The sequence below is a fragment of the Monodon monoceros genome, unplaced genomic scaffold (genome assembly GCF_005190385.1).
Source record: "Monodon monoceros isolate NGI ecotype Baffin Bay Population unplaced genomic scaffold, NGI_Narwhal_1 Super_Scaffold_4, whole genome shotgun sequence".
Classification (NCBI taxonomy): domain Eukaryota; kingdom Metazoa; phylum Chordata; class Mammalia; order Artiodactyla; family Monodontidae; genus Monodon; species Monodon monoceros.
In genome coordinates, this window is record NW_021703781.1 from 50,672,941 (window position 1) to 50,734,314 (window position 61,374).

Genomic DNA, 61,374 nt, shown 5'->3' on the forward strand with positions numbered 1-61,374 from the left:
CAGCAATTGCAGAAATGGTGCAACAAGCCTCACCAAACTAATATAACCTTAACAAGGTTAAAAAATCAACAACAATGGTGTTAAGGTAATAACTGACATTCTGGAAGCTGTTGGAAGCTTGTCAGAGGTGATTGGAAGAGTTCACTGGGGGAACTCATTACACAAGGCCAAATGGAGTCACATGGGTGTCCTGGGAAGGCTAGCAACACTTTGTCAGCATTCATCAAGAGGAGATGCTGAGCACCGTGGAAAGGGCAGAAGGGAAGATGGCGGGCGTGCCTATCGGGTATCGGCCCTTCTCCATTACCTCAGCAAGTCTGTCCTGTCTCCAAACTTGCTTGCCCTGTCTCTTAAACCTGTCTTCTAAACCTTCGGTTACCTCGACCCACTTTTATGAATGCTATTTTAGTGACCATCTCTAGTCACTGGGCCATGCCTCTTAGGGATCTTCCTGCCTGCTGCCCCATCTGGCTGAACCAGGCGCTTCTTCCAGGCATGCATGGCTCTCTCTGTGAGAGGAGGTCTTGGAAAATCACACATTTCCAGGGATGTTTGGAGCCCTTTTTAAATGGGCAATCTAAGTTGTGCTTGCATGGCCTACCTGTTTATCTGACTCGTAAGAAGGAGATAATCTGAAAGAATCATGTCCTACGGCCCAAGGAGTAAGGGCAATTGGACTTTACACAAGGGAGAAGTGGACAGAGATACCTATCTCCTCCCTTAGGCCAGAAGAACCAAGGGCTTCTTCATTTGACCCTGATTAGAATTAGAACAGAACCAGAAAGCATGCTAGACCCTGGTTCTCAGAATCTGTTGCAGCCCAGGCTGCCACTTCCAAAGAAGGAAGGTTAATCATGGTGAGCACTCCAACAGGAGGAAAGTAAGGACCCCAAGGGGTCAGTGGCAGCCCCTCTGTTTGACTCAGTGTGACCCCTGGACAAGGTTCAATGGGGTTAAACAATGTGATTCCACCAGTTGGTATTTAAACTGAAGGCTGCTCCACTCTTAGGTTCCAGAAGATACTATACCTGAACTAGGGCTTCTAACACTCAGGCTTTTTCTGCAACTCACAGCTTGCAGAATTTTAGCTCCCCAACCAGGGATTCAACTCGGGCCCTGGGCCCAGGCAGTGAAAGTGCTGAGTCCTAACCACTGGACCACTAGGGAATTCCTGACCCAGACCATTCTTGAGGGTTGGGAGCAGAGCCAGCCAGGTAGCCCTGGGCTTGTGGGAAGAGAACTCTCAAGTCGTTCAGTTAACAATATCATGTGCCCCCTCTGTTCCAGGTCCTCTACTTAGGGCTGGAGAACCAGAGAACAAGGATAGGCCCACATCCTCGAGGTGCTCACAATGGAGTGGGAGAGACTGATAAAGACGTGGGTGATTACAAGACAGTGTGATAGACACACTCTTTTTTTTTAAATTGAGATATAATTCACATATCAGAACAGTCACCCTTTAAAAGTATACAGTCCAGTGGTTTTCAGTATATTCATGAGGTTGTGCAACCATCACCACAAACTAATTCCAGAACATTTTCATCACCGCAAAAGGAAACCTTATACCTATTAGCAGTCACCCCTTGTTTCCCCTCTCCCCCCAGCCCCTGGCAATCACTAATATACTTTCTGTCTCTATAGATTTGCCTATTCTGGACATCTCATATAAATGGAATCATACAGCACGTGGCACAGAATCAATGTCTGGCTTCTTTCACTTAGCGTAATGTGGAAAAGGTTCATCCTTGTTGTAGCGTGTATCAATACTTTGCTCCTTTTTATGACTAAATAACATTCCACTGTATACATATACTACAATTTGTTTATCCTATCATCAGTTGATAGACATTTGGTTTGTTTCCACTTTTTGGTCATTATGAACAATTCTGTTATGAACATTCATGTACAAGTTTTTGTATGAACATATGTTTTCAATTCCCTTGGATGTATACCTAGAAGTGGAATTGCTGGGTCATATGGTAACTTTATGTTTAATTTTTTGAGGAACTGCCAAACTAGCTTGAGTCAGTTTTGTGTTCTTTTAACTGGCAGAACCAATATACCTTGCTGAATGAAAAGCATGGGCCGCTTTATTATTTTATGTATTATTACCTTATATATTTTAATAAAAATTTTCTGAGGATATGTATATGTACTACTAATCATTTTAGACAATTTTGAAAATGCAGAAAGTTTAAAGGAAAAAAAAACAAGAAAAGCGTCCATATCCCTCAATGTCCAAAGTTACCTCTATCCCCATTTGGTTTGCTTTTTCCCTTTTAATCTTTTTTTCTATGTCTACTTTTTATAAAGCAATGTCATACTGTATGTTTAGTTTTGTATTCTGCTTTTCTCTCCAATCATTATATTGTAAGTAGTTCAGCACTCACTGTTTTATAAACTGGTCATCAATTTTATTTATTTTAATTTTTCTTTAATGTTATCTTTATTTTTCTTACTTTTGAAGAGGGGCTTAAGGTTGGGAGTGGGGGGATTTGGGGGCAAGAGGAGGGAGGTGCCAAATAGAGTATGTACGTTGAAAGAGAAAGAAAAGAGAGCAAAGATGGCCCTTGTTCGCTTTCTTATATGTCCCTATTTTATCCTACCTGGTTCCAGGAAAGACTTAAGGCACTGCTGTCCTTGTGGCCGTAGAACAGCACTTCAGTCTCCTTCTGGTGGCCGCACTGCAGGGGCTGCTGCTGTTCCATGTGCCTGTGCCCTGAGGCTGAGCCAGAGCCGGCTCCTGCGGGCTGCAATGCAAGACGGCCAATTCGCAACCCTAGCAAAATCAATCTATTGGAAACTAATGAGGCACAAATAGTTCATGCACTTTGAGGCTGATCTGCCAAATGAGATAAACAGGGCTCAATCAGCAGGGAGAATCAATGATGCAAAAATGCATTTCAGACTAGCATTATTTCCCCCCTGGGATGCCCACGACATCACATTCTATTGTTTTGATGCTTCTGTGGCAATTCTTGTCTAAGCCTCTGTGGGCCAGGCCAGGAGAACTCCATAACCCAGGGTTTCCTGTGCCCAGGGGTTGTAAATGTCAAGATTTGGCAGCTGTGAATGAGGGGCCTGGGCAGCCAACATGTATGAGAAGTGGGACTTTCAGTTTTGTAAGAAAACGCTAACTTCTGTGTTTCTAAACCACCCTCTGTAACAGGTGATATAATTAGCAAGGAACAGCATTATGAACTTTCCAAGAGAGCAAATCACAAAAGGATTGTCTTAGTAATTCACATTTATAAAACACAAAATATAGAGTGATTTTTTTTAAATTCTATAATTTCTTGTGCCACTAGGTTTATTTTTCCTTAAACAGTCTATTAGGAAGATATGATCATTGTGAAAAAAATTGGAAACCATTGATAAGCAAAAAGAAAAACTCTTTTTTTTAATACTTTGGCCACACACGTTTCTTTTTTTCTGATATATATATTTTTAAATTTTATTTTATTTATTTTTGGCTGCATTGGGTCTTCGTTGCTACCCGGGCTTTCTCTAGTTGCAGCTAGCGGGGGTTACTCTTCGTTGCTGTGCGCAGGCTTCTCACTGCGGTGGCTTCTCTTGTTGCGGAGCACGGGCTCTAGGCGCGCGGGCTTCAGTAGTTGTGGCACATGGGCTCGGTAGCTGTGGCACATGGGCTTAGTTGCTCTGCGGCATGTGGGATCTTCCTGGACCAGGCTCAAACCCGTGTCCTCTGCATTGGCAGGCGGATTCTTAACCACTGAGCCACCAGGGAAGTCCCAAGAAAAACTTTTAAATCATCTCTAATAAATATTATTTTTATCTTGCAAAATTTCTCCCACCATGCAGAATTATTTTAAAAATAAGTCCATGTAAGCAACCTAAGTGTCCATCGACAGATGAATGGATAAAGAAGATGTGGCACATATATACAGTGGAATATTACTCAGCCATAAAAAGAAACGAAATTCAGTTATTTGTAGTGAGGTGGATGTCATACAGAGTGAAGTAAGTCAGAAAGAGAAAAACAAATACCATATGCTAACACATATATATGGACTCTAAAAAAAAAAAAAAAAAGGTTCTGAAGAACCTAGGGGCAGGACAGGAATAATGATGCAGACGTAGAGAATGGACTTGAGAACACAGGGAGGGGGAAAGGTAAGCTGGGACGAAGTGAGAGAGTGGCATGGCCTTATATATACTACCAAATGTAAAATAGATAGCTAGTGGGAAGCAGCCACATAGCATAGGGAGATCAACTCGGTGCTTGTGTCCACCTAGACGGGTTGGATAGGGAGGGTGGGAGGGAGACATAAGAGGGGGGAGATATGGGGATATATGTATATGTATAGCTGATTCACTTTGTTTTAAAGCAGAAACTAACACACCATTGTAAAGCAATTATATTCCAATAAAGTTGTTTAAAAAAAAATTCCATGTAATACATGCTGTTTTATAACCTACTTTTTATTCCAATCAGGCCTTTTCCACAGTGTCATGACATTGCCTGGGAGGGTCTCATGCTCTGTCTGTTTGGTAGCCCATTTGGCCCTTGGGGGCCTGACTGGAATGGTTTGGCTCAGGCAAGTGGGGAAGGGACAGGTTAACATAAAATCTAATCCCTTAAGGGGGTGTGTCCTGCAGGAATTGGGGTCCAAGATGCATGAGAAGAGTACAGAGGGTTTAGGAATGTAAGTAGTTTTTTTTTTTTTAATTAATTATTTTTGGCTGCGTTGGGTCTTCGTTGCTGCGTGCAGGCTTTTCTCTAGTTGCGGCGAGCGGGGGCTGCTCTTCATTGCAGTGCGCAGGCTTCTCATTGAGGTGGCTTCTCTTGCTGTGGAGCACGGGCTCTAGGCGTGCGGGCTTCAGTAGTTGTGGCAGGCAGGTTCAGTAGTTGTGGCCCATGGGTTAGTTGCTCCGCGGCATGTGGGATCTTCCTGGACCAGGGCTCAAACCCGTGTCCCCTGCATTGGCAGGCGGATTCTCAACCACTGTGCCACCAGGAAGCCCAGGAATGTGAGTAGTTTTAAGCAAAAGGCTAGAGATATTAATTGAGGCTAGAGTGTAGTGGCCTTGGAAGCTAAGGTCATGATCTTGAATTTTATCTGGTAGCCAGTGAGGAGTCACCAAAAACTTTTAAACAGGGGGGTGGTGTGATGGAGGTGGCATGTAAGCACAACCCGTCTGGTGGCAACAGCAGGATGGACTGAAGCTGAGAAAGACGGAAGGCAGAACAACCAGTTGAGAGGTTACTTCAGTAGTCCTGGTGTGAGGTAATAAAGGTTGGGAGGTGACCATGGGCAATGGAAAAGAAGAAACATTTCGTTCATCTTCTCGTTCATTCATTCAAAAATTATTAACCACTGAGAGCCAGGAACTGTGCTAGATCTGGGAACTGAATTCATAAAGGAAGACATGGCACGACTTGCCTTCTGCTTAGATACAAGGTCCTAAGTGAAAGGTTACCAAAGATGACCCCCCCACCAGATGACTAGGATCATGGTGCTGTCATTAAGAGAAATAGAGGAGTCAGGATAAAGTCGAAATTTGAGCATCTAAGAAGAAATCATTCTGAATTTAGTTTGGTGATACAGTAGGACAGGAAGATGGAACCACTCATCAGACAGGTAGAGATGTAGGACTTGAGCTGGAGAGGGAGGTCAAGGCAGAAGGTGGGGAATGTGTGTACCTCAGGTGTGCTGTGACTTAGGAATTTCTGAGCAAGCCTGAATGAGCTCCATTCCACACTCAGAGCAGCAAAAGAACAACACAGACCTGGTAAAACCTGCTGCCTCATTCCTGTGATTCCTGACACTCTGGCTCCATCACACACGTTGAGATGATTTTTCAGAAGTTGATGATTCAAAGCCTCCAATCTGACTCCTGTTTCACCTCTGGCTTTGATAGTGCTCTTCCCCCTCCCAGCTAGGAAGGGGTGTACTGCGGGCAGATGGTAAACTGTGAACAGAAATAAACTCTCTTAACATGTAGCAAGTATATTTATATCCAATCCTATAATATTGCTGCAAGCATAATTATAGCCAATCCCATAATTGCGTTGCGGGTATCAGGCATCAGAAACCAGCTCATTGTTGGTGATCAGGAAGATGTGGCTACTGGGACAGGAGCCACAGGGCCAGTTGCTGCCCACCTGTGAGAGGACGGGGTGACACGGGGCAGGGCAGTTTACAGAGTGTCCAGGGGCTCTACCAACACAGGTGGGGAGGGAGGGGGTAATTTTGTGGGACACATAGCTCAAACTCATGCTTTTAGTCTTACTTTTTAGTAGAACTGCATGCTTTTAGTCTTACTTTTTAAAAAATTATAAAATCAATGCTTATTCACTGTATAAGGTTTACGAAATATGAAAAACTATCTATAATCCCACAATCCAAAAGTAACATTGTTAACGTTTTTATATTTGCTATTGCAGCATTTTATTTTGTATGTATGTGTTTTGCGTCATACTGTAAGTAAAGTTTTTTTTCTAACAGATTTATTTATTTATTTTTGGCTGCGTTGGGTCTTTGTTGCTGCATGTGGACTTTCTCTAGTTGCAGGGAGCGCAGGCTACTGGTTGTGGTGCGCAGGCTTCTCACTGCGGTGGCTTCTCTTGCTGCAGAGCACGGACTGTAGGTGCGCAGGCTTCAGTAGTTGTGGCACACGGGCTCAGTAGTTGTGGCTCATGGGCTCTAGAGTGCAAGCTCAGTGGTTGTGGTGCATGGGCTTAGTTGCTCTGCTGGCATGTGGGATCTTCCCGGATCAGGGCTCGAACGCATGTCCGCTGCATTGGCCGGCGGATTCTTAACCACTGCGCCACCAGGGAAGCCCTGTCATACTGTAAGTAAAGTTTATATCTTGTTTTTTTTCTCACTTAATATCTTGAGTGCTTCCCTATATCATTTACATATGCTCCAAAACATTATTTTAAAACTTTTCATTATTGTGGTATATTCAAAAGATGGAATACTCTACAGCAGTTAAAATGAATGAACTAGAGCTTCATGTATCGACACAAATATTTTTTAAGATAAGATTAATAAAAAGATAAATTGCAGAGTCAAATATATAATTCCATTTTTGAGAAGTAAAATATAAAAACCAATATTATATATTGTTAATGTTGACAGGCATGTAAAGAGTATAGAAAGGGCTTCCCTGGTGGCGCAGTGGTTGAGAGTCCGCCTGCCGATGCAGGGAACACAGGTTCGTGCCCCGGTCCGGGAAGATCCCACATGCCGCGGAGCGGCTGGGCCCGTGAGCCATGGCCGCTGAGCCTGCGCATCCGGAGCCTGTGCTCCGCAACGGGAGAGGCCACAACAGTGAGAGGCCCGCGTACCACAAAAAGAAAAAAAAAGTATAGAAAAATGGGTGGAAGGAATTTTCTCTGGTGAGGGAGGAAAGAGGTCGAAATTAAATAGGAGTGATACAAAGAGGCTTTGTTTCTGTAATTTGTTATTTCTTTAAACAATAATCTAAAACAAATATGGCAAAATCTTAAGGTTTATTAAATCTGCGTGGTGAATAAATGTGTTTGCTATATTCTCTGTATTTTTCTGCACATTTGAAATATAGAATAGATTGTTTTTTTAATTAATAGACTATTTTTTAGAGCAGTTTTAGGTTTATAGAAAAATTGAGCAGAAAGTACAGGGAGCTGCCATATACCTTCTCACCGCCCCCCAGCATACACACAGTTTCCCCTACTATCAACATCTTGCCTTAGTATGATACATTTGCTACAACTGAGCCAATATTGATATATTCTTATTAACTAAAGTCCATAGTTTACAAAAGGGTTCATTCTTTGTGTTGTATAATCTATAGGTTTTGACAAATATATGACATGTATCCATTATTACAATATCATACAGAGTAGTTTCACTGCCCTAAAAATCCCTCCTGTTCTACCTATTTCTCCCTCCCTACTCCCTCCCTCCACCCAAACCCCTGGCAGCCACTGATTTTTTTATTTTATTTATTTATTTGTTTGTTTTTGTCTGTGTTGCAGGCTTTCTCTAGTTGCGGTGAGCGGGGTTACTCTTCATTGTGGTGTGTGGGCTTCTTATTGCGGTGGCTTCTCTTGTTGCAGAGCACAGGCTCTAGGCGTGCGGGCTCAGTAGTTGTGGCGCACAGGCTTAGCTGCTCCGTGGCACGTAGGATCTTCCCAGACCAGGGCTTGAACCCCTGTCCCCTGCACTGGCAGGCGGATTCTTAACCACTTCACCACCAGGGAAGTCCCAACTATTGATCTTTTAACTGTCTCCATAGTTTTGCCTTTTCCAGAATGTCATATAGTTGGGATGATACAGTATGTAGTCTTTGCAGATAGGCTTCTAAATAAATTATTTTATTTTATTTTATTTTATTTTTGCGGTACACGGGCCTCTCACTGCCGTGGCCTCTCCCGTCGCGGAGCACAGGCTCTGGACGCGCAGGCTCATCGGCCATGGCTCACGGGCCCAGACGCTCCGTGGCATGTGGGATCCTCCCGGACTGGGGCACGAACCCATGTCCCCTGCATCGGCAGGCGGACTTCCAACCACTGCGCCACCAGGGAAGCCCTAATTAAATTATTTTAAAATCAAAACTTTCAAGCCAATCATAAGAAGAAAACAAAATCCACCAGGAATTTCACTATTTTGAGATAATCGCTATTAACCATGCACACCATGTAACTTTTTTTCATGTAAATGGCATCACTATGTGCAAAATGTTATGTTACTTTTTTTTTCACTTCACAAAAATATATTATGAAACCCATGTGATTCAGAATTCTTTCTAAGTCCTTTAAGAATGTTTTGTGTTGTGGAATAGTATATCAGTGAGCTTACCCTTTACTATTGGACATTTAAGCTGTTTTCACGTGTGGCAGGAATCTTTTCTGGCTTTAGGGAGCCCCCTTCCCCCGCTTTAAACTAGAAAAGGCCCTTGAAATCTCCAGACAATTGGGAGTATTCAGCCTTCTAGGGATGTGTTGCTTAGACAACATGTTTGACAGTGACTGTGATTTCCTTACAGCCAAAGATACAGATTGTTAACTTTTTTTCCTTCTCTCATTGCCAGACACAGAGTCTAGCACAAAGCGGTTGCTGGGAAACATGAGTTGAATGGATCTAAGTGCCTCTAAGCAAGGTACTCTGGGATGGACTCTAAGGAAACTCCCGAACCCCAGAGAGACAGACTTTTTCAAGAGCTTGTATCGTTCACTAGAAACCCAAGGAAGAAGTCAGGAGGTCTGTTTTGTAGAGCAGAGCTATCTGAGTGCCATGAAGAACTGGGACGCTGGCATTGGACAGGAACAGAGGGCAGTGAGCGTGGATGCCGAGAGGCTGTGGCGCGTGGGACAGTGAGAATCAGCCCCAATGCCCTGGGATGACTAGAGTTTTGTGTAGGCGGAGGAAGTGCTCAGGCTCCCCTGAGAGTATTTTCTTTTTTTCAGTCAGTTTAATCATACTGGTTGAGTACTTGGGGTCTGGAATGGGACTTCTGGTTCAAATCCCAATTTTGCCACTCTCAGGCTATTTGACTTTGGGCAAGTAGCTAAGCTGTGATGGCTTCAGCCCCCAAAGGAGAATAGAATACAAAAGCACCACCTGAAAGAGTTGTTGTGAGGGGTAAATGAGATTATATATGCAAAGCGATAAGCAAAATGCCTGGCACTTACTAAGTGCTTAGCAATAATAATAATAATAACAACAACAGCAATGACGGCAGCAGCTTAGCATCTTTTCTTTAAAAAGGCAAGGTGATCAGACAGCAAGAGCATGGATTAGCCAAACCAAGAAAGTCTGCCTGATGCTCACACACACACTTTCCTCCTAGAGAAAGGCCCAGCACATGTCACAATGCCAGGTATGGCCTGGATCCGAGTGGGTAGGGAACTATAGGAGCACGAAATGGAAACACCCTACATTAGGTAACTCAAAAGAAGTTTGAGTTACCTTACTGATTTTTGCGAGCTACCTGCCAGTCTATGTACACTCCCTGTGCTTTTACGTTTATTCTCATGTGTAGCCATCTCTAGCTCCCATCTTTTGTTTGGTTGCTAAATCCAGCCACTGCAAATGGATTTTCCAATGGATACATGGCTTTGAATTCACCTAGTTCTACTTCCCACTCAATGAGGGGATTTCTATCCGTAATATCCCTATATCCCCTCGTCTAATCAAGGAGACATTCTGGATTCCTCCCTTTCCTTCAGTCATTTCCAAGCAAACCTTGTTGATTCTTGTTGAGATCTAAAATCTCTCCTCTCCCTGGTATCACCCCTGGCATCCTCCTAGAGCAAGCCTTCATCCCTCACCAAGACTGCTAGGATCCTAACTGGTCCCCTTACTTCCACACTTGCAATCTCACAGTCTATTCTCCCCCAGAATCAGGGTACCTTTTAAAATGTCAGTCACATCATGACTCTCTCCTCATCTTAGGTTGAGTTCCCCAGAAGCAAACCCCAAGACAAGAATTCATAAGCAAGTGTTTTATTTTAAAAAGTGCCCCAGGAGAAACTGGTAAGGGAGTAGGGGAAGCTGCACAGGCAAGCGGAAGACACCGAAGGAAGAAGCCTAGAAGGCTGCAGCGCACCCCGAACGTTTTTTCTGGGCTTTCACACTCCTGCTCTACTGGCTGAGTCCTGGGCTGAGGGCAGTTAGGGGTTGCTCTCTGCACATGCGGGTAAAGAGCTCCAGTGGCTCAAGGGCTCTCCTAGAAACTAAGTTACAGGAGTCGATTCTTACAGCAAAAGTGCACAGATGCTGGGGGACTGGCACACAGTGACCATGATGGGATCCAGAGAACCCTCAGAGGAGCACCCACAAGATCCACTTCAGTTTCCTCCCTTATTGCCTATCTCAGACCCTTATTTTCTTCATAACCCATGTCATGATTTATAAGTAGTTTATATAATTATTTGTCTCTATATTTGTTTATCGCCTGTTTTCCCCAATAAAATGCAATCTCCAGGAGAGTAGTGAGCATATTTGTCTCCCTAGAATACAGATGGCACACTGTGGATCCTCCACAGAAATCTGTATGAATGGATGAATGAACGATGGACACCTTCAGTAATGGGGAGTTTCTGCAGCCGGAAGCAGCTCATCCCACTTTCAGAAAGCCTTGACTGAAAGTCTGACCTAAGACTGAACTGTAATCACCTCCCCGTCACACCCACGGGTCTCCTCTCTGGAATGACTCTGGAGATGATCACCACTTCCAAGTCAGTCCCTCAAAATCCAGTGTCCCACCTTTCTCTCCTCCGGACTAATCAACCACAGCTTCTCCAAAGGCTCCTGTTTTGACGTGGATTTTAGAGCACTGGCATCTGTAATTTCACGAGTCTTAGAAAATTCTTCTTCCCTACCTACACAATGCATAGCAACCCCTCCCATACCACCCTGAATACACCCAATCTTGGGTGATAAACTGGGTCAAGCCAGATAAGAATTTGGAGAAGCGAAACTGAACGTTACCCAGCCAGGGCTCCAGAATCAGCAGCCTCAGGTTGAATCCCAGCCCACTTATTGTTAAATGACTGATCTTGGGCAAAATACTTAATTTCTCTGAACCCCAGTTTCTTCATCTGTACAGGGGAAAAAATAAGAGCACCTACCTAACAGAGTTAGTGTAAGGGTTAAATTAAATGAGACAGTGGATGTAAACCACTTAGCAGAGTGCCTGGCACATCTCTAAGGACTTGGAGTTTCCCCAAACCTTACCTTGGACCTAACAGCTCTCCACGCCTCTGCACGCTACTTCTTTTTTTTTTTTTTATTTAATTTTATTTTTTTTGTGGTATGCGGGCCTCTCACTGTTGTAGCCTCTCCCGTTGCGGAGCACAGGCTCCGGACACGCAGGCCCAGCGGCCATGGCTCACGGGCCCAGCCGCTCCGCGGCATGTGGGATCCTCCCGGACCGGGGCACGAACCCGTGTCCCCTGCATCGGCAGGCGGACTCTCAACCACTGCGCCACCAGGGAAGCCCCTGCACGCTCCTACTTTCCCAGCCAAATCCTCCTGCTAACCCAGCTCCATCTCCGACACCCCCAAGCTCCTTCAATCAAGATAAGGCTTCAAGCCCTGTGTCCAGATGCTTTCCTGGCTCCTATTTCTTGCCATTTGCTCCTGCTCGCTGTCCACTTCAGGCTTCTACCTCTCCATCCTACCCCTTGCTACCTGTGCGTCCATCCACGTGTCCATTCTCCGCTTCTCTTTTATTGTCTTTCTTGCTCAATTCTTGCTTTTTGTTTTTCCTCCTATCTTTCTTACATCATGTCTTCTCTCATGGAAACTCTAGTAAAGTTCTCTTTTTTTTTTTTTTTAATTTTCCTTTTCTATTCTGCCTCCTACCTTGGCTCCAGATAGACGAGAGGAAATGATCAACCTAGTAACAGTAAAATCGGTTAAGTGCTAATTGTGCTAATCGGTTAAGTGCTAATAGGCATCTTAAGCTACAGGCCATTTTCCATCACTCCTTGCCACAGACTGAGTGGCAAAATCAAGGCTGGAAAGGAGGCCATCAGCAGTGAGGACTGAGGGGAAACAGGAAGCTCTCTTTCCCTCTCACCTATATGTATGCTTCCCGTTCCTTTCTTGTCCGCTGCGTTAGTACACTACAGTGAGTTGCCTGTTTTGTTCCTGACTTTAATGGAAATCCTTCAAATATTTTGCCATTAATTATGATTTTTTTCTAGGTCTTGTACCAAATAGCTTTTGTCCAATGGGGGGAGTTCTCTTTGATATCCAGTTTGCTAAGCTTATATAATATGCAGTTGTGAGTTTCTAGGTTGGAGGTAAAGCATGAAAATCAGGGAAGCAGGGTGATAAGTAGGTTGACTTGTGAGGTGTCCTGGGAACATCAGAAGAAAGAATTGAGGCCAAGCGCTCAGGCTGGGGGATGATGGAGCATCCTGTCCTGAGGGACTTTCATGGCTCTGAGAGTTACTCCTATACTCAGCTCTTAAACTGTGACACTGGGGTTCAAAGACTCTCCTGGACGCTTGAGTGTATCAGTGACAAAAGTTGGCTCTACTTATAGTTCGTGTTTCTTCTTCCATTAATTTAAGTAAGAAATTCTGAATTTTCAAGAAGCTTTTGGAACTTCTTGAATTGGAGCAGATAACTGAAACTTCATCCCTTTTCACGTGAAAGTTTTTTGGAGGTGGATCTGATCCTGGTTTTCCATTCCAGTCAGCCGCTGTGAAAGCCACTTCTTGTTCTTGCTGGGGGCAGATCAAGCCTCTTTTTCTCCTTGATAGAAATTCAGGAAGGAAACCAAATAATTCCCAACAGAGACCAGAGTTGACCACAGTACCATCCAAAAGCACTTTTAAAGATTTCAATCTTGAATATGAGAACACTGGCAACTGAGGTTGGTTACTGGCTCTACACCGTCAGCTAGATAGAGGCTTGGGAGGAGATGTGGTTCTGCCATTTTGACAGGAAAATCTTCTTTGATGGAGAAGAGGTTGCAACTGAAGCATCACTGAGGTGCCCTTTAACACTGGAAAGTTTCAGTAAAAGTGTTTGTGACAAGCATCCGAAATAAAATACTACACTCCCACATATAGACATTTCTCAGTAAACTAACCTGCACACACTGTGGGACTGGTGAAAGGAGGGACATTCTAACATCAAAGTTAATCAGCGGGACATCTATTTGTTGCCGTTCTACGCCTATTATGTGGTGGCCCTGGGGGTTTCTGTTTTGTTTTTACCATGATTGACAGAAAATTGGCCAACCTGCCCCCAGATAACCAAGAGTTGTCTGTGCTTGACTTATTCACTTAGTTCCACTCTTAACTGAAGAGGGGTGAGGAAAATAAGTGCTAAGAAACCTGTCATAGAGGGAAATTTGAAACAAACTGGTAACGTGTCAGACAGCCTTGGAATAGTCCAGAAGGTGGCAAGTAAATAAAATCTATGAGGGAAAATTGAAAAAACTGGCATAGCTGAGCCTTAAAAAAAAAAAAAGGTGACAGGCTCATATATGACTGTTTCTAATATAGCAAACTAGATAATGTACATATTCCCAAAACACCTCCGATGCTCAGCTGACGATGCACTGGAAAAAGTAGTGGACTTAGGAGAACTAGGCACTAGTCCCACTTCTGCCAGCCAATGACTTGGCAGTCTCTTTGTCTACCTCATTTTCACCTCCATAAAATTTTATAGCTGGAGAACTTTGGGGTTCCCAGCCAAGACTCCCTTTTAGGCTCCACAAAAGAAGAAATGTTTGGACATGTCAAAGCACTCCAACGATATCGTATTTTATTTATTTATTTATTGAAGTATAGTTGTTTTACAATGTTGTTCTTGTTGTTTATTTTATATATAGTAGTGTGTATGTGTTAATCCCAAACTCCCAATTTATCCATCTCCCGTTTTCCCTTTTGGGAACCATAAGTTTGTTTTCTGTGTCTGGTGTCTATTTCTATTTTGTAGATAAGTTCATTTGTGTCATATTTTAGATTTCACCTATCAGTGATACCATATGGTATTTGCCTTTCTCTGTCTGCCTTACTTCACTTAGTATGATAATCTCCAGGTCCATCCATGCTGCTGCAAATGGCATTATTTCATTCTTTTTTTATGGCTGAGTAATATTCCGTTGTGTGTGTATACATATACATATATATATATATATATATATACACCATACAAAGATACATAATAAATACCTTTATTTAGTGATCAGAATCATTTAAACATGGGGCTTGCCAGGATAAAGAATAACAGAAGAGGTGCTCAGTGATAAGAGTTTGGGAACCGGGCTGTAAGACACTCTAGAGGAGGGATGGTGCCTGCTTCATCTCAAGATCCTCAGTGCTGGCATGTACCTCCTTAAGTGCTCATTAAGATCCAAACATACACAGTGCAAAGAGAACATAAAATAAATTCCCATGTACCCATGGGAACATGGGAACCCAAGAATCATCCCTCATGGCCAATCTAGCTTTCCTATGCTCCCACCCAACTGACTTCTAAACCTGCTCACAAATTATTTTGAAGCAAGTCTCAGACATTGTATAATTCTACCCACAAATATTCCAATATGTCACCCTGAAAGATAAGTACTTTGTAAATACAACATCATTACACCTAAAAAATGAACAATAATTCCTTAAATATCATCTAATGTAAATTCAGTGTTCAAATTTCCATGATTATATCCTAAAAATGTTTTTTAGAGTTTGTATAAATTAGGATCTAAAGATTGCTATTGGTCACAGCAATATATTTTTGGATCCATCTTCTAGAGAAATGTAGGTAAAAACAAAAATAAACAAATGGTGGGACCTAATTAAACTTAAAAGCTTTTGCATAGCAAAGGAAACCATAAACAAAACGAAAAGACAACCTACTGAATGGGAGAAAATATTTGCAAACGATGCAACTGCCGAGGGATTAATTTCCAAAATATACAAACAGCTCGTACAGCTCAATATCAAAAAAAACAAACAACCCAATCAAAAAATGGGCAGAAGATCTAAATAGACATTTCCCCAAAGAAGACATACGGGTGGCCAAAAGGCACATGAAAAGATGCTCAACATCGCTAATTATTAGAGAAATGCAAATCGAAACTACAATGAGGTATCACTTCACACTGGTCAGAATGGCCATCATTAAAACGTCTATAAATAATAGATGCTGGAGAGGGTGTGGAGAAAAAGGAACCCTCCTACATCGTTGATGGGAATGTAAACTGGTACAGCCACTATGGAGATCAGTACGGAGGTTCCTTAAACTAAAAACAGAGCTACCATATGATCTTTCAATCCCACTTCTGGGCATATATTGAGAGAAAATCTATTTCAAAAAGATCCATGCACCCTAATGTTCATAGCAGCACTGTTTACAATAGCCAAGACATGGAAGCAGCCTAAATGTCCATCTACAGATGAATGGATGAAGAAGATGTGGTATATATATATGCAATGGAATATTACTCAGCCATAAAAAGAATGAAACAATGCCATTTGCAGCAACATGGATGGACCTGGAGATTATCATACTAAGTGAAGTAAGTCAGACAGAGAAAGACAAATATCACATGATATCGCTTATATGTAAAATCTAAAAAACAAAAAATGATACTCGGGAATTCCCTGGTGGTCCAGTGGTTAGGACTTGGTGCGTTCACTTTGGTGGCCCGAGTTCAATCCCTGTTCGGGAAACTAAGATTCCACAAGCTGCACAGTGCAGCAAAAAAAAAAAAAAAAAAAAGATACAAATGAACTTACATACAAAACAGAAATAGGCCACAGACATATTACAAAATACTGAGTATAGTTCTCTGTGCTATACAGTAGGTATATATACATAACTGAATCACTTTGCTGTATACCTGAAACTAACACAACATTGTAAATCAACTATACTTCTATAAAAAATAAAATACATATCGCAATTGGGTGATATGTATATTAAGTTTTGTTTAATCTAGACTCACCATACAAACACACACACACTCACACACATACACATTCTGCTTGTGATTTACATTTTGCAGGGGCCAGGTCTCTTGTCCTAGGGTTTTCCACAGGGGATGCTGCTGGTTGCCTCTCCATCATATCATTTAACATGAACCTTGTATTTCCTACAAACTGGTAGTTAGATCAAAAGATTACTTGTGATGGTTCAGGTTTTTTTTGTTGTTGTTTGTTGAGAATTCTTCATAGGTAGTTTTTTGTATTTCCATCAGGAGACATATAATGCCTTTTTTTTTTTTGAAAGGGCTTTTAAAAAAATATTGATTTATTTATTTTTGGCTGCATTGGCTCTTTGTTGCCGCGCTCTGGCTTTCTCTAGTTGTGGTGATCGGGGGCTACTGTTCGTTGTGGTGCGCGGGCTTCTCATTGTGGTGGCTTCTCTTGTTGTGGAGCACAGGCTTTAGGTGTGAGGGCTTCAGTAGTTGTGGCACACAGGCTCAGCAGTTGTGGCTCACGGGCTCTAGAGCACAGTCTCAGTAGTTGTGGCACACGGGCTTAGTTGCTCCACAGCATGTGGGATCTTCCCGGACCAGGGCTCGAACCCGTGTCCCCTGCATTGGCAGGCAGGTTCTTAACCACTGTGCCACCAGGGAAGTCCAATGCCCTTTTTTTTCACATTAGCAGCCATTGATGATCATTGCCTAGATCTATTATTTCATTAACAGTTGTAAAAATGTTGATATGCTAACCTTATTTCTTAGCTTCATGTCTTCTTAATTTATTTGCTGGCATATTTCTATAAAAACTTCCCCTCACCAACAATTTGGCTATCCTGACATACAGTTGGAAAAGGGACTGCAGAATAAACACTGTTTCTTTACCTTTATTTACCAGTTTCAAAATAATAGGCTGATTCCTGGAGTAGCCTTCAAAAGATGACAAATGAGGTGTGGTTTTTTTTTTTATTTTTAAAGTGCTGTATGAACTCATGAGTTTAAACATATTCAAGGAGCTTGAGTTCAATGAAGTTCTAATTCTTACTGACTATCCCATCATTGGCCAAGGGGACTGTGGGAGCCCCCGATCTGCTCCTGATCCTTTTTGGGCCAACTCCAATAGAGTTTGATAGGCTCTTACTTTCTGTGGACTCAACTTCCTAGATAATGTCTCAGGTCCTTCTTAGCACTGCCCTCAGACCAGGGGAAGAGGGGGCCTGCCCTTGGCGTCACGTATCATATATGTTGAGACACAATGTGTTTTTTCTTCTTTGGGTCTCTCATAGGAAAGTTTTCTGAAAGGTAAGTGAGTGATCGAGTCATAAAGGGAGGGGACGTGTTCTCAGGCCAGAGAACGAGGGCTGAGGCTGCCCGTGAGCGTGGTAGGGGTGGGGGATGAGAGGACAGAATCACAGCTTCTGCCCTGGGAAGTCAGGGAAAGAGTGCCCGCTCCAGTGTACAGTTGGCCCCTCAAATCAACCCAAATGGGTGTCTAGACAGAACTCATTCCTCAGTAACCACCTTCCTGCTCATTCCTCCTTTCCCACTCCCTGCTCCTTGGCTGTGATGGTATCTAAAGTATCAGGAGGCAGCCAAAACTGAAAAGTAAGGTGTGGGGAAAGGGTGACCTGCCCACCTTAACTCTATTCTGGGATTGGGTACATCCAGTCACCACCCAGGAGTCCTGGGCCCAGGACCAGCTTCTACCCTGCCCTGTCCCAGCACAACCATGCTGCATACGACTCTGGCATCCAGCTGGAACAACCTAGGGAGAAGCTGGTTCCTTTAACTTCCACATCTCAGAGAAGTGGGCTATAGGGGGAAAGAAAGACCTGATTGGGAGCATGGGACATCGGTGGATATAGCTTGATTTATAGCTTTTAAACATTTAGACATATGGTACATGGGGAAATATTTGCCCTTTTGCAAATATCAGGGCAGCGCTGGTCCTTCTGGCTCAGACATTCCAAGTCAGTTTTTGTATCTCCTAAGTAAGGAGATGTAGACTTCACAGTCCAGTCTAGTCCTTTGCCCAAATTTTTCCTCTTCCTTTCCCAGTCATCATGGAAAACAGACTGTCTTTGGCATTACTGAATTGAGCATGCTTAGAATTTGGCTTGGGGCTTCTGCTTTTCATTTAAAGTTGGTGGAAACCTGCAGTTTTGGAAGAACGTGCAGGAGCATGAGACACATCTTGGGCTCACCATGGTTCTCCCTTCTCTCAGAAGAGTCCTGATAACAAAGGGTGGCCTTCCTCAATTAGTAACATCTATATGACCCTGCATCTTGGCTATAGTTGATTAATTACAGGGCAGACACCTTGCTCAAACTCTCTCATCTGAGAACTCTACATCTCAGAGATGCAGAGGCTGAACATTTCTGAAACAGTCACATCAGTGTCATGATCCATGGATGCTGGCTGCAGAGGTATCTGGTATTGTCCTAATTCTTTCCTTGTCTAAATCTTCTTTGTTCATCTCTTTCTTCATTTAGGTGACACACTCACTGGCCTTCAAAAAACTATTGTTTTGTATATTAGTTTGAGCTAACCTATGCCAGTTTCTATTGCCTTATGCACACGTACCAACAAACAAAAACTCTTAACTAAAACCATTGTTAGAAGGACCACTGGATGAGGAGCCAAAGTACCTGGATTCACCTCTTTTCCTCTGACACCCCCATCCCTGTCATCACATCTTTAAATACCAGACTTATTTTTCTCTGCCTATAACCACAGCTGAAGCAATAAGGTGAAATAAAATAATAATAATGATGATGGTAAAAAAAAATAATACCTATCATTCTTTTGAGCACTTTTTATACCAGGAACTATGTTAAGTGCTTTACCTAAATTATATGACTTAATCTAATCCTCAGTAACAACCCTGAATTCCTCAGGAAGATTTTGACTCTACATAAGTGAAATCTCAAACTCACAATAGCTTAAATGTAAGGAAATTAGTTATTTTATATGTAACAAGAAGTCCCTAGCAAGGGCGGCTTCAGGATTGGTTAAATCAGAGGCTTGATAATGTCATCAGGGACCCAGGTTTTTTCCACCTTTTTGCTCATTTGGCTTGGGTCTCCAGGCTAGCACCTCTCATGACTAAAACAGCTGCTGAATTTCCAGGCATCCAGTTGAACATGACAATGTTTAGCAGAGGGATGGTCTCTTCTTTGTATCTCTTTTTAATTTTTATTTATTTATTTTTTATATTTAATTATTTATTTTTGGCTGTGTTGGGTCTTAGTTACGGCACGCGGGATCTTATCTTTGTGATGTGCAGGTTCTTTGTCGCGGAGCGGAGGCTTAGTGGGCCAGGGGCCCTTGGGATCTTAGTTCCCTGATCAGGGATCGAACCCATGTTCCCTGCATTGGAAAGCAGATTCTTAACCACTGGACCACCAGGGGAATCCCCTTGTATCTCTTTTTTAAGCACAAGAAAAGCTTTCCAAGAATCTTCTGGTTGATCACCCCTCTCACCTCAATGGCCAGAACTGGGTCATCATACACACATGCGTAATCCAACCATTGCCCAGGGAGTAGAATTACTACAATGGGCCTAGACCAAGCATGATTCACTCCTGAGTTGAGAGGGAAAGAGGTGAAACACTCTGGGAAGAAAAAAAAAAAAGAGGCCTTTTTCAGCAAAGAAGGGAGGAAACTGTTAGGCAGTTAACCAACAGTGCCTGCTACCAGCGTGTGAGACAAATAGGAGAGGCAAAGCGACTTGCCCAAGGTCAAACAACCAGCTAATGGCAGGTGTGGGATCTGAACCCAGAATGGTCTGTTTCTAAATCCTGCTCTCTTGCCCTACACTATGAAAGGCAGTTAGTCCTCAACAGATTATTTTGCCTTTGAGGAACTCAAGTCTCTACAGCTATCCTGGGCAATTCATGAGATGACCTAGTGTGGGAGCTACCAGACAATCAGATTCCAGAGACCAAGCAACATAGCAACTTCATTGCTATGGAGAAGACCAACCTCCTTTGGTCTCCTCTCCACAGTTCACTCCATTCTCCCCGGCCATGGTGGAGAGGAAATTTAGAATAATGTAAATTCAGCAAATAGCAGCCTTTGGTTCCAGATTTCTGGCTCTATGAGTGAGCCTCATAGAGAACAAACATCCCTTTTTATGTCCTTTCATTTTTCCTTTTATTCTGGTATCGCTCCCTTTGGGGGATTCCTTCTCCCCAACTTCAATCATTTGGTTCTGGTGAGGACTTTCAATGACAGTACCAAGGAGTGACATCAAAGTAGCTGACAAATGGAAAAGCACAGACACCAACCAATCAGAAGGGATATTTGCAGCAGTGGTAAAGCAGGGTCCTGGAAGCCCCTGGCTGGGTCAGCAATGAACTCTTTAGTTGTTGGATCATGGGGAACTCCAGGATGGTCCAGGGAGGGCCAGTTAGCCATGGAGATGGACGATAAGGAACTCAGGAGGCTTGGGCCAGCAGGTATTTACCAACTGGTAAGGAAGCATTTCATTTAGTGAGTTCTTAATTTCAGATATTGCATTTATCAGTTCTAGAATGTCTATTTGACTCTTTTTTTTGTTTGTTTGTTTTTGTGGTATGCGGGCCTCTCACTGTTGTGGCCTCTCCCGTTGTGGAGCACAGGCTCCGGACGCGCAGGCTCAGCGGCCATGGCTCACGGGTCCAGCCGCTCCGCGGCATGTGGGATCTTCCCGGACCGGGACATGAACCCGCGTCCCCTGCATCGGCAGGTGGACTCTCAACCACTGCACCTCCAGGGAAGCCCTGATTCTTTTTTTATAGATTTCAATTTTGCTGAAATTCTTTACCTTTTCATATATTGTGTTCTTTTCATTTTCTATATTTTCTCTCACGTTTATAATACTTATTATAAAGTCCTTGTCTGCTAACTCAAATGTCAGAATCATTTGTGGGTCTGCTTCCATTCTCTGCTATTTCTCTTATTAGTTATATTTCCCTGCTCTTTGCATGTCTCATAATTATATAAAAGAACCATAGAGGTTGTAGATGATATTTTCCTCCAGTGATGATTCTCTTTTTTTTTTTTTTGGCTGCTCCGTGCGGTATGCGGGATCTTAGTCCCCTGACCAGGGATGGATTCCGCGCCCCCTGCAGTGGAAGCACGGAATCTTAACCACTGGACCTCCAGGGAAGTCCCTCTCGGATGGGGTGAGGGACTGATCATCTCAATCTAGTCAGGGATTCAGCTGCGCTGGGGCTGGATGGTAGTTGTATTAGTCCCAGTCCAACTTTGGGTCATCTTGTTCCTTGGAGGGAGCCCACTCAAGCTTTTGATTGACAGTATGGTGGGTCTCTGTCTTCTCAACCCTGAGAGCCTGTGCAAGATTCAATTCTGTTCTTAGGAGCTCAGGCTCTTTGGTTTCTTGCCCCACACAGTTTCAAAATTTAGCAAATGTCTTGAGGGGACAGCCGTCATGTTTGATGCAGCCCTCATCCCTCTAATAGGACTTTGTTTCCTACCTACTGCAAGTCTGTGGGAAATTTCCCTCTGCTATGAGACACTTCTAGCTCAGCCTCTCCTGCTGCATCCCAGAATTCAGCAAATGTTGCATGGGGAAAACTGGCCATGTGTTTAGAGCTCCTCTAGATTCCAATGCCAGATCACATGGATCATCAAAAGCTCTGCCAGTTTCTATTTGTCCCAGTAAAGACCTTATGCCCGGGTCAAGCTCTGATTTGGCAAATATACCCAGGTAAGAAAATGGTCAGAGATTATCAGCTCATTTAGAAAAGGCTCCTTCCTCTCCAGAATTCTAATTCATTAGTCTTTGTTGCTGCTACACCTCTCCAGTGCCTTTAAAAATATGATTTTTGTAATTTATCCAGTTTTTTCTAGTTCCAACAGGAACACTGGATTATTGCTACATACTACATCCTACCAGAAGAGGAAGTCCTATGAAATTATCGCAAGATTTAACCATGGCATGGTTATATAGGTATATATGGCTGAATCAACCCAGACCATGCCATGGCCCCTCCTCTACATCTTCACTACAGCGGGGACAGGTGGCCCAAGTAGACCAACTAGAGTTCTTCTGCACTGGAACTGGGAGCCGAGAGCCTTTTTATTTTTGTGGTTGGTCGGGGGCGGGGGGTGGGGTGGGTGAAACAAAGCTGTGAGAATAAGTCTGGAAGCTTCCACTGGCTATGTCCCATGCTCATGAAAGAAGCCAGTTTCCAGCAGGAGGAAATGCAGCCCTCATTCAGAAAGGAGAGGCATAGGAGCGCTGAGGGGATGTTGGGATCCCTGATTCCAGTCACTCGCTCTTGCTGTGGTTTGCTAACCTGAGGCACAAATTTCTCTTTTTTGCCTGAGCTAGTTTCAGTCTCTTGAAAGGTGGACCAGCTCTAATATTTTTGCCCTCGGGCTTTATGAGGCACCCTGTGTCCATATAACACATTAGCCTTTTCTTCTTAGGCAAGGTGGAGGTGGTTTATGTTACTTGTAACTCAAAGAATCTTAACTAAGACTGCTTCTTTAATGACAGGCAGGTTCAGAAGGGCCTGGTGAAAGGTTATCTCCCTCACTGCACAGAAGGAAGAGAGGGAGGATGCATGATAATATTGCTGAGACCTCAGCTTTGGATCACGAATCCTCACTACAAGGAGAAGAGGATGCTTTTAGATTCTGGACACCCAACTCACCATGGGAGGAACTTCAGACTTACCTAAGAAGCCCGCCAAATCTGTCTGCCAAAGCCATGCTGTTTTACTTTAATCAAACTGGGAAACTGCATTCTTATCCTCAACAATATTCAAAGATGGGAGGGAATGGAAAGAGGTAGATTCCTGTGTTTGCACATTTTACCTACTCCTGGGGCTCCGACTTGCTGCTGAGCCTGAAGTTTACGCCAGAGGGTAAACAAGATAGCTATTTGGACATCACACACCACTTTGCCAGTTTCCGTCCTCTTGAATTATTTACCGTCTAACTGTATACATTGAAACAGAATCTGGCAACACAGAGTCAGAGATGTAGCCTTATTTGTGCGTTAGAGAAGGAAAACTCGAGTTCAGTGAAGGACCTGGAGCAGAAACACTTTATGGCTTTCTGACGTTCCCTGGCTTTGGGAGGGCTGTAAGCACGGGGCTGAAACCCGAGCAGCAACACAGCGCAGACGCACTGGGAGCCACGGGCTGGAGGCGCCCTAGAGCTGACTAGTCCAGTGTCTCCCCTGAGGCCACAATCCCCCTACAGGGCAGAGGCCCGGTTCCAGGACTTAGCCCCCTGAGCCTTGATTTCTTCTCTGCAAGACAGACTGCAAAGGGGGATGAAATGGAAAAATAAGCCTCTCTAGATTTAAAAGATTGTTATCACAAATTTTATTTTCACCAACATACCACTAATTTCCCTCAGGAATAAATATTAGTAGCTATGAAAACAAGAAAAATATTCAAAAAATATTTCAAGTAGTAAAAAAGAAACTTTGGAAAACAGAAAAGTATAATGGTGAGTAAAACTCACTATTAATCCCACTACTCAGTAAGAATTGCTCACAATAGCGGGTGTGGAGAAAAGGAACCCTCCTACACTGCTGGTGGGAATGTAAATCGGTACAGTCACTATGCAGAACAGTATGGAGGTTCCTTAAAAAACTAAAGATAGAACTACCATACAACCCAGCAATCCCATTCCTGGGCATATATCCAGAGAAAACTCTAATTTGAAAAGATCCATGCACCCCCCCCCCCAACAATGTTCATAGCAGCACTGTTTACAATAGCCAAGATACAGGAGCAACCTAAATGTCCATCAACAGATGAATGGATAAAGAAGATGTGGTGTATATATACACAGTGGAATATTACTCATCCATAAAAAAGAATGAAATAATGCTATTTGCAGCAACATGGATGGACCTGGAGATTATCATACTAAGTGAAGTAAGTCAGATAGAGAAAGACAAATATCACATGATATCGCTTATATGTGGAATCTAAAATCTGATACAAATGAACTTATTTACAAAGCAGAAATAGACTCACAGACATAGAACACAGACTTACGGTTACCAAAGGAGAAAAGATGCAGGAGGGATAAATTAGGAGTTTGGGATTAAAATATACACACTACTATACATAAAATAGATAACCAATAAGGACCTACTGTATGGCACAGGGAACTATATACTCAATCTCTTTTAATAACCTATAATGGAAAATAATCTAAAAAAGAATATATATATATGTATGTGTATGTATGTGTATATATATATATATATATATATAACTGAATCACTGCTGTATACCTGAAACTAATATAACATTGTAAATCAACTATATTTCAATAAAAATATAAAAACAATCACTCATAATATTTTGATACATTTTTTTCCAGTCTTCTTCCTAACCAAATATATATATATTATAATTGGGAAATTTTAACTAACCTCTTTAAAGCCAAGTTTTTTCTTATTTTCTTTTTCTTTTCAAAAAGAAAATACTTATTATTTACCTACATTATTCCAGGCATTATAACAGGGATACAAGAAAATTCGACCAAAAATAACTTGGTTAAGATGTCAATATGAACAATAAATATCTTTTCACTGTTGTTTTCTAATTATGAAAGAATTCAAACAGAGAAAGTAATATAACAGACATCACTGCCCCCACCATCAAGACCAAATCTTAAAATTTTGCCATATGTGCTTCAAATATTTTTTCAAGGAAGATAAAATATTACAGATATGGCTGAAGTCCTACTGCCCTGGACCCAGAATAACTACAGTTGACCTCTGAACAATGCAGATTTGAACTGTGCAGGTCTACTTATACACAGATGTTTTTCAACAGTAAACGCTACAGTACTACACAGTCCATGGCTGGTTGAATCTGTGGATATGGAGGAGCCACGGATAGAGGTAAAGCCAAGTTTTTTCTTCAACATTTTGTAGTGAGCCTCTTCTCCATGTCAATCAATATTCTTTACAAACAAGGTTTTTAATGGCTAATTGTTTTCAAATAGTTCACTGTAAAGAGATATATACCTAAAATACTATTATGATTCAATGGATTCAGTTTGATTTCACATGAAAATCTAATTGGGGTACTACAAAAGATGCTGAAACAACACAGACTCACAGACTAGATAGAGAGGATGAGGAACAGACCTGGAAGCAATTCTTTACCAGGACAATTTCAGGCTGCACAGTTACCCCACTACTGGCCTATGAATAGGAAGGGAGAGAAGGGAAGCGACAGATGGATTGTCCAGGCAAGAGGTGTATGTGAGCACTCACATGAGGATGTGTGAGTGGGGAACAGACCCTAGAAAACTCATGACGCTAATCACTGAATTTATTAATAACTGCCATTTTGTTACTCCATATGCTACTATGGTATAAAAACTATAGGCCAAGTGCCACCTTTACATTCATATTTCCTTCTAGTCTTTTTTCTAAGCATAGTTTTTTTTTCCTTTATGTAATTGAAATCCATAGAATGAATATTTTTGACAAACTCAGTCTTTAGGTTTGACTTGTATAACCTTAGGATAGAGGAAAAGGAACTGTGTATCAGTAGAAAAATTTATCCATTTACTAGCTAGGGTCCTATTTACACCATCAATTTCAACTCAAACCAACATTATTTTGAAATTTGCAAGGAAAATGGTTCACTTCTTACAGATAATTCTTGGAATGGAGAATGAAGGAGGTAGACACACATACAATGTGGGAAGGCTGATGCTTCTTTTTCCTCATAGGCAACTAGGGGGAGGGGAAGGGGGTCAGTAAAGGCATGTTTGGGGGAAAGTTGGAGAAGCATCCACACCTGCTCATTATATCAAATGTCTAGGGACTCTGTAAATAATTCAGGTGCAGTCGGCTCCTTCCAGGGGCAGGTGTTGAGGAGAGTTTCCAGACAAGCATCTCCTCTTGCAAAACTGGAGCAGACCTAGGATCTGATTACTTGAAAAGGGGTCTAGTTAGTAGCTATGGCAACCTCCTTCTTCTGCCTTACAACTTGCCTTGGGCTAAGATGCAGGAACTTCTGGGAAAACACTACTGCTACAGCCTGCTGTGGTGGTTAAGAGCTTTGAAGTCTAGCTATCTGTTTCTAATCTAGGCTCTGCCACTTTGTAACCGTGTGACCTGGGAATTTATTCAACCTCTCTGATCCTTGGTTTCTGTGCCTATGGAGATAATTCGTTCAGATTGCTGTGGCATCATCTGTAAGGCTCTTGCTATAGTGCCTGGTACATAGTAGACTATCTCCTAAGAGTGTCCCCACCTCATTTCCTAGGAAGAGATGTTTGGACTTTAAATAAAATAGCAATGTACAGAACTAAGTGAAAGCTATTCTTCAGAACAAAATAAACAGTGCAGCTAACAGTTATTGAAGATTTACCATAAGCTGGATATTGTGCTGAGTGTTTTATATATAATTTCACAAAACCCACTTATGGATAAGTTTATCAAAGCTCTGAGATGTTAAGACACTTTCCCCAGCGCAGACAGCTAGCAGGTGGTGGAATCAAGATCCAAACTCTCATCTGCCTCTTATCCAAAAAAAGCCTATGTTCTTACCTGCTAAGTAAATGGATCTCTGGAAGTTATTTTACTGTGCCAGCACTTCATCTCCAGGTGGACAGTCTGAGGATGCTGGCACGTGGAGCTCATTCAGACTTGGACCGACCTCCTTAGGTCTGTGGGGCCTGACTGCCCTCTAGTGTTGGAGGAATCTTAGGGCCAGGTGGAATCCACAGCGAGTTGTTTTTTTTCTGAGGTGGTAGTGAACCTGCGTCCCCTCCTGTCTGGAGATCTGTCTAGTCTGGTGTCTTCTTATTGGCCAAAGGGTTTCTCCTAGGAATAGGGGTAAAATAGGTGGTAAAGACTGGGAGTTAAGAAGAATAATTATCTGGGGATAGAGCAGTGATGCTCAGGTTAAGCTTTGAACCATTGGCGGGGGTGGGGTGGGGATAATGTCTCTTATTCCCAGCACATGGCACATAATAGGTGCTGACTGAATACTGAATGAAGTTTTACAACTCATCCTCACTAAAGGGGGAGGGGGAGTGCTGCCAAAAGAATGGTTTAAAGGTCTTCACTGATTTTTGCCAGAAGCACCAGCAGAAAAAACACTGTAACATTAACCCACCTTCCACTCCAACAGACTCCAAGGCATGTTTCGTGCACGGCTAGGCGAGAATGATGACGCTGCTCAGTTACTAGGAAATGATTTGGGGTCAGCAAAGACATATGACCATTTTAGGCTGCCACCCTCCCACCAGTGTCCCGAATGGTCCACGGATCTCAGAGAAGTCCCACTTCCACCTCCATAACTCTGCCCAGGTAGTCCATGTCACCAGGTGGTCGGTGAGCACCTGTGTGCCCTGCTCCTCGCTAGACAGTGGGGAATCCGAAGACAGGCTTACTAGGTGGCTTATCAGAGGGAGATGAACACCCCCCGACCCCAAGTCACAGAGACTGAGCTGGGTTACTGCAAAATGGGAAGAGATGGTTTCATAAAATAAAGGATATAGAGCAGACAAATAACACCTACTATAATCCAGTCCTTGGCTGCCCAATTTTCCTCCCATATGAATAATTCTGTAAATGCCCCCATAATATATGAATATACTGAATCATTCAGATATTAATTTTATCACTATTATATTTACCTTTATAATTATTACCATCTTTATTTCTAAGTAACAGAAAATCTAAACCCAAGTAAACTTGGCTTGATGAATAAAAACATTTGTTGAGGGCTTTTTTTCCCCTCGGTGGGGAGGTGGGAGTTTCAGGATTGGTTGGTTCACAGCCGGTGCTGCCAGGAGTTGGTGGCCAAGAAAGGGAAGTAGCAGGGCAGGACCACAGAAGGGATTTCAGAATAAAAAGCCAGATTCCTATAGTTAGGACAAGCCACATACTGGAAGACTGCCCGGGTGGGGGGTCCCTGTGAAGCTACGGCTGCCTCCTGGCCTTCTTTTGGGAATCTCTCTGCTTTTGGTGGAAAAACGGCGACTGATGGCCCACACTCTCTGCAGAAATGGACTAAGGACTGAGGTGGCTGCATAAGGGAGAATGGACTTGTTGGATGACTGAGCTGTAGCTGCATTTTCTGCACTAAACTCACCCCCATCCCACGCCCTAAGAAGGGTGGCTCCGGTAGAGGTTGTCTCCCAGCTGTCTTGGATGTACTACCTTCCTGTTTACCCACATGAACTTCAGCCCCAAGCTGGTATATTCACTGCTCCCCAGACCTGCATTTCATCCGCACCTCTGGCTTTTGCTTCCCCAGTCCCCTGCCTGAATGCTCTCGCCTCTCCTTACCCTACAACTTGTCTTTCTCAGGGCCCAGCTCCAGGTCTGCCTCCTCAGTGGAGTCTTCCCCAAGGGCTTGGCCTTCTTGGGTCACTTTCTATTTTCGATTCCAGGGGCGTTTGTTGTGTGGTTGGGGAGCTGATTGTGGTATTTGCCATAGAGTTTCAGGCAGGACTTTGTTTATTGCCTTTTCAGGCAAGCTATGCCAGAACTCCCCACTCAGAGGGCGGGGCAGGCAGGGTAACGTGGCCGACCATGTAAGGGTCTGGATGAGAGGTGCAGCCTGGAGCCAGCCGGGAACATGTTCCCCACACGACACCATAATTCTTGTGCTCATAAAACCTCCTCAGAGGATAAAAAGAAACATGTAAGTCAGTACTTATTTCTTTGGGAGGGCCCCCATGAGACAAGAAATCTTTCAACTGCAGACTGTCAGGCACCAAGGACCTTAAGAACAGGATGGAGGGAGGCAGGGAGGGCTTAGGGCTGTCACTGAAGCAGGCGATCCTGAGGCAACGCGACGGGCAGAACAATCCACGTGGATGCCGTGTGGACACGGCACAAGGACGGCACGCTCATGTCAGTCACACCCATGAACTTCAGACCATCACCGTGTTTTTAGTCCCTAAGCTGCTGGGGCTTCATATCATGTTTTCCTTTCCTCTCTCTCAGCCTGAGTCCCTCCCCTGGGGATCTGCCTGTGCTGCTTCCACTGACACTGCTGAGGCAGATGGCCTCTGTCCCCAACCAACTTCCAGAGAAGAGACTGTGTAACAGTGGGGTGTGAGGGCCACAAGGGAGGGAAGAGGAAGAGGGTAACAACAAGTGACGGAGAAAGCTTAAATCATGCACACAGGCTTCTCATAAGAACTTTATTTCTCAAAAAGGGGGCAAGAATCCAAAGTATTAAAATAATCCTCTAATTTTTGTTTTGGAGGGAGAGGATAGGATGACAAAATAATTCATATAAAAATTTCAAGCACAATGGCTGTAGGTCTTTCATCCTGAAACTTGTACCTCCTGTCTGCAGCTCCAGGTTCCAACCATGTCACAGGCAGTGCCGAGCTCCTGGATTCAGAGGCTTACAGCATCTGGAATGGTTATTTATATTTACTCCACAAATAAATACAAAAGGTCAGTCTTCCTAGTGCCGATGATTCAGTCTATTTTTGTGATTGTTTCTAACGAGAATGCTAAAAAGAGCTGCCTCTCTCTACATTCCAAATCTTTCCTTTTTGAAGACGACTAAGTGTGAAAGAAAGGAAATGTGGAGACTTATCAGGTACGACTGGCTCTTATAACAACCACATGCCAAGGGAGACTCTACCTCATTGAGGTGATAAAAGGTAAAAAGCGACCATGATTTTTCCATTGCCTTTTATGTGGGGAAACCGCACCTTTCTGTTTATACCACTGAAGGGAACCGCACTATGTGAAGCGAAGTCCCCCTCCGGCAATTAAGCAAAATCCCTATATCCAGGGCAATTATTTTCTACCTTAAAAAGAAAGAAAGAAAAGGGTGAGCGGCAATGAGAGTCCTTAGTCCAGGCTGATGTTGCCACACGGCCCAGTAAATGCTGAGGGGCACTTTCCAACAGGCAGGCCCTTCCAGGAGGTGGGAGAAAAGACCTGGCTCACCCTCTGAGAGGCTTAAGGTGAGTTTAACTGTGAAGACCGCTCGGAACATGCCCGGCTCTCCTCTGAATGCTTTCAGTTGGTGTTTCTCTGAGGAACAGGGAGGTTCTCGTGAAGGTACTTTAAACTTCCGTGCTCTGAGAAGTCCGAGACCACGTGGTCCTGGCCTCGCAGCAGCCACTTGGTAGTAAGCAGTCCCTCCAGTCCCACTGGTCCCCGGGCGTGGATTCGAGATGTACTGATCCCCACTTCAGCTCCTGTGGAAAAGCATGGATGAGGGTGTGGCTTTCCCAGCCTCTGCTTCCTGACCGCCCGCCAGGTCTACGTCTCTTCCTTCTCCTCACTTGGCCCCCTCTCTCTGCCCTCTCCTGACCCACCCTCCCTGGGCTAGCCTGACTTCCACTGTCCCCATAAACATGTTCTCTGGTTGCTGTGAGTCACGGTCAGGCCCCTTCTTTAAGAAAAGAAGAAGGGGCCTGACCGTGGGCCTCTCTTTTGTATTTTATCCCCAGTTCATTTTGACAATACTACAAGTGCTGTCTCCGATATCTGTCTTGTGTCTGGATTGCGTACCATCATCTGACATTTGGGTATTGTTTCTGGTGTACGACAGTGTATAGAGGTTTCACCTCCCCGAGTATCCTTTAAACCCTAGATGGTAAGGGACATGTTCTAGGTACTCCCTAGAACGCCTAGCTCCTAGGTGCTCACGAGATGGCTGCTGGCTACACCAAAGGGAGCTTTTCACTTTCCTCCCTCCTGCTCCAGCCTCAGACGTGGGGCAGCGGGGCTCTTCCCAGGTCTGGCTTGGTGTTCTGCACCGTGTGCAGTTGAGGCAGGGCTCCTTTGCTCATCACAACTTCACTGAGCAGGCACTGGGCTGGGACCCGGGGATGAAGTGGTGAACAACTGATGTAATTCACGGAGCTTGTATTCTTGTGGGCAAGGCAGCCAAAGAACAGTTCAACAAATGATTCCATGTGGTGATGGGGTGCAGTGAAGGGTGCTGGGATGGAGGCTGTGTGGCAGGGCGGCAGCACCCTGGATAGGGTGGTCAGTGGGAGCCTCCCTGAGGAGGTGCCTTTGGCTGAAACCTGAATGAGAAGCTGGCCAGGGGACAGCAGTGGAGAGCCGCTGCAGGCAGAGAGGAGCAAGCGAGGACCCGAATGCAGAGGTGCCTGGGGCAGTGGTCGGCAAGGAGATGGTGACCACTGGCTTCAAATTCTGGGTTAATAGCGTAGAGATCACATGACTTTGGGCAGGTTACCTAACCATCTCTTGCTTCAGGTTTTTCTTTTGGAAAAGGAAGAAAATAATAGAATCCATTATGTAGAACTAAGTGAGATAATGCATGTGATGCACTTAGCACGGTGCCGGAAATATAGTAAATGCTCAACAAATATTATCTGTTACTGTTATTCATGCATTTCACAGGAACTTAACCCAACCAGAGTCTGAGCTTTTGCTCTGAGTGGCTGATGGAAAGACAATGGAGTGGTCTTTGCTCCTCCCCCATCTTGGACTTTCACTTGAAAGCTGGGCACCTCAGCCCTTACAAGTGTGCTATGTCTTCTTCAAGAACATGGAATACAAAGATCAGTGCAAGTGATGTGATAATTAAATCAAACCCCAACACAACAGAAACAGGGAACTAAAAATAAAGAGTCCAATGACTAAGAATAACAGCAAAATTCCCTTTAATAACCTTTAACAATTCAGTGAGAACTATTTCTCTAGGCAGTTTTCTATTCAAACGTTCAGAGGGATTAAAATGTTTTAAGTAGTTGAAATAATTCTCAGATGTGCCACAAATGCCTTACTGGAGCTTTGTAAAATGGTACCCCTGAAAACCAGCGACTGTCTGAGGGCTCCTTATACTACTGGGGGATGGAGAATTTATTACTAATGACGGAAGTGGGGAGGGTGTCTTTGTGAAGCTTTTTATTTCAAAGTCTGCATTAGAAGTCAACCTTGCACCTCTGGACTTACCTGTTTGTTTCTGATGCTCATACTTCAGCCCAGCATAGGTACTAACACCTTCTTCTGTCCTGTCCTCAGGGTGGATTCCTAGCTCTGAGGCAACCTGGCTGTGTCCCTCTGAAGGAGTAAGTCTGCAGCGGCAGTGCTCTCACGGGACCTTGGCATGCACACCTGTCATAAGCCATGCATGCAGACACACTGTGGTCTGCCGTATGTGGCAGAGTCCAGGCTCTGGACTCACGGAAGTCTGGGTCTGAACACCAGCTGCATGACTTTGGGCAAGTTACTTCATTTCTTTGAATCTCAGTATCCTCATCTATGAAAAAGGAAATACAAGTACCTACCTTCTTAGCATGTGAAATGCCTAGAACACAGGACTTCTACCAGTTCATGGTAGCTGTTATCATTCTCTCTCATAAACCAACCTTCCCTCGGTATGTCTGCATCATCTTGATCATGCATGTGACTGTAAAGGCCAGGTGTCTCCTCCACCCTCACCATGCTCCTTGGGGCCACACAGTGATTCACAAGGGACTCCTTTCTCCCCGACCAGACTCTTTCTTACCCAGTCCGAAGCGGTAGCCATCAGAGAAGCGAGTGCTGGCGTTCCAGAACACACAGGCACTATCCACGTGCTGGAGGAAGAACTCTGCTGTCTTCTCTGCAGCATAAAGGGAAGAAATTGAGTTAGGATGGCCCAGGGAGAACATCCTGCTTCCAGCCACTCAACAGGGCCTGACTGGGGCAGGGCCCAGGCCCCTGAGGTGCTTCCCCACGTATTAAACATGCAGACTTGTGAAAAATCTAAAACAGAAAGAAAGCAAACCAGCTTCATCAGCCCTGTTGTTGAAGGAGTAGGTACCTGGGAAAGACTGGCTTGGAATCCAGACCTCCCTGCAGACATACCCTCAGTGCTGCAATGGCCTGTCTACACTATCTGTTTATAGGCTCTGAGTCAAATGCCAAAGTCTCAACTCCAACTCCACACCCACCAGCTGGGTGACTGTGGACAGGCTTCTGAACCTCTCTGTGCCTGAGTACAATGGGGACTGACAATATTACCCAGCTCCCAGGCTTGCAGAGAGGATAAAATGAACCAACAGCATGGAGCACTCATCCCAGAGCCTAGCAGATGGCAAGTGCTCAAGTATTAACTGTTTTCACTGGTGGTGCTGTGATTCCCCAGTAAACTGACTGGAAGTTCCCTGAGGGGGCCATGCTGGCATCCTTTACCATCAGGCCTCCAGTGCCTGACACCCAGGCTCACCTGTGGAGGGAATGAGTGACTGTAGAGCTGGTTTTGCCCTAAACTAGTTGGTTCTGCGCTTAACCTCCTGAACCTTGATTTCCTCAGCTGTAAAATGGGTTTATTTCAGCAACCGGGAAAGACTGCTGCATGGATTAAATGGTAACGCCTCTGAGACAGAGTGAGCCACGTGTAAAGTGGAGCGAATCACCTCTTCCCTCGGGGCCACTGTGACAACACAGCGAGATAACAGATGTAAAAGCACTCAGCAAACCAGCAAGTGCTGCCCACACCAGGCATTGTTATCAGTCCACTGAGATTACGTTCTCCTGCAGGCTAAGAGGGGCTGAGAGGAGCAGGGTCAGCTTGGAGATCAAGGCAGAAAACGCAGACCCCGCAGACCCCGTGTGCTGCAGCCCCTGCACACTTACCATTCTCTGTGACGATGACGTCCGTGTGGGAGCTGCCGTACTTGTGGATGTGGTCGATGGCCTCCTGCACACTGTCCACCACTTCAATGCACAGTTCCAGGTCCCCGTACTCAGTTCGGAGGGACTTCACTTCGGAGGGGCTGAAGGTCAGATAGGAGGCGAACTTGGGGCCTGCGTGAATCTTCACCTGGGACAGAGGAAATCCGGGGCAACGACATAAACACAGCAGAAAGAGGCGAGCGCACACTCCTCCCTCTGGGATCCAACAGCAAGACGAGCCTGAAGGTGATGAGTCCAGGGCTCCTGTGGCCTGGAAACTAAACTAGTCCCTGCTTCCTTTTAGAGGCAGCCTTCCACCCTCCAGGATGCTCTGCTTTGGGAAATGCTGACGGCCACCTGTCAGCAATGGGCCCCCAGGAAAACTGGAGCAGGGATTTCAGCAGGAAGCCTCTGAATGTGAAGAATGTGCAAGGCATTTAATGGGCTACTGACATAAGCCCTTGACTGCTGGCCTTTTACTAAAACGAACACGTGACGAGAAAAATCCCATTCTTGGCATGTGGGACTTAGGCACTGGACTCAGACGGAAAGAGGGAGATGCCACAAACACACTTCTACTCCCTCTGCCCTGGAGAAGTCCTAGGCGTGCTTTAGAGGAAAACAGTACTTGGTTGGAAACCACTTCAAACTGTGGTTAGTCGTTAGATTTCTGACTTTGTCAGTCTGGCCCCATTTCCAGGTTCAGCTCAGGTCCAGATTCTGGGGCTAATCCTGCTTCTGGCTGGAGGAATTTAAGGATGCTGAGGCTGGTCATTGGGGACCCCGGTCACAGTGTGATCCCACTCAGGCCTTGTTCTCCGAGACCTTCCCAGGGCAGCGTTCACGCCTTGATTCTTTAGGGCCAAGCTCTTGGCTTGGCTCAAGTCACAACAAACCGCATTTGTCATGTCCTCGTTGCTCCCAAGGCCTTGAATGGTTTCCTATCTGGGACCACACTTCCTCCAGGCCTGGGGTCCAACCATGTTCCCCAGGGGCTGGAACCCCGTCCATGTGCAAGTCGTCCTCTGGTGTACTTCCTGCACTACAAGGTGCGGAAGTACACATACTGGCCCATTCTGACTTGAGGGATTTCAAGGCAATGCTGAGGATATTGTGGGTTTGTCTGAATCAGAGCTGGGGGCTTTATTCCTGGATACAGGAGAGCTTTCCTCCTGTCCAGTCCAGGCCAGTGTGCTGCCTGGCATACGTCAGCACTCAAACAGGCCACCAGTGGAAGGTTAGGCCCCAAACGTAAGTGATCATGTGATCTAACTCCCTTATAATTTGTGGGGTACATTTATTTTCATTTTCCAAACTGGGACCATGCCACATTTATAAGATGACTGAAGTCTTCCTTTTCAGCAAAAGGATGGAAGGGAAGAGACACATGCTCAGGGTCAAAGCAACGAAGACCAGCAGTCACTTTCTCCACTGCTGTGCTAGTTTACATGATTCTGACATCAGATATTAAAGCTTAAAATGCATCCTGACAGAAAATTTAAGATTGTCCAGTTTCACCTGGAGGACATCTATCTTTCCTGCAATCAGGAATTTAGGATGGAGCGTACATTTATACTCAAAACTTACTGGCACTGGTGGTTTATAATCTTAATGACATGGTAAGAAAATAATCCAGAGAGGACATTATACGAACTGCTCACTCCCAAATATCACTGTATCAATAAGCACGTTAATATCGGTAATTGAAGACATCTGTGGAGGAGCAGCTGTATATAAATCTTTGGTTTGAAAACATCTCTGCACAATCTTTTCAAATCAAATCCAAACAAGAATGTGTGTTCAGAAACATAAACTGTATGCCACCTGAATAAGAGGTGGCAGGAAAGAGTCCATTCAGTGGGCTGCCATGTGACCTGCTTTATCTTTGAACCCTCTTAACACTGAACACACACCGCTTTGGAATGAAGCTATTTGTGTATGGGTTTCTTCCATCCACTAGACTGTCAGAGGCAAAGGCATGTCTTACTCACTGTGTACTCAGCACAGAACTTTGTATATGGCAGATGCTCAAAAATATTGCTTCTCACACTTCCTTAAATGGTATGGCAGCTGCTCCCAGTCTGATCCCACAGGCTTCTAAATCTCGGGAGGGAAGACAGGAAGTGATGGACTTGTCCTACCTGTTCCACTCTCAGCATGTCAATGATCTGGTCAAATAACGGTGTTCTCAGCAGATCTCGGTGGATTAACAGAGTCTCTAAAGCATTACAGGCGGCTGGATATTCGCATTTAGAGTCTCTAACTGAAAGAGGAGGACAAAAAATGGTTTTTATTAACATGATCCTGAGCCACCGAGGACACGACAAGTATTTTGCCCGCATAAAACGGGACACCATTGAGCTCACCTAGTCTGGTGACCTTGTCGACACTGGCCTCTGAGTCCACGTACATGTGGCAGATGCCTTCACTGTGCCCCATCACTGGAATGCCCTTAGCAGCTTTCTGGATGTTTCTGACCAGCTGAGAGGAGCCGCGTGGAATGATTAGATCTATCATTTTGTCTAGGCGGCAAAGATCTTCCACTTCTTCTCTGGTATTCACCTGAAAAGGCAGAGAATAAAAGATAAAGATGACATCTTCTGATCACACAAAATATGGAAGTAGCAGCATCCCTTTCACAGATAAATGTCTATATCTCCTGAGAACTAAGTCTGATGCTCTGAAAACTTATTCCAAAAACAAGATTAAGGAACATCCCTGGTGGTCCAGTGGTAAAGAATCTGCCTTGTAATGCGGGGGTTGTGGGTTTGATCCCTGGTCAGGGAACTAAGATCCCACATGGCACGGGGCAACTAAGCCCGTGTGCCCCAACTATTGAGCTCACGCACCTCAACAAGAGAGCCCGTGTGCCACAAACTACAGAGCTCAAGTGCCCTGGAGCCCACGTGCCACAACTACAGAGAGAAAACCTGCACGCCACAACTAGAGAGAAGCCCGCGTGCTGCAACTAGAGAGAAACCCGAGCAGACCGCACGCCATAATGAAAAGATCCTGCATGTCTCAACAAAGATCCCATGTGCCACAACTAAGACGCAACACAGCCAAAAATAAATAAATAAATAAATATTAAAAACAAAAACAAGATTAAGTTCCTGATCATGGGAATTGAAAGTTGTCCAGCAAATGCTTATCAAACTCTACACATTAGGTCCTGTGCTCTGCATTACAAAACATGCAAGACAGGGTCCCTGCCCTCAAAGAACTCAGAGTCTGATAGGGAAGACAGGACTACCCTATGACTAGCCATAACACAGGACAGACATTTTTAAGATGCTAGAAGAGGTACAACGTGCTATCTCTGGAAGGTCGAGGAGGTACAGAGTATGCCAGGCTATGAAGATCACAAAAGGAAGTGGCTGCTCCGTTGGCTCTCTAATCACAGCCTAATGACATGTTGGTCTTGCTAGGGAGTCACAGTTCTCCACGACTTCTGCTGACAACCTCTACCCTGGGATGCTGGCTGGAGTGACTAAAGTGCTTGTGTTAGAACTCTGAGATTATGGACATTTTTTCCTTCCTCTTGATTTTTAATTTTCCCCCATATGGACATGTTACTCACAAGAGAAGTACAAATATACACACATGTACAAGAAGGTTCATGGCAACTTTAATCTGCATTGCACCAAACCAGAAACAACCCAAATGTTCATCGACAGAAGAAAGGATAAGCTGTAGTACGTGCATATAAATGGAATACTACACAGCAATAAAAAAGGGAAAAGTACTGCTAGATGCAACAATGAGGATGAATCTCATGGACATGAGAAAGAAATACCTGAACAAAAGAAATACAGATAAAAGAGTGCATTTTGTATTATTTCACTTATATGAAATTCAAGAATAGGCAAAAGAAATTTAATGTGAAGAAAGTAAAAAGAAAGTGGTTTCCTGGTGGTGGGGTGGGGCCTACTGATGGGGAAGGGCACAAGGGAGACTTCGGGGTACTGGAAATAGTCTGTATCTTGATGTGGGGGGTGGTTATATGCGTGTATGTAAGCGGACACAATTGCAGAGCTGTTCACATGTGATTAGGGTACTTTATGTATGTTATACATCAATAAGAAGGAGGAGAGGAGGAAATCTGTCGAATTAAACTAGGGTATGGAGCAGCTGGGATTGGAGCCCCTACAGCCTGTGCTCTTTCTACCCACTATGTTGCTGTAAGAATAACCCAGCTTCTTGTCAGGGAGCATGTAACAAGGCAGGTTTGTAGACACCCTCCTAGCAGCCAACGGAATCCTGGAATGTTGGAGTGAGTGGGCCTCAAGGGAAAAAGAGAAGGATCTGGAGTCAACCTAGGTCCAAATCTAAATTCTGGGTGATTCTGGCTAAGTTATTTTACCAATGAGCCTATTTTTCTTCCATCTATAAAATGGACCTAATAATTTTTCTCACAAGGTTGTTGTGAGGATTAAATGAGATAATGGAATGAAAGTGCCTTGCCCACAGTAGGTACTCAATAAAACTATCTAGTACTTCAAAACCTCCACTGGACGGTTGAGGAGAGTGACACAATGGTTAAAATAATGACCATAATAATAACAGTGTTAACAGCATGACCTCATACTTACAAGCTGCATGACGGTTTCTGACAAACCTTCATAAAATGTATCTGTCTGACTTGGCCTAAATCACCACCAGTGAGCAGAGCCCAGGCCTCACTCACAGTCTGGGTCTGGTATTCCTGTTGCCTGGGACCTTAAGAATGAAGGGCTAACAGGCATTCTTGTAAATCAGTGGTACCACGACACAGCTGTATGAGAGGGACCTTCCTGAGCCACTCAAGACCCAGCTGGGTCAAGGCAGCCCTGCCATTGTCTAATGTCACCGGCACACTGGACCTGCTGCTCCTCCAATCAAACCTGTCTGCACTGGCTTGGCCTTATGTGGCCTAAGCTTTGCTTCAAACACCCAAAGACCTGACCTGGCCCCTCTGGGCCTGACCTGGCTCATTCCCAGGGACCTACCAGCTGTACGGCCTCCTTGATTCCATGGATTGAGAGGGCCTCCTGGGTCAGGAGGTGAAGAATCCGGTTGCTGTGTGAGGCCTCCTTCCCTCCTTTGAGTAACAAGCCATTACCACTTGCGATAGCCAAGGCTGCCACCTGCAGATCAAAGAGGAGAGCAATGAACCAAAGGGAAAAAGCAGTAAAAGTAAGGGTAACATCAGTGCTCGCTGAGCACATTTCCTGTGCCAACCACTGTTAATCACTTTGTAAGGCCTACCATGTTTCATCTTCACAACAGTCCAGTGAATTAAGTACCTGTTTTATCCTCTGCTTTACACATAAGGACACTGAAGCACAGAGAAGTTGGTGACTCCCCAAGGTCACACAGCTTATAAGCGGCAGAGCTGGGGGGGGCCTTGACTCCAGAGCCAAAGCCCCGGACCTTAGGAACTCTACTGTACAGCTTCCTTAGCACCATTACGCTGTAACCTGAGTTAAGTGCCCAGGGTCACATGAGCACTCCCCTCTCTGGCCACGGTGGAGGACAGGTGCTCAGCGGCCTCTTGACTCAGGTGTTGTTCCACCTGACTCAGGCTGGGCGTCATCTCTGGCCACATCGTACCCGGGCCCTGTCATTGTTCCGAGAGCTCTAATGGCTGGTGCTGAGACCCTGGAGAGGACCAGAGCTGCCAGCCCCCGGACAGCTGCGGCAGAGACTGCTGGGAGGAGGAAGCAGGCCATCCAGGAGGGGGGTTAGTTACCCTCTTAGAGCCAAGAGCTAATGACACTCACCTGATCATCCAAGGCCTGAAGCTGAACTTTCTGAATGCTCTCAGGATGAATGAATGAAAATCTTCCCATTTTTGTAATGTATCAAAAGAAACTTTAAAAAACTTGCTTGAACACGTTAATCTCCAGATTAATGGTTCTTAATCCCTTTTTGTTTTTGTTGCTCATGAACCCCTTACAAAAATTATGTAAACTTTTCCCAGATAAATGCACAAACACACAGCATTCTACATATAACTTTTAGGATTCCTGGATTCTGTGATGCCATGTGAGGAACCTCAGCTGTAACTGGCTGAAGAGGAAACCTTTCCCTCATGAAGTATTCGCTAGTATGGATAAAAGGTAGCAGAGAAAACTTCATGAACACGGCCTAAAGAGAGACTTAGGACCCACTTCTACCAGCTGGTGGGAGTTCTGCAGTTATCTCTGGGGGTTCTCTGTGAGACAGATATACAGCCAGAAAGGGGCTGAGGACAGACCCCAATGGTATGAGAGTGCCTTGGTGGACCAGCTGGTTTTAGGTCATGTCAGGGAATAGCCTCCACAGAGCATGGGGAACTCCCATGGTCACCTATGCCCTAGCGTAAAAAGGTACTGGTTCTTATTTATTTATTTATTTTTAAAATTATTTTTTAAAAATAAATAATTTATTTATCTATCTATCTATCTATTTATTTATTTATTTTTGGCTGTGCTGGGTCTTCGTTGCTGCCCGCTGGCTTTCTCTAGCTGCAGCGAGCGGGGGCTACTCTTCGTGCGGTGTGCAGGTTTCTCATTGCAGTGGCTTCTCTTGTTGCGGAGCCTGAGCTCTAGGCACATGGGCTTCAGTAGTTGTGGCACGCAGGCTCAGTAGTTGTGGCGCACGGGCTTACTTGCTCTGCGGCATGTGGGATCTTCCCAGACCAGGGATTCAACCTGTGTCCCCTGCATTGGCAGGCGGATTCTTAACCACTGTGTCACCAGGGAAGTCCCTTTTGTTTGTTTTTAAATAGAATCTCTCTGTGAGACTTTGGGGCTAGTGCAAAGAAAAGGCTCGTATCATCCTACTGGACAGTCCAGTGGGGAAGTGGTTCCAGATTTCTGGGCGAGAATTTTGGGCAATGAGCAAGACCACCCTCTAATACCACCTTGTACTTCAGAGCATGGCCACTTGGCAAAACCTCTGCCACATGGTTTTGCCTCAATTAGCCTGTGATTTGTCAGATTTCTTAAAGGGGGTCACACGCTAGTTTCCATTAACTACTGAAAGTTCTTCTTCCTAAGAGATGTACCTACAGGAAGCCATCTGCGACACTGATAATAAATGGGTCTTTTTCACATGGGCAAAACCAGCTATTAGATGAATGAGCCTGCAGTAAGTTAGCAGGGACCCTGTGGTCAGGGAACAAAGTGCTCCAGTGAGCTAAGTTTTTGTTTTTGGCCGCACTGCACGGCATGTGGGATCTTAGTTCCCTGACCAGGGACTGAACCCGCACCCTCTGCAGTGGAAGCACAGAGTCTTAACCACTGGACCACCAGGGAAGTCCTAAGTTTTTTGGAAATGTACTCCCGTGTCATGGCATGGGAGATTCATCTGGGCTGGAGGCCCAGCTCCATCCTTACAAATGTCACAGGAAAATTAACTTCTATAAGCTTCAGTTTCTTCAACTGTAAAATGGACATATGAATTACCTTTTTTAGAATTACCAGAAAAATCAAAAACATAAATTGCCTTAAGCGCAACCTGAGAATAAAGTCTCAAAAATTACCTCTGGGGGAAGGAAGGAAGGAAGGAAGGAAGGGAGGGAGGGAGGAAAGGAAAGAAAAGAAAGATATCTTCGGGAGATTTATCTGAGTCCTGAAAAGAAGCTCTTCCTCCAATTTTCTACCCTAATGGCAGGCATTAGTCACATACCTGGGGTAGACAGTCAGGGCGAGATTCAAAGATGACCAGTAGAACTCCAATCGGGACAGTCACTTGTTCGAGCTCCAAGTCTTTGGCAATTCGGGTCCGGCGCAAAACCCGCCCCACGCTGTCCTGTGAGGAGGCTGCGATCTGCCGCAGACCGATAGCCAGGCTGTTCAATTTAGACGTGGAAAGGCTCAAACGTTTCAGCAGAGGAGCTGCGAGTCTCCCTGAAGAGGTGTGAAGAGCACATGATGAAGCAGTAGACCTGGGCGGGCTATGGCTGTTTTACTGAACACATGGCACTGTGTTAGGAACAGACATGGAACTCAGGGGGTCTCAGGGAGACAAGGACATGTCATTTACACAGCTTTTCTGGGAGGGGCAGTTGGGCAGTATACATCATCATGTAAAGGTATGGACACACCCACACCCTTGGTGTCAGCAATTTCGGTTCCAGAAATTTGTCATTTGTATCAGCAAACCTGCACGTAGTGAGGATACTCATCACAGCATTTCTATTGTAGTGGGAAACTGGATTCTACCTATAGATTCAGCCAATGGGGTACAATGCAGTTACTATAAATAAATGTCTGTATTTACTGATATGGAAAGCTGTCCAGGATGTAGTTTGTGAAAAAGGCAAACTGTAAAACAGCATGTATGACATCACCCTAGTTATCACACATTGCATATACACGTGCAGAGAGATGTCGGAAAGCATCAAGAACAGTGATGATCTCTGCCTATCTTTCTGCGTTATTTAAATTTTTTATAATGAGTGAATTATTTTTATAAGCAGAAGTAATAAAGATGTTTTCTTTTGAAATAAAAACTTAAATAGAATTATGGTAAGTTCATATACAGAATTTTCTTTAAATTTGCATATAACAGCATGCACAGTGTGATCATCTCTCTCTCCACACACACAAACACACACATACTCAGGAAAACCATTTGGAATCACGTATCACAAATCATTACTATGGTTAATGTTGAATGATATTATGAAAAATTTCCCCTTCTTTTTTATAGTCACAACCACCAAGACAAAATTATAAAAAGACTTCTACTTTGGAGGGGAGGAGCCAACCTTATATTAGAAAAAAAATTAAACCATAATTTTATCAACCAATTACATCAATTTAATTAATTTTCTTCACTTCTCCCCATGTGGTAAAAATCGTTTTAATTGTAGTGCATATTAAATATTATACTCTAGTTTTTCACCTCAATGCACGTACATTTTCCATGTTGCCAAAATTATTTTAATTACTACTCAATATTCCATTGAGTTGATACAGTTCAATGTACATGACTGTACCTATGTTATTAGACACTCAGGTTGTTTCCAGTTTTCAATGGTATAAATAATCCTGCTCTAAGAAACTTTATATACAGAGCTAGTTTTTCCTCTTGCAATCTTTTCTTAGGGATAAATTTCCTGAAATGGGCTCACGGACTCAAAGGTGATTACCATGCTTGTGTATACCTGAGACTTTGTTCTTAAGCCATGTGTGTCTTTGCGGATTTCCAGAGAGAGATAACTGGGATCAGAAGTCAGAGTTCTACCAACAACTAGGTGTGTGACCTTGAGCAGCAGCTTTAACCCCTGTGGGTCTTAATTCTTTTAACTTAAAGAATTGGATAAGATGACAATAATAGTAATAAAGATTTCTTCCATTTATTTAAATTTTTTTATGGCTTTCCAATACTGCAAAAATTCAAAAGACCAGATGTAAAGTCTAAAGCAAGTTCCAAAGTAATGGCTCAAAAATGTTTTAAGGAATGAAAATAATGTTGATGAGTCCTGCAAGGTTTCTTTAAAGGGAACAGCACTAATTTGGATGTTCAATTTGAGGCACATTTATTCACAAGAAAAGGAAATTAAAAACCCCGTAAAATCAACCCCCATTATTTTAGGGTGGAAAAGGCAGAGAATTAAGAAAAGGAGAGAAAGATGAGGGCCTACCTGACTCCACATATTTAGCTGTCTTCAATGAGAGTTCAGCCATCTCACTTATGCTACCATTAGCACCTCAAGGGCATTTCTGGATGGCAGACTACGTACTGGTTAAGGAACTAGGAGATAAGCTATCTTTCAACACAGGCTGCACAAACTATTTCCACAACTATTTTATATGCACTGGCCATCTGGGTTTCGTTCCCAGATCTGCCACTGGCTGTATGGTTTTAGGCATGTAACAACTTCTCTCCGCTTTAGTTTTCTCCTCTGTAAAACAGGGATAATAAATAGTAGGTACCTTATAGGTACCATGTTCTGAAGAGAAAATCAGATCCTGCCTTTTAATCCCTTAGCATAATGCCCAGAAACACAGAAAGGCCTCAGTAAATGTTAGCTGCTATTAGCTTAATGTCTAAAATAGTGAGGTCCTCAATCTTTTTCTTTTTTGTCTTGAAATTGCCACAGTAGCCATGGCTTGTGACTGTGGGGAATGGAAGGAAAAAGCCCCTCAGTGGGTGGGGGGTGGGTAGGTGTTATATGGAATATCTGAGAAAAGGAGTGGAGGTAGTACGTGTACTTTGAAAACTCCCAATGAATACCAGCCACCAACCCTCAATGAAAATGATGTATACAGTATGTAATTTCTTCCATAACCATCTTGACTTTAGGCAGACTATAAGAATTATTAGTAAAACAAAGAATAAAACCCAAAATAAATCTCTCTATAACTAAGTTGCCTGGTCTTTACCTTCTGCCTCCTCCAAGTCTTTTTTGTTAGCTAACAGGATCTCATCTCGCTGGTCCGTCAACAGATCAGCCAGATGATGGATAATCTCTGCTCTCTAGGAAAAAAGGTAAAACATTAAAACAAATAAGCAAACATGTTACCCCATAAAGAACACACACCACACTTTTAAACCTACTCTTCTGAGTGTGCCAGGCCTTGCTCCTAAATCCCAGTCATCAACTACTGAAACCTCCTTACTTCACTCATTCGTTTCCCACCACTGCTCCCCTCATTTTTCCTTCCTCTCTCACTACTAACCTCCCCATTTCTTCTCACTTTTCTTCCTCTTTTACCACTCTTGATCATGATGATTAGCAAACCACAGCCTTGTGGTGGGGGAGAGGGTATGATGAATTTTTCAGTTTGTCCATGAGACAGGCGCCAGCACTTTGAATCAGCATGACATACACATCTCACCTATTTAATAGCACCAGCTGTAAAGCTGATTTCCCAGGTAAGTTTTTGCATCTAGTTCTTCTTTTTCGACAATTATTTACTAAATGAATTCAGTCAAAGGGGAAAAACCCAGTTCTGGATGCTGGAGGAGACCCCAATCCTTACCCACCTAGATAAGGAAACATGGCAAATCAGAGTAGTGATTACTAAAGGAGTAAAAGAAGTGATTTAATAGAGAGAGAAGCTAGGGTTCTCCTGGGATTTCCTTTTCCTACTTGTAGTTATTTTAAATTTTCTTCTCCCTTCTCAGGCCAAAGTACTCCCCAGAAGAAACCTATATACATCACTTTCAAATCCAGCCTCAACACCACAACCCTTGGGAAGCCAGCACCCTGCTTCCACCTGACCTTCTCACACTTCATCGTGTCTGCTACTTCAACTGACTAAGTCACTGTGGACAGGGCAGGGCTATGACATGGAGCAGGCTCTGAACTTCCATCTTCTAGGTAATCTTGGTGATTTGGATGAGGTGGGAAAAGTTACTTTCCTACATTTCCCTGCCCAGTATGTGGCAGGATTTGGAAGGCTCTCTGGTCTCGTGATTTTCATGATGCTTTTGATCAAAACATCATAGTGATGCAAAGCTACCTTAGGCTTCAAGCCTATACAAGACAAAAGGGAAAATGAAATTTAGAAAAAGAAAAAAGGCAGAACAAATCTGAATCAGAGTTGTAACTCAGATCTAACTCTACGGGACTCGAGGAATGAAGGGGGAAACAGCAGGCTTGACTGTGTACTAAACCTCACAGTTATGACTCACTCTGAAAACTAACAAAACTATCAGCTAGGGTTATTACCTGCTCAGGTTCCAAAGTGGCCAACATCCTTCCTCCTGATCGAGCCATTTCTCCCTGCTGCTCCACGGTAGGGCCTGCAAGAGCATTTGCAAACATCAGCTCACGGTCAGCTCACTGCCCCCTCACTATCCCAGACGTGCACGGGCTCCTTGCAGGCACACAGCACACGCTCAGGGTCTTGGCGTGCTTTTTTCACATCCAGATATCACTCTGACCAATAAACTGGCAGAAGAGCATACCAGATTAACTCAGGCAGAAACACAAGAACCTGTCTGCATTTGTGGGGCAGACAATATGATTTATGTCTTCTAGAGTTCTGCTCAATTCCACTTTGGCTTACATTTTCGAATGTGTTTGCATTTCTGAAAGCAGATTATATAGCAGTGCTATCTTTGGGAACACCTGAGAGAGCACATACTATTTCTTATGCATCTTTGCATCTCCAGTGTTCATTAGTATCTGGCATCCAGCATGGGCGTAGCAAATGTTTCCTGAGAAAATGGATGCTGATATTCTTTCACTTAGTGATTTTAGTGAGAACAGGAGGCCTAGTTAGGCAGGTTAGATAAGTTTTACAAAACCAAAGTAGAATCCAATTTTGCAAGCAGTGTTCGAAACTATACCATATTTCATGTTAGCACATGAATTTTGTAAGCTCTCCTCCCAGAGGGAGAGCTCAGTGTTCAGCCCCATCTAGGCCATGGAGTTACTAGCAATCATCCACAGACCATGGGACTCTATGAAGAACTACTTACCTGCAGGCTTTACTTCGGAAAAGAAGGTGCCAACTTTCTTTCCCTCCACGATGTCTGTGATGACATGCCCAGACACCTTCGGGTGGGTCCCATTGGCAATGACCACAGAAGTACCACCTTGCAAAGCCCAGAGGGCTGCTTTCACCTAACGGGAGAAGTTAGATCCATGGATAAGATTCAGACCTTTGTAGGGTCTAGGCCCCTGCACTTTAAACATGCAAAAACATAGAAAATACAACGTGATATTGAGCAATTTAATTATCTGTAGGAAGGTTCTGCACAGTTCAGAAGCTCTCAAGACACGCTCAGCCCATGCACTCTTCCCAACCCAACCCTGCCATGTGTTGTCTAAAGATAAACCAATCTGCCCCTTGTGCTCAGCGTGTTCTCTAAGGCTCTCTAGTACTGGGACACATAACTTCTACATTGGACTTATTGTGCCAGCTTGCAGCGTCCAGCTTGCTGCTTGCCTGGAATCTGATCATGAGCACTCTTGGGCTTTTGTACCTGGGGTTCTTGTCCTCCTCTCTGCCATTGCTACGTATGATTCTGTACCTAAAGGGTATAACTTCTTAGAACAATTAATGTGAGAGAAGAACTTTTTAAAGGTTTCATCAAGAAATATTTGAGCTCTGGGGCTTCCCTGGGGGCACAGTGGTTGAGAGTCTGCCTGCTGATGCAGGGGACGCGGGTTCGTGCCCCGGTCCAGGAAGATCCCACATGCCGCAGACCGGCTGGGCCTGTGAGCCATGGCCACTGAGCCTGTGCGTCCGGAGCCTGTGCTCCACAACGGGAGAGGCCACAACAGTGAGAGGCCCGCGTACAGCAAAAAAAAAAAAAAAAAAAAAAAAAAAAAGAAAGAAAGAAGATATTTGAGCTCTAATATTAACACTTAGAGGATTTATGAATTATGAAAAAATATAGACCCTGCCCTTGAGGAGGTTATAATATGAACACACGCTTAATATATTAATAAAAATACATAGAAAGACATGACTAAATATAGGTACACAATATGCATTAAACCTGTATTTAGATATGTGTATCTTTAAGTGTGTATGTGCATCAGCCCTCAATTACAAAAGTAAGAAGGATAAAATACAGTTTGGTTTTTAAATTAGTTACAGGCAATAAAGGCACCAGATTCTTACCTTGGCTTCCATGCCACCCATTCCCACTCTGGACTTGGTTCCGAATGTCACGGACTGCTGATCACCGGGATAAAATATATCAATGAGCTTTGCATCATCTGACCCTGGGGGGTTGTCAAAGAGGCCTAAAAAGTGGACAAGAGTCGGTAATGCTGTTTAACAGAAGTGAGCATCCCCCAAGACAGACCTCCAGAGGGACCTGCCAACTATAACTACTCTGTACTCGACTCATCCAGATAAATTCTGCTATTCCACCAGCTCGAACAAGAAAAGAGGTCAAGGGATTCGTGGAGTCTACTCACACTGAAAACCAGCTCCGGGAGGACGCACCTTACATACTTTTATAACTTTGCCTGATGAATGAATGTTTGCCAGCAACAGAGCACGGCCATATCCCTGGCACAGAATTTACTGGCCCTGCCCACAGTCTACAGGGAAGCTATCCTCACCTTTGCCATTTCTACTATGATGCTGAACCTTAAGGATGCAACTGAAAAAGATGAGTGGCTTTTTCACAAACAGTGCAGCAGCTGTATACTGTTTAATGTGACTCTTTCCAAGGGCATGACATATGAAACAGGTTCTCATTAACTCTCACAGTACCCTTTGAAACAGTCACATTATACTCCCCACATTATGGGTAAGCCTTTCTGAAGGTTAGGCTGAGTTAGCAGAAGAGCGCATGACTCTTGGCTTTCAGTCTGGATTTGTCACCACAAAGCCTGTGTCCTCTTTATAACTGAGTAGCGTGACATAAAATAAGAGGTACACAAAATGTTACATGCATACCATCCGAGATTAAAAATCCTCACAATTTCACTTCAAAAAAGAATGTGTCTGAGCCTTATAAGGGGAAAAGAGGGCCTGAGAAAATGGAGTCATGTCAAGGTCTAAGAGGCACACAGACAGGGAGGAACTGCTAGTGGTCAGGAACTGGCTGAAGGACATTTTAGGCAGTGATGTTTTTGGGATTTAAGTTACTGCTTTTCCTGTGCTAAAATATACCCCTGTGTTCCACTGTTCCAAATCATTTTTTTAAAATAAATTAATTAACTAATTAATTAATTTTTGGCTGTGTTCGGTCTTCGTCGCTGTGCACGAGGTTTCTCTAGCTGCGGACAGTGGGGGCTACTCTTCGTTGCAGTGCACGGGCTTCTCATTGTTGTGGCTTCTCTTGTTGTGGAGCACGGGCTCTAGGTGCGCAGGTTTCAGTAGTTGTGGCACATGGGCTCAGTAGCTGTGGCACACGGGCTTAGCTGCTCTGTGGCATGTGGGGTGTTCCTAGGCCAGGGCTCGAACCCGTGTCCCCTGCACTGGCAGGCGGATTCTTAACCACTGTGCCACCAGGGAAGCCCTATTCCAAATCTTTAACACAACCGTGCCATGTGCATCCTTAGGAGAGTAAGTGAATCAGAGCAGTGAGGACATTAGTGTCCAGTGCACAACAAAGTAGTGCAAACCACGAGCAGCAATTACAGGGAGAGAGAGATAACCTCTCACAACCCCTATCCGCCTCAACCCAGCACCCCACAGTTCCCAGGGTCTTCTGCTGGGTTCATCTCAGAAGGCACTATGCTATGAGATCATGAGTAGTACTGGACAATTCTAAGGCAAACCCCCAGAGACACCTAGGAGTTCCTAGCGTTCTGATATTCTGCCTCCTCCTCTTCTTTATAGCAGCTCTCAAACCCACCAAGAGCATATTTAAAATTCAGATAATGTTCTAAAAATCAATATTCAGTGGATAACTAATCAGAGTGAAAAGCACAAGCCTGCCAACGACCAGTTTTGGTGTTTGAGGCTGCATTAAAACTAAGGTTTACTAGAGTCTAGTTCAAGTTGGATTTTATATATTGATCTCTCAAACTCATATCCTTTGCCTTGCTAGGCAGTATAGGAGAGAAGAGTGTAGATTTTTAAACTGAAAAGATTTAGATTCAAAACCAGCCTCTGCCAAGTATTAGCTATGTGACTTTGAATAAACCATTTAACTAATGTGAACTCAATTTTTAATTTCTTCATCTGAATAATAGGCTAACCTACCTACTTTGCAGGGTTGCTACAAGGGTGAATAAATTGACATTTATAAAGCACCTAGCACAGTATTTGTACACATCAGAAGTTGAAAAAAAATCTTGTGACTAACCAAAATGCCTTGTTCTTCAGAGTGGCTTACTCTTACCCCAGCTTAGTTGTTCCTAGCCTGAGACTTCAAATTTACAGTGAATAAACATGGTACCAAGACTTCATACAGGTAAAGATACTGATCTGTAAGTATGGTATCTCTGACCCTCCACGTGCGCAGGAGACAGATCACAGCACTGGTACCTGCCCCTGCCTCCACCAGGCAGCCCCCTGACCTTCACTTATGCTGCTGAAGTGTAAACTGGGGAACAAGTCCTGCCATATTAACCTGCCATGGGTGTGGGCAGGGAACTAAATAGGTTTTTCTGACTTCCTGGGAATGTAATGGGAGACTTTTGGGATCCTGTAGGTTTGGCCTATTTTAGACACATCTACCATATCTATGGGTCAAAATGTAAAACGGGGACAGCTTAAGAAAGTGAGACGAGTGAATGGAGAGCCAAGTTGGAGCCAAGAGGGGCCCCTCCACGAAGAAGGCGAAAGCAGAGAGGAAAAGAGTAACACAGAAGAACACAGTGGCCATACAGCCTGGATTTTCTGCAGTGGCTCCAATTTAAAATAATGTGTCTTGTGATTTACATTAAAACTAAAAGTGATCAAGACCCCAATGAGGTATCACTTCACACCCATGAGGATGGCTACAATCAAAAAGGCAGATACCAAGAGGGAAATGTTGGTGAGGATGTGGAGAAACTAGAACCCTCATACACTGCTGGGAAAATGTAGAAAGGTGCAGTTGCTTTGGAAACCAGGCTGGTATTTCTTCAAAAGGCTAAACATATGATCCAGCAATTCTACTGCTAAGTAAAATAAAGAGCATCTTCACACCAAAACTTGTGCACAAATGTTCACAGAAGCATTAGTCACAATAGCTTAAATGTCTACCAGCTGCTGAGTAGGTAAATAAAATGTGGTATATCTATATAGGGGAATACGATTTGGCAATAAAAATAAATGAGGTACTAATATGTGCTATAGTATCAGTAAACCTTGAAAACATTAAGTGAAAAAAGCCAATCACAAAGGATCACATACTGTATGATCACATTTATATAAAATGTCTAGAACAAGCAAATCAACAGAGACAGAAGGTAGATTAGAGGTTGCCAAGGGCTGGAGAGTTTCAGGGGAAGTGAGGAACGATTGCTAATGGGTATGGGTTTCTTGATGGGGTGATAAGAAATGTTCTAAATTGTGGTGAGGGTTGAACAACTGTATGGATATACTAAAAATCACTGAAATATAAATTTTAAATAGGTGAATTGTATGTTACGTGAATTGTATCTCCATAAAGCGGTTATAAAAAAAAAAATTAAAGTGCCTGGAGGTAACAACATTTCAGCATTCAAACTTCATCTCCCAGACCACCCCCACCTTCTTTTGAATCATAAAACCCTTTGTGGACCATAGGGCTCAGAAAATAATGGTCCATGGTTAAAAAGATCAGAAGCACTCAAACAAAGAGGGGAACTCATGTGCTCACACATACAGTATTTAAAACAAAGACTGGATAAAAAGAAAAGGCATTACTTTGTACCTTCTACATCTGAAAGAACAATTAAGAGGTCAGTCTTCATTTCCACAGCCAGACGGGCAGCCAGGCTGTCGTTATCTTTAACACTAATAACCTAAAATGCAGGTAAAAAGTCGTGAGCTTTGCAGTTCAAAAAGTTCACGGAAGCACTCAGCTAGGCTCTGGCAGGAAAAATTAACAACCCTGAGTATGTGCATGACAGCTCTTACAGGCCTTTCAGTTTGCAAAACACCAAGCCTACTGGCAACCCCCTTTCCAAATATGCACCCTTCTATCCACTGACATACACAAGCCATGCTCACAGCACCACCTTAAATCACTATTGCGCCTCACCCAGTTGAACGAAACCCCCTGTCTTCAGAAGAGCTTATACAGCCACCGCTCCAGGATGCCAGCTTCTTTCCCCATCTCTCCATCTTGTTTATGCCCAACGTCCGGTGTTAGTACATGCAGCATAGCATGGCATTAGTGTCTACAGCATGCTCAACCCTCGGTAATACTTTACCCACATTTACCCCCTGGAGATCACTATTGGGCTCTGCTGGGGGCACAACAGCATCGTTTGTGTTGACAATGGGGACGATGTTCATTCGGAGGAGCTCATGAAGTGTTCCATTGAGGTTCCGGCGCTTCTGCTCATCGTGGAAATCCAAATTGGTCACCAAAATCTATGGGGATATATGTATATGTATAGCTGATTCACTTTGTTATAAAGCAGAAACTAACACACCATTGTAAAGCAATTATACTCCAAAAAAGATGTTAAAAAAATAAATAAAAATAAAAGGGGTAAAGAGATTGAAAAATGCAGGAGACAGGAAAATGATGAACTTCCGAGGAACAGCATCCAAAGGATGCTAAGAGTAGAGGAGTTAAGAATGGAACACACATCTTTGGAGACTTATCCCATACAGTTCAGAATGGAACACACATCTTTGGAGACTTATCCAATTCTTTTGGAGATTGGAAAAAAGTTAGAATCACCTGGAAGATTTATTTTAGGATGCTTAAGACTTTTGCAAAAGTACTTTAATCCTCAGAGAGCTATGAAATCTCGTCCATTTACAAAATTAAGAAAATGAATGTATCTACTTTAGAGGGATACTGGAGGGAGTAATGACTGCCATAAATTTCTAAAATATCTTTGTATCCCAGCATCTGATTCAAAGTCTGGCCATACATAGTAGGTGCTGAAACATGTAGTGAGTGAATGAATGAATGGTTACTCTGCCTGGAAAATGTATTAAACCACAGGGAATAGGGCCATGTTGTTCCTGTTTTTGCTCTGTGGCTGACCACTGCCAGAGTCAGCAAAGACACGGTCAAGTGGGATGAGTCTGAGAGGTTTACGGAGGTGAGTCTTTAGTCACAAACTGAAAGAAGGGCTGACAAAACTTCGTTCAGGGGACGGGATGCACACAAGCTGCTCAAAGGCAGAGTGGAGAGCTGGGTGTGGGGGCCGGTTAACAGCTCCACTCCCTGGCTTGAATCAGGGTATTAGGCAATGTTTAGCAGGAGAGAAAGATAAAGGGGGGTGACAGTAAGAAACAAAATGGTAACAAACTCCGAAGCTCAGGAATAAATGTTTCAGTGAAATCCCTGCAACGTTCATGGAAGAGGGTTCTTGTGATGTAGGGCAGCACTGACGTAGGAAAAGGCTGGAGGCGGATGGCCAAGAATTCTTGGAAGGTACTGAAACAGTCCAAGTGGGAATGGTTAAGCCCTGAACTAGGGTCTGGCTATGGTAACTGAGAAGATGACAGCAGCCTTAATGATATGGAAAATGTGGGTGAAGAAGACAAAATGATAACATCACCAAGGGAAATAATTTACTCACTCATTTGATAAAAAAGTTATTGAGTACCTCTGAAATGCCAGACCCTGTACTAGCTCTTGGGATGGAGAATAAAAATGTTGATGATTTGGGGAAGATGGAACGGGTTAGATCATGAATGTCTTTTCAGAAAGTTTAGCCCTGTAGGAAAAAGGCCTGGGACAAAGGTGAATATATAGATCCTGGTTCTGGTGGTGGAAGGTCAAACAATAAAAGTAAACACATGTGTGTAGGAGAGGCAAGCCGGAGGTATAAAGGTCCAGTGAAAACACCTGTGGCTCCAACAGCTTAACAAACAAGACATGCGAGACAAGAGACCAGAGAGAAAAGTATGTGCTTGGAGAAGGGCAATCTGTTAGGATGCAAATAAGTTTCATTTCTATGAATGAAAAATAGCTGTTGTCCTTGTTTAAGTCTTTAATCTGACAAACAGCTTATGGGAGATTTTCAAAAGCCCCTGATAATGGTCTTCAAAACAAGATTACTAAAGAAAACAAGGAACCACAGGATAAGGTGCAAAGGGTACAGATTTCTTACAGATCAGATCATGGGGAAGGCAAAGGTGTGGGAGTGAAGGGGCCCCTGGATGAAGGCTTGCTGGAAACTGGAGGGCACAGAGCTCTTTTACATCAATATTAATAAAAACAACGGCTAATGTACAGTATTTTTAATGATACTTTCACTAAAACAAACAAACGAACAAAAAACCTCAAGAAGTATCATACCTGGGAAAAAACAAAACAAAACAAAAGCATAGTTCCTGGATCTAAGTTTCCTCACCTGGCTCCATGCACTTAAAAAAAAAATTAAAGACTAAAACTGTTATTGCACTATGGAGGAAGAAAGAGCTGATAATAAAAGGAGACAAAAATTGAGATTTCCATTGCATTTATGTAACCGAAAAAAAAATCTAAGATTACAGAGAGTGGGGTCCCAGCCACAAACAAAAGTATCCAAGTCCATGCCTTTCTGTTTCAGCTCCCTTACTCAAGGACACTCTGGTATAATGCCAGAACGTCACTGTGGATAACAACTTAAAAATGATGGAGAGGGACTTCCCTGGTGGCGCATCAGTTAAGAATCCACCTGCCAATGCAGGGGACATGGGTTCGAGCCCGGGTCCAGGAAGATCTGACATGCTGCGGAGCAACTGAGCCCGTGCGCCACAACTACAGAGCCTGCACTCTAGAGCCCGTGAGCCACAGCTACTGAGCCCGCGCGCCTAGAGCCCCTGCTCTGCAACAAGAGAAGCCACCGCAATGAGAAGCCCGTGCACCGCAACGAAGAGTAGCCCCTGCTCGCCACAACTAGAGAAAGCCTGTGCACAGGCAGCAACAAAGACCCAACACATACCAAAAAAAAAAAAAAAATGATGGAGAACAGAAAAAGTGATAGGAAATGCAAGGGCCAAACCTGAAAGGATGTATACGTAACATCATCTGTGTATAATAACATCTGTGTAAATGATAGGATCAGAGGCAGCAAATTTGAAAGTACCTTGGGGAGTAAGGTTTTTTCAGTTGTTCTGTGATATTTAGATGTTTCTATTTAGTGTGTAGTTGTATAGCTGATTAAAAACACAACTGAAAAAATTCTGGAAATTTAGGTAAAAAAGAAATAATGTAGAAAGAAAGTTCTAGCACATTCAGGGGGGACCACTAAAAAATTTTAAGTTCCATGAGGACTAGAACATGGCTGATTTGTTCACTGCAGTATCCTCAATGTCTAACAGACTCCTTGGTACACAGGGTGCTCAATAAAGATTTGCTAAATGAATTAAAAACCAACCAACCGGGCTTCCCTGGTGGCGCAGTGGTTAAGAATCCACCTGCCAATGCAGGGGACACAGGTTCGAGCCCTGGCCCAGGAACACCCCGCATGCCGCAGAGCAACTAAGCCCGTGCGCCACTACTGAGCTGAGCCTGTGCTCTAGAGCCCGCGAGCCACAACTACTGAAGCCCGCGAGCCTAGAGCCCGTGCTCCGCAACAAGGGAAGCCACCTCAATGAGAAGCCCGTGCACTGCAACGTAGACCCAACACAGCCGGAAAAAAAAAAAAAAAAAAGTTAAATAATTAAAAAAACAAAAAACAACCAACCACCAGCATTTCCCTTCAACACTTAGTAGATATCTATTATATAAGGCAACCAGGTGCAAAGAGAAACAAGCCAGCTGAAGTCAAAGAAGCCAATGAAATAAAGATATCTAACCTTTCTATCTTCAGAAGTATCAGTGCTTGTAGTAGTCCTAAGAGTTATCTGTATAATAACAAGAGCTAGCACTTACTGAGAAAGTACTATTTAACAGACATATTAAATGCTTTTCATATATTTCCTCACTGAGCCCTTCCAAAAACTCTTTGCAATAGGCACTGATGACATCCTCATTTTTCAGATAAGGAAACTGAAGCACAAAAACGTTAGACTTAAAAACTTTCTCCAGATCTCCCAACTAGCAAGTAGTGAAGCTGAGACTGTATCCTGGCAGTCTGGCTCCAGAGCCCTGCTCGTATCACCTTGCTCCACGGGAATCACCCTCACAGGTCCCACACCCCCCTTGTGGAGGTCAGCCTCTCACCTGGGCAGCGCAGATGCTGTACTGGGTAAACATGGCTTCATACAAGGCCATCAGCCCACTCTGTCCGGCGGCTGCACAGGCTCGGGCTTCTAAGACTGGAATTGCCTGTAACATGCCAACAGACAAGGTGTGGCTGGGGCGAGGGAAGGGGGCCTGAGGACCCTGTTATAGGGGGTGGGGAAGCCACACTTACCATCTCCTTCAGCTGGTTCTGCCCCGAGTGTAGGGCCTGCCGCACGCTCTGAGACAGAAGGATCTCATGGCGCAAGCGTTGCTTGCCAAAGGCTACAGCTCCGCTAGTCACCAGCATCATCTCTCGGCCTTGATTCTGCAGTACGGACACCTGACATTGAGGAAGGAAAAGGCACAAGTCCTTGTAATATCTCTTTCCTTTCATCACAAGAGATTCAGGGAGGGTGGACTAATGAGTGGATCCCAAATGCCGGTTTACAGACCAGCACTGGGCTGGCTCTGGAAGTATCACCCAGGTTGTTTGGTAAAAATACAGAGTCCTACATGCTTCCTCGAATCTGATAAGTAGGTGGCAGATAGAAATGAGAAGTATTTAATAAGGAGATTCCAGTGTGTAGGTAGGTTTGGCAACCACAGGACTTGAAGATATGTGGAGGAGTCTATAATGCGGAAGATCCAGTTGTTTCAGGAAATAAAGCCCAGAATACAAGTCTGGAGCCAGGAATTGCAACATAAACTTAGCAGATGGCTTCTCAAATTCTAAGGCATGACCTGGGGAGACGAAGCTGTTTCTGGGGCATGTCTGATTCTCATGCTTTGCCTCTGGCTAGACCAGGGACAGTGCTGTTCCACTCTGTCTGCCTAGAACCAGTTTTGGTTACTATCTTTCCCACCTAGGACGGATCCACATCAAAGATTCAAAGATTCAATATTCCTAACCTGTCCATTCCTCCTGATGCTTGAACCTATAACCTAGCTCAGGAACTCGGAGACAGCTATGATAAACCATGATCTAAAAAAAATAACTTATCATCACAGAAAATTTCATACTTAACCAAAGTGATAAGAATCGAACTACAAAACCCTATGTACTCTTCACCCAGCTTCAACAACCACCTCTCATGGCCAATTTCTCACTCTCCAATATTCCTTTTATAGCTCCACCATTATTTTATTTTAATTATTTATTTTTAAAAAATATTTATTTATGTATTCATTTGGCTGCACTGGGTCTTAGTTGCAGCATGCGGGATCTTTACTCGAGGCACGCAGGATCTTTACTTGAGGCATGTGAACTCTTAGTTGTGGCACGTGGGATCCAGTTCCCTGACCAGGCACTGAACCTGGGCTCCCTGCATTGGGAGCGCACAGTGTTAGCCACTGGATCACCAGGGAAGTCCCTCCACCATTATTTTAATACAACTCCCAGGCTCCAGACACATTATTTCATTTGTAAATATTTCAGAAAGCAATTGCTAAAACAGAGGGTATAGGCACACATCCACAAAACATTATCTAAAATATTTCAGTAATTCCCTAATATCAAATATCTGGTCAGTGTTCACATTTCCCCAATTTTTTCAGCTTGCTCAAATTAAGGTGAAAATTAAGCCCACACATTGCAATTAGCTGAAGTGTCTCTTAATTCACTTTTAATCCATAGGTTCCTCTCTATAATTTTTTCCCTTGTAATTTGTTAAAGAAACTGGGTTATTTGTCCTTTAGGGTTTCTCAGCCTTGACTTTCCTGCTTCTGTCTCTGTGGTATAGTATTCTATTTCCTGCAAACTGCTGTTAGGTATGAAGGCTTGATTTTTTTTGTCAAGAATTCTTTACAGGTCGTGGTGTCCATCAAGGGGATACATAAGGCCTGACTGTCTTTCTTTTTGTGATGTTAGTTACTGTTGATCATCATCACCAAGACCTATTAATTCATTAGGGGCTATAAAATGCTGATATTCTAATTCATGCATTTCTTCTTTATTTACAGCCTGGAATAATTCATAAAGGGAAACTTTCCTTCATTAAATATTTGGCTACCTTGAGGTATGGTTTGTATATGAAAGGCAGCACAGATATGTGTCTCTTTCCCTTTATTTACCGGTTTCCAAAATGAGTAGGTTCTCTAGAATCCTTCAAGACGACCAATGAATTTTTTTTAAGTATAACTGTGATTCATAGATTTAAACATATTTCATGTGTTTAAATTCAGTGCAGTAATTATTGATGTTCAGATATTCCCATCTCTGACCAATGGAAGCCTCTTTAAGTCAGCTCCTGAGTCCATCTAACATGATCAGATGCCTTGGACAAGACAGTTGACTCCATATGTTAGTACTGCACTGATCTAGAAAACTGTTCCTTAAGGTCCAGGGGTGTCCCCAGAAGGAGAGCTGGCAACCTAAGCAAACCATTACCAGGTTCTCCCCACTGTTTTCATCAAGTTTCTCCTTTGCTCAAAATCTTCAATCTTCCTCCTAGACTGAACCCCAAGTCCTCTACCTGGTTTCAAAGCCCTGCCTAATGGAATTATACACATTCTCCCTGATGAGATCACCACCACTCCTCTCCCCTCCTCTCTAGCCCATCAGCATGTCATACTCATTCCTGCTTTTGTCTCCCACCTGGAAACTACTTGTAGAGCCTCCCCGTCCCCAGAAACATCAGGCTACACAATTCCAGGGGCACCATTCACAATGTGCACTTAGCAGCATGGAACATTTCCCCTCTGCTGGTGCAAATCCTATCAGTCACACAGGCCCACCCTGAGTCTCAGCTCTCCTAGGAAGTCCCAAGAATGACCACACTCTCATTTGACCTTCCCACCTCTGGACCTGTCAGTCACTGTCATTTGTGCCCTCTCATTTGGATATTATCTGTCTTGAACAATCACCTAATTATTTTGGGAGTCCCAGTCTGGCTCCCCAAGGGCAGAGACAACCGTTAGAGGTCTATTAAGGCCCTCACAATGTAGCCCTTTGATAAATATTTGTTACACTGCATTGATCTGAGGGACTCAATCTGAAAGGCAGATTTGATAATAATTACTTAGTACAGAAAATATATGAAGAAAATTCCATCAAATTTCAGGTTAGTAGTTTTCTAATACCAACTCCAGCAAAATTGTTTTTTTTGTGTGCGTGTGTGGTACGTGGGCCTCTCACTGGCTCCAGACGTGCAGGCTCAGCGGCCATGGCTCACGGGCCCAGCCGCCGGACCGGGGCACGAACCCATGTCCCCTGCATCGGCAAGTGGACTCTCAACCACTGCGCTACCAGGGAAGCCCCAAAATTGTTTTTTAAAACTGAAAATACGGCTATGGAAGATAGAGCTGAATTACGACTAGAATGGAAAAGCTCCAGCTTTATCTCCAGGATACTTGGATGTTTGGGATTTTTTGACTCTTGGTCAGGGGTTGGCAAACTATGGCCTGCAGGTCAAATCTGACCTGTGCCTGTTTTTGAAAATAAAATTTTATCAGAACACAGCCCATGCTTGTTCATTTATGTATTGTCTAAGGTTGCTTTTGTGCTACAATGGTAGCTGAGACAGAAACTGTACAGCCTACAGAGACTAACATATTTAGTATCTGGCCTTTTACAGAAAAAATTTGCTGATCCCTGCTCTTGGAAAAGATAAAGGTAGTGGGATTTGCGATGTGATATTTAAAGTCCAAAACTCCCATGATGACCCCGAAGGTCAGTTTCTTTACTGATAAACTATCAGTGGTCAGCCTGGTTTGACTCCATGGCCAGTGGGGCATAAAGTTCCCACTGAAAACTTCTGCTGTGAGGCCTTCCAAAGCCAAGATTCCTTGCACAGATCTTTTGGTGATTCAGTCTGGAGACAGAGTGTGGTCTCTGTGCAAATAAAAGACCCTAGGGGTTGGGGGATGGGCTTGTGCATAGGATGTCTCTCAGACCCTCAATGCTTCCTTACACTCCCTCTGTGGCCTTGTATCCCTTTGCCTTTAAATGAAAGCCTTATATGGGTATTCTCTGTGGAGTCTGGTAAGTCCTTTCACTATAATCTGAACTTGGGAAATCTTTGCAATGATAGCTCATACTTATTTCAAGATTTCTAGTCTAACTAGAAAAGATAAAGCCCAGCAAAACAGGAAAAAAAAAAAAAAGCTCAATATTCACACAAGTCCATCTGGGTACTCAACCCTGATTACATATCAATCACCTGGGGAACTTTAAAAACACAGATGCTGGGCTTCCCTGGTGGCGCAGTGGTTCAGAGTCCATTTGCTGATGCAGGGGACACAGGTTCGTGTCCCGGTTCGGGAAGATCCCACATGCCGCGGAGCAGCTGGGCCCGTGAGCCATGGTCGCTGAGCCTGCGCGTCCGGAGCCTGTGCTCCGCAACGGGAGAGGCCATGACAGTGAGAGGCCTGCATACCGCAAACAACAACAACAACAACAAAAAAAAAACCACAGATGCTTGAGCCCCATCCCAGAGATACTTATTAAATGGTTGACTGTGAAGCCCAGGCACCTCCAGGCCTCTCAGGCAATTCTAATGTGCAGCCAGGATTAAGAATCACTGACATACAAAGCTAGTTCTCACTAAGAAGATTGAGGGATGAACTGCATGAAATCAACTCCACTCCTTGACACCCCCTCTGCTTGCCCTGGGATGCTGTCTCCCAGTGGCACCTTCATCAGGAAACAGAGTTTTCAGACTGGGTTGAAATCTATTGTTCTCAAATCAGAATTATTTTTACGAGCTGAGAAACCTGAAATGACAGCTTAAAAAGCAGATTTTGTTTTAGTTCAGTTGAATTTTCCATCTTGGCAATTACCTGCTCAACAATAGATGCCAGGCGCCCCAGTGCCAGGCCACATTCATCCCCTCGGGTCACCACGGCACTTCCGAGTTTCACCACGATTCTCTTGGCATGCTTCAGCTCACTGCGGTGGGCAAAAGACTTGCCATGCGTACGACTGAGGGGTACCGTGATAAAGGGGATGTTGCTCCAAGAACGAACATGTCTGATGGCTGAAGGCTGGACACGACCTGCAGCCCCCGAACAAAGTCAAATGCAAGAAAAAAAGGATAGAAATACACAATATAATTTCTCATTGAAAATATGCGTGCAAAATAGTAACCAGTTTGGCCGCCAAAAAATAGCTTTAACATTCTTAACTGCATAAAACCAGTATATCAAAAGCCACACCGATCTAGCATGTTTTATTCTAGTATTGTGTGGAGTTTGTACCCAGTACACAGGTGACAGGTACACTCAAACACTGCTGGTCAAGAATTTAAATGAAACATTTTTCCCTGAAGACGTGTTGGCAAAATATATCAAAAGCCTTAAAAATGTTTACAACTTTGATCCAGCAACTCCATGTTCAGAAATTTATTCTAAAGAACATATCAGAGATGGAGACAAAGAGATTTATCAGCATGGTATTCATCAGTATTATTTATAACAGGAAAAATGGAAGCAGAGTAAACGTCCAAAAAAGGGCTGAAAGATTTAAATACTTTTAGAATTTTCAATAACATAGGAAAATGCTCATGTTAGTTTCACATACATGTCTAAGTGCATAGGAAAAGATAAATAAATAAAAATATTACTATTTTATCTCATGATGGGGTTACGGGTGATTTATTTTTCTTCTTTATTCTTGTTTTGTTTTCCAAATTTATGCAGTAAAAATGCATTGCTTTCACAATCAGAAAAATGTGTGCTTTTAAAGAAACCACACCGCTATTAAAAAAAA

The 61,374-nt window shown here is 43.8% G+C and overlaps 1 protein-coding gene across 4 annotated transcripts; it reads right to left on the reverse strand.

Annotated features, from left to right (window-relative positions):
- Positions 1–29,549: 29,549 nt before the first annotated feature.
- ALDH18A1 (aldehyde dehydrogenase 18 family member A1) lies at positions 29,550–60,655 on the reverse strand. 4 transcript variants are annotated; one of them, XR_003797103.1, is made up of 17 exons: positions 60,447–60,653; positions 55,861–56,010; positions 55,668–55,772; positions 51,767–51,925; positions 51,261–51,351; positions 47,579–47,703; positions 46,428–46,572; positions 45,673–45,746; positions 44,381–44,474; positions 41,676–41,896; positions 39,011–39,148; positions 36,389–36,584; positions 36,164–36,285; positions 33,984–34,170; positions 32,872–32,967; positions 30,330–30,583; positions 29,550–29,782 (listed from the first exon to the last, which is right to left on the reverse strand). XR_003797103.1 is itself a non-coding variant. In XM_029245835.1 (16 exons), the coding sequence occupies exons 2-16, from the start codon at positions 55,978–55,980 to the stop codon at positions 30,402–30,404; spliced, it is 2,055 nt and encodes a 684-aa protein (XP_029101668.1). In that variant the 5' UTR covers positions 55,981–56,010; positions 60,447–60,655; the 3' UTR covers positions 29,553–30,401. The 4 variants fall into 4 exon arrangements, 1 of the variants encoding a protein (XP_029101668.1); XM_029245835.1 differs by having other exon boundaries at positions 29,553–30,583; positions 60,447–60,655; XR_003797102.1 differs by lacking the exon at positions 29,550–29,782 and having other exon boundaries at positions 30,437–30,583; positions 31,038–32,967; positions 60,447–60,650.
- Positions 60,656–61,374: the final 719 nt, after the last annotated feature.

Excerpts from the sequence above, each read along its gene's own strand:
- ALDH18A1 (XM_029245835.1), bottom strand. The coding sequence starts at position 55,980 with ATGATGCTGGTGACTAGCGGAGCTGTAGCCTTTGGCAAGCAACGCTTG. Across the intron at positions 51,926-55,667 it reads ACAGCATCTGCGCTGCCCAG|ATTTTGGTGACCAATTTGGA; the intron begins GTGAGAGGCTGA and ends ATATCCCCATAG. Across the intron at positions 30,584-32,871 it reads TGGCTACCGCTTCGGACTGG|GAGCTGAAGTGGGGATCAGT; the intron begins GTAAGAAAGAGT and ends GCTTTTCCACAG.